The 61,695-nt window shown below is 44.1% G+C and overlaps 1 protein-coding gene across 4 annotated transcripts; it reads right to left on the bottom strand.

The window, feature by feature from the left end:
* Nucleotides 1-2,250: 2,250 nt before the first annotated feature.
* Nucleotides 2,251-50,754, bottom strand: LOC132389899 (NACHT, LRR and PYD domains-containing protein 3-like). 4 transcript variants are annotated; one of them, XM_059962459.1, is made up of 12 exons: nucleotides 50,638-50,702; nucleotides 38,386-38,544; nucleotides 34,806-34,891; nucleotides 24,687-24,974; nucleotides 23,580-23,746; nucleotides 20,901-21,072; nucleotides 19,111-19,176; nucleotides 8,474-10,241; nucleotides 7,256-7,342; nucleotides 3,301-3,471; nucleotides 2,982-3,149; nucleotides 2,251-2,828 (listed from the first exon to the last, which is right to left on the bottom strand). In XM_059962459.1, exons 3-12 carry the CDS (start codon nucleotides 34,813-34,815, stop codon nucleotides 2,741-2,743), a joined length of 2,985 nt encoding a protein of 994 aa, XP_059818442.1. In that variant the 5' UTR covers nucleotides 34,816-34,891; nucleotides 38,386-38,544; nucleotides 50,638-50,702; the 3' UTR covers nucleotides 2,251-2,740. The 4 variants fall into 4 exon arrangements, with proteins under 4 accessions (XP_059818442.1, XP_059818443.1, XP_059818441.1 ...); XM_059962460.1 differs by lacking the exons at nucleotides 2,251-2,828; nucleotides 2,982-3,149 and adding an exon at nucleotides 6,979-7,103 and having other exon boundaries at nucleotides 3,340-3,471; XM_059962458.1 differs by lacking the exons at nucleotides 2,251-2,828; nucleotides 2,982-3,149; nucleotides 3,301-3,471; nucleotides 7,256-7,342 and adding an exon at nucleotides 7,352-8,171 and having other exon boundaries at nucleotides 38,386-38,540; nucleotides 50,638-50,754.
* Nucleotides 50,755-61,695: the final 10,941 nt, after the last annotated feature.

Consider the following 61,695-nt stretch of genomic DNA (forward strand, 5'->3'; position numbering starts at 1 on the left):
AAACCTGTGTACCTGGGATTACCTCCGCAGTGCCCTGGTGGAAATAGGGGCAGCACAGCCAAAATGGTCACCCACCAACCAATTAAATTCAAAGTAAAAACCATTATCGCTTCATACAGTGAATGGAAACACACACATACAGACTTTCTCCATTTTTCGCTCACACACTCACTTCTCTCTCTCTCTCTCTCTCTCTCTCTCTCTCTCTCTCTCTCTCTCTCTCTCTCTCTCTCTCTCTCTCTCTCTCTCTCTCTCTCTCTCTCTCTCTCTCTCTCTCTCTCTCTCTCACCAGTTAATACATACTAAACTATATGCAGATGTCCCTGTTCATGCCATTTTATTCCGCCACCTAAGACATTTACGATTGAGTTTGCAAATTGATTAAGAGATACTGACGAGAGAAGCCGCAAACACGTACGGCAACATACCAGCGACTACCCGCTCTCTGCCGTTGTCATGAGCAGGACAGCTGCAGAGAGCCAGTGTTTCCTGTTAGCCCAGTAAAAAGTTCACTAACAACCTCTGCAATCTCGTGACAAAGGGGGCGGTTAAGGTCAAGGTGACCAAATGATACCGCAACACGGAGCCACCAGCTTGTTTTTGACCACCACCCTGCCTCGATAGGAAAGCACCCTCAGAAGGGCTGAGCAACGCCCCAGCCGGGCCATGACTTTCATCTGCGCGTTCGCCAGCCAGGTCTCCCCAGAAGGACTCAGGTTTGACTCACAGATAGAGGAACTGCTGGTGCTCCACTCACACGCTCTCATTTCCTCCGGCAGGAAGTCCACCTACCACTGACCAATAAGAGCCAAGAACATTTCACCCAGTTGATCCTAGCGGAGGACGATTCCGAGAAAACCTCTAGGTGGAACAGGACCCGTACTGGATGGTGCGGCCCAGGATCGTGTAAGATTGGTCAGAATGGATCACCTGTCTCAATGCCGAGACAAGAAGGTTGGCCATTGCCCGGGCGAAGATCTTATATTGCACGTACAACAGGGAGGCCGGACGCCATTTCGAGATCTCCCTTCTTGTCCATGACAGTTCTCCGAAATGAGAGGGGAATTTTCCCTGTGACTAGGCTCTCCCCTAGGACAAGGCTGTAATCAAACCCTAGGACATCCCGGAAAGCTTGATAAAACTCCACACTCAGTCCATCTAAGCCAGGAGATTTACCCCTCCGGAGTTGCCGAAGGGAAGGAGACAGCTCCTACCGAGTCAGTGGAGCGTCCTGCAGCACTATGTCCTCGGGATTGATCCTAGGCAAATATTTCCAGACATCATTGCACGCCTCTGCATTTGACGGGTGTAGTGAGAAAAAGGACCAGTAGAATGAGCGGACGTCTTTATTGATTTCACGAGTGGTCTTGACGGAGGATCCATAAGCAGGCAGAGGCTCTGCTCTGCTGAGTGCTTTTGGAAGTAGGTGTAGAGAAGATGTCAGGGATAGTAATTTTTTACGCAGAGAGTGGCAAGTGCGTGGTATAGGCTGCCGGCGACAGTAGTGGAGGCGGATATGATAGAGTCTTTTAAGACCCTCCTGGACGGGTACATGGAGATCAGGAAAATAGAGGGGAATGGGTAACCCTAGGTAATTTCTCAGGTAAGGACATGTTCGGCACAGTTTTGTGGGCCGAAGAGCCTGTACTGTGATGTAATGTTTCTATGTTCTATGTTTCTCTGACTTTTTACTTACATATCTCACACACACGAGGAGTAAATATCCTTACTTTAACTCTCCGTCTAAATACGCAATGCGCAACTTATAGTCATTTGTAGTAAATAGTATGTACAAGAGGACAGACAAAATAACACAGAAGTACAATTGTATCAGCGCGAATAAATTAGTCTGATAGCCTGGTAGAGGAAGTTGCCCGGACCCTGTTAGTCCTGGTTTTTATGCTGCAGTACCTCTTCCAGTATGGTAGCATCTGAAACAGTTTGTGGTTGGGGTGACTCGGGTACCTAGTGATCCTTCGGGGTTTAGGTCGGGATCAGGATAGTGCGCGTATCTGGGGTGCGAGGAAGTGGTGGTCAGCCTGGATGGGGATGGGAGAGTGAAGAGGACCTGGGGACAAGGTACTATTCGACTGACATCCCTCAGCCTGGAAGCTGAGACACCACTGTATCAGAGTGAGCAGCTCAGACCCATTATTGCAGTCCATCGTGTGCGGGGGGCAGCAGTAACCCCAGGTCACTGTTTCTCCTCTAATGACACTCAAGTCAGATACCAAGACAGGAAATTGCAGCGGTTTACTGATTTAATCATGACAATAGTAACTTAAACAATATGTGAGCTGCTGACGTGCAGGAATAAATACACTGTTCGCGATTCACTCACGGTTACACACAATCGGCGACAACGAGTGACAGTTTGAAGAAACAGTCCCATTTCTCACCAATGATTATAAAGTCACATTTAAGGGCCGTGTCCGAGATCTTTGCAGATCCAGGGTCACTGCCGAGGAGTCTGTTAATTTAACATCATTATATCGGCCGGACTGCCGAATGCATCGTCATCCCAAACTGAAAAAAAAAATTCTCTCCTGGAATAATCCCATCCCGGGAACAGCCCCACCCACGGTGTCTTCCTGTCTGTGTAATTCTCGGTGTCACAGCTGGCGGAGCTCTCAACCCGGACTACGCCGGAAACAGCGACTCTGGACGTGAGACGGAATTACGTCACTGCGGATCCATCGCTGACGTCACAGAGGTCTGAGATTTTCAAACATGCCGATATTCATAGATCCACTTTCAGTCCGGGTCTGGGTTCCTTCAGAGATCGCAATTCCTTCTTCCCGGTCTCACTGAATTGATTCCCAGCCAGGCTGAAACAGATGGAGGAATAAATGGATTACACAATAGTGTCGTATCAGGGGGCTGGGGTTAATGTTTCAACAACAGCTACAGGCAAATATCAACAGAAAACCCGCAGATCCGCTGATATTTTAATCACATTGAACATTAACATAAACACTCACCGGATCCACTCCAAACAGGAGAGGGTCAGTATGAGGCGCCGGAGAGCGGGGATAGATCGGTCTGTGAGCGAGTTTGATGCCAGGCTCAGCACCGTCAGTGATGGGTTTGTACTGAGATCGGAAGCGAGATCCTCGGCCCCAGAATCTGTGAGACCGACACTGTTCAGACTGGAAATGAGAGTGAGCGTAAAGGACGCAGTGAGACAGGAGACGGTTCAAATCCCCACTGTTTAAGAGTCCCACAATTACTCATCACGTTAATGTTTAGTGTCAGACACCCAGTGACTGTGAACACAATCTTCCCAAATCTGGTACTTACCACAGTTCCTGCATTTCACACTCTGGGTCCCTCAGAGCCGCAGACACCAGTTTCACTCCTGAATCTCCCAGTTCATTACCACTCAGGTTCAGCTCCGCCAGTGATGGGTTTGTACTGAGAGCGGAGGCGAGATCTTTGGCACCAGAATCTGTAAGACCGACATAGTCCAGCCTGGAGATAGACAATAGACAATAGGTGCAGAAGTAGACCATTCGGCCCTTCGAGCCTCCACCGCCATTTTGAGATCATGGCTGATCAACTACCATCAATACCCGGTCCCTGCCTTGTCCCCATATCCCTTGATTACCCTATCCATAAGATACCTATCGAGCTCCTTCTTGAAAGCATCCAGAGAATTGTCCTCCACTACCTTCCGAGGCAGTGCATTCCAGACCCCCACAACTCTCTGGGAGAAGAGGTTTTTCCATAACTCTGTCCGAAATTACCTACCCCTTATTCTCAAACCATGCCCTTTAGTACAGGACTCTCCCAGCATCTGGAACATATTTCCTGCCTCTATCATATCCAATCCCTTAATAATCTTATATGTTTCAATCAGATCCCCTCTCAATCTCCTTAATTCCAGCGTGTAAAAGCCCAGTCTCTGTAACCTCTCTGCGTAAGACAGTCCAGACATCCCAGGAATTAATCTCGTGAATCTACGCTGCACTTCCTCAACAGTCAGGATGTCCTTCCTTAAACCTGGAGAACAAAACTGTACACAATATTCCAGGTGTGGTTTGACCAGGGCTCTGTACAAATGCAAGAGGATTTCCTTGCTCTTGTACTCAATTCCCTTTGTAATAAAGGCCAACATTCCACTAGCCTTCTTCACTGCCTGCTGCACTTGCTCATTCACCTTCAGTGACTGATGAACAAGGACTCCTAGATTTCTTTGTATTTCTCCCTTACCTAACTCTACACAGTTCAGATAATAATCTGCCTTCCTATTCTTAATCCCAAAGTAGATAACCTCACACTTATTCACACTAAACATCATCTGCCAAGTATCTACCCACTCATCCAGCCTATCCAAGTCACTCTGAATTCTCCTAACATTCTCATCACATGTCGCACTGCCACCCAGCTTAGTATTATCAGCAAATTTGCTCATGTTATTTTCAATGCCTTCATCCAAATCGTTGACGTAAATTATAAACAGCTGTGGTCCCAATACTGAGCCCTGTGGCACCCCACTAGTCACCACCTGCCATTCCGAGAAACACCCATTCACCTCTACCCTTTGCTTTCTATCTGCCAGTTTTCTATCCATATCAATGTCTTCCCCCCGATGCCCTGAGCTTTGATTTTACCCACCAATCTCCTATGTGGGACCTTATCAAATGCCTTCTGAAAATCGAGGTACACTACATCCACTGGATCTCCCCCATCTAACTTCCTGGTTACATCCTCGAAAAACTCCAAAAGATTAGTCAAGCATGATTTACCCTTGGTAAATCCATGCTGGCTCGGCCCAATCCTATCACTACTATCTAGATATGCCACTATATCGTTCTTAATAATGGACTCTCGCATCTTCCCCACCACCAATGTCAGGCTGACAGGTCGATAGTTCTCTCTTTTCTCCCTCCCTCCTTTCTTAATAAGTGGGATAACATTAGCCATTCTCCAATCCTGAGGAACTGATCCTGAATCTAAAGAACATTGGGAGATGATTGCCAATGCATCCGCAATTTCCAGGGCCACCTCCTTTAGTACCCTAGGATGCAGACCATCTGGACCTGGGGATTTGTCAGCCTTCAGTCCCATCAGTCTTCTCATCACCGTTTCCTTCCCAATGTCAATCTGCTTCATTTCCTCTGTTAGCCTATGTCCTTGGCCCATCCATACATCTGGGAGATTGCTTGTGTCTTCCTTAGTGAAAACAGATCTAAAGTACTCATTAAATTCTTCTGCCATTTCTCTGTTTCCCATAACAATTTCACCCAATTCATTCTTCAAAGGCCCAACATTGTTCTTAACTATCTTTTTTCTCTTCACATACCGATAAAAGCTTTTGCTATCTTCCTTTATATTCCTGGCTGGCTTGCGTTCGTACCTCATTTTTTCTCCCCGTATTATCTTTTAGTTAATTTCTGTTATTCCTTAAAAACCACTCACCTTAGCTCTGTCATACTTCTTTTTTTTTATGCTATGCAATCTCTGACTTCCTTTGTTAACCACTGTGGCTCCTTTCCCCCCTTTGAATCCTTCCTTCTCTGGGGGATGAACTGATTTTGTACCTTGTGCATTATTCCCAAGAATACCTGCCATTGCTCTTCCACTGTCTTTTCTGCTAGGCTATCCGTCCAGTCAACTTTGGCCAGCTCCTCCCTCATGGCTCCATAGTTTCCCCTGTTCAACTGCAACACTGACACCTCCGAGCTGCCCTTAACCTTCTCAAATTGCAGATAAAAACGTATCATATTGTGATCACTACCTCCTAATGGCTCCTTTACTTCAATATCCCTTATCAAATCCTCTTCATCTGCCAAGTATCTACCCATTCACCCAACCTATCCAAGTCACCCTGAATTCTCCTAACATCCTCATCACGTCACACTTCCATCCAGCTTAGTATCAGCAGCAAACTTGCTGATGTTATTCTCAATGCCTTGATCTAAATCGTTGACATAAATTGTAAACAGCTGTGGTCCCAATACCGAGCCCTGTGGCACCCCACTAGTCACCACCTGCCATTCCGAGAAACACCCATTCACCGCTAGCCTTTGCTTTCTATCTGCCAATCAGTTTTCTATCCATGGCAATGTCTTCCCCCCAATGCCATGAGCTTTGATTTTACCCACCAATCTCCTATGTGGGACCTTATCAAATGCCTTCTGAAAATCAAGGTACACTACATCCACTGATCTCATTTGTCTATCATCCTGGTTACAATCTCTGACTTCCTTTGTCAACCACTGTGGCTCCTTTCCCCCCTTTGAATCCTTCCTTCTCTGGGGGATGAACTGATTTTGTACCTTTTCTGCTAGGCTATCCGTCCAGTCAACTTTGGCCAGCTCCTCCCTCATGGCTCCATAGTTTCCCCTGTTCATCTGCAACACTGAGACCTCCGATTGGCCCTTATCCTTCTCAAACTGCAGATAAAAGCTTATCATATTGTGATCACTACCTCCTAATGGCTCCTTTACTTCAAGATCGCTTATCAAATCCTGTTCATTAAATAACACTAAATCCAGAATAGTCCTGTCCTTAGTCGGCTCTCGTACAAACTGTTCCAAGAATGCATCCCGTAGGCACTCTACATACTCCCTATCCTGTGGTCCAGCACCAACCTGATTCTCCCAGTTCACCTGCATGTTGAAATCCCCCATAACTACTGCTACATTACCTTTGCCACGTGCCAATGTTAACTCCCTATTCAACTTGCACCCAATATCCATGCTACAGTTTGGTGGCCTGTAGACAACACCCATTTGGGTCCTTTTGCCCTTACTGTTCCTCAGTTCTATCCACAGACTCTACTTCTCCTGACCCTATGTCCCCCCTTGCAAAGGACAGAATCTCATTCTTCACCAACAGGTCTACCCCACCCCGTCTTCCCACATTTCTGTCCCTACCTTAGCACATATACCCTTGTACATTCATATCCAAGGTCTGATCTCCCTGCAGCCATATATCCTTTATCCCAACAACATCATAGTTACCCATTCGCACCTGGGCTTCAAGCTCATCCGCCTTTTTTCCGTGCATTCAGATATAGAATTTTTAGCCCATTTCTCCTCTCTCTGTTTGAATCGCTGCCTATTGTGCTTAACCCAGCTCCCCGAACTCCCATCGGGCTATATAGATATGAGAGAGTGAGGGTGAAGGATGTAGAGAGAGGAGATACAAAATCCCAGTGTTTATCAATAATACATTTACTGATCACATTAATGTTTGGTGTCAGACACCCAGTGACTGTCGGCACAATCTCCCACAGTCTGGTACTTACCACAGTTTCTGTATTTTACACTCTGGGTTCGTCAGAGCTGCTGACACCAGTTTCACTCCTGAATCTCCCAGTTTATTATCTCCAAGTCTAAACACAAACAGATAATTGGATGAACAAAGTGATTCGAACTATGGGTCTGAGGAAGTTCTGTCACGCGGATATTACAGGAAACATTAAACCCTTCATTAAATCACCAATCGGAGTTCCCATCACTGTCAATGTCCCTCACTGACCAACTCCGGGGTGTTCAACGAACGTCAATAATTCAGTCCATCAGTGTTACACTGTAATGTCCCCAAATTTTGTCCCATTTCACGATGGTTAGAAAAGTGCTAGTGACTTGAGAGGGTAGCAAGGGCCATAGCTGAAGGGTGGGAGAAAGTTTCATGGTAAGGAGGAGATGTGTTTTGGAAAATGTCCATGGGAAATTGCGGAAGAGGTCCTCAAAGATGGGAAGTGGATGGGGAAGAGAGATACCACAGGAGATAGGGGGAGGGGGAATAGAGATCCCACAGAAGGAAGTAGGATAGAAAGTGATTCCACAGGAGGTAGGAAAATAAGGTGAACAGATCCAATCAGGAGGAAGGTGGATGAGGTAGAGAGATCCATTATGTGGAAAACATGAATCCACAACACAAGGAGACAGATATAGATCGCACGGACGAGTTGGTCTAATTGAAGCCCCACAATCTGGAGAAAAGAAATGCGCCCATGAGATCTGGGTGTTTTGTTGTGAGAACAGTTACACGGGTGGACTGATGGAAATAGCAACCCACAGCGAAGGGCAGGGAGAGGGAATCTCACAGATGAAGGAGTCTCCCTCTGACTCAGACAGTCTGCTGAAGGTCTCTTGTCCCTCAACGGGAACGGGGTGTGAAGCTTTGACCCGCCTGCTGCAGCCTGTCGTTCTGGGTGTCTGTAACAGTGAGAAGGAACATTATGAATGGACTTTTCAAAGGCAGAGAGAAACACGGCCGTTCCTGTGATCTTCTACCATTAAACCACTGGACGTTGTTCCCCGATCTGATGAAGTCTCCAACATCCCTTCACAAGGAATCACCGAACCCTCTCGTCCTTGAGGAATACCGACCGCACCCCTGGGCATTTTTCACAATTCTTCACAATCTGAGTTACTAGACTTTTACAAAAATTCCTTTACATTGAAACAAAACAACGGAACAGTTCCGCTGCTCAGAGTGAGAGTTAAAAACAAATTACCTCAGGTCCTGGCATTTGTGCAGCCCGGGTCCCAGCCGCTGGATCCCTTCACACTGAATCAGGCAGTACTCCAGTTTGAGCTGTTTTATTGTTTCACAGAGTTTGATGACATGAGACAGGACCGCACAATCAATCGGGGTCAGTCTCATTCCACGGAATGAAAGTGTTTCCACAGATCCCAGTGCGGCCTGGGCCAGTCTACAATTCTGAGACTCAAACAGGTAGTGCAATGTGTTCAGGAGGCTCCTATTACCGGCTTCACTCCTCATGTTTCCAATCTGGCGTTTAACCTCCTCTTTCACCCAATCAATCACCCGGCAGGTTGTTTGATGAGGAAATGGACCCAGAAACTCCTCCAGGCCCCGAGCTGTCATTGGGCTGGAGAGTCCAGCAACAAAACGGAGAAATACCTCCAATCGCCCATCTATTGTATTGTGGGCTTCAGTGAGGAATTTCAGGATATCCCCGGGATGTGGATTCAGGAATTGTGCGACTGCAGCTACAAACTCTTGGATGGTGAGGTGTGGGAATGTGTACACCACACACTGGGCAGAATCCTCTCTCTCCAAAAGCTCCATCAGGAACCCGGACAGGAACTGGGAAGGCTGCAGATTGTAGTTGATTAAATCACCATCTGTAAACACAATCTTCTTCTGGGACACTCCTCTGAAGGCCATCTGACCAACCCTGAGTAACACATCACGCGGGTTCTCAATCTCACGGCCGTGGTTTTTCAGGATGTTGTAAATGTAGTAGGAGTACAGTTGGGTGATGGTCTTGGGAACCCGCTGTGGGTCCCTGTCTCTTTGTGTGAAGAAGGGTCCTAATGCCAGAGCGAGGATCCAGCAGTAGGAGGGGTTGTAGCTCATGGTGTACAGGATCTCGTTCTCCTTCACGTGTTTGAAAACAGCAGCTGCAACCGTCTCATCTTCAAAATGCCGAATGAAATATTCCTTCCGTTCCTTACCAACAAATCCCAGGATTTCAGCACAGATACTGATCTCTGCCTTTTCTAATAAATGTAACGCAGTGGGACGTGTGGTCACCAGGACTGAACACCCTGGGAGCAGCTTGCCCTGGATTAAACTGTACACAATGTCAGACACTTCACACCACCACTCGGGATCTGGGCACTGGTGCCTGGGCTCTGTATCTCTCCGACTGTCAGCAAAATCGATTCTTTGCTTGAATTCATCCAAACCATCGAATATAAAGAGCAATCCCTCTGGGTTCTTCCAGACCTCTCTCAGGAATTTCCCAAAGTAAGGATACTGATCAAGAATCAGTTCCCTTAGGTTTATTCTACAGTTAATGGAGTTTAAATCCCGGAATTTGAAACTGAACACAAACTGGAATTGCTGATATATTTTCCCCGTGGCCCAGTCATAAACAATCTTTTGTACCATCGTTGTTTTCCCGATCCCCGGGACTCCGGCCACTGCTGCCGAACAGCCCGAAGTTGACCGTGTGATGAATCTTTTAATTCTGTCCCATAAGCCATGTGAATAACTGCTCTGAAATAGATGATCAGTCCGGATTTTTTCCAGCTCTCTGCGGAGATGTTTCTCTCTCCACTGCTCGTGGTCTCTGCCTCTTGCCAACAGCTCATGCTCCACCAGTCTCCGATCTCGAACAGTAGAAATGACCGTGAGCTCAGCGTATCGATCAACCAACTGGAAAACCTTCACCTTCTCAGTCATCAGGATCGTGTTTACTCTCAATTTTTCAGTTTGTGCCCGTAGAGTCTCTTTGTGTTTCTGCTGAACATCTTTCACGGGAAATGAGAACATTGTCAAAATGTTAAATGGCTCATATGACAAAGAACATTATAACTGCATTTTAGTATTTATTGTTTGAAATTACATGAATTAATTAAAGGCTCTTTGGATATCAGGACAGAAAGTAAAATGTTGTTCACAGACACCTGAATTAACAGCGATGAATATCCCAGAACATTCCCAGTCCTCATGTTCTGGTACCTATTACTTGTGAAGGTGAACATTCCCCCGGTATCCTATTGCAAGCCTGACTGTTCTCCCGTTAGAACATTTCACTATATTTAAAGGACTGTTTGCATCATTAACAGAAGCTGGTAATATTCTTCTGGTGTGGAACTATGAATAGCAGAGCACTCTGCATTCTGGCAAATCTGCACTCTGGGAAGTCACAGGTCCACAGTTTTTGTATGAAAACAGGAGCGGAATATGCATGAATTCGGGCAGCATCCGTGGATAGAAAAACAGTGAAGTTTTGTATCTATAACCTATTGGAATGACAAGAACGAAAATGGGCTGTTTTCAGTTTCAAAGACTGAGGAGCGGTGGAAAGACGGTATCTCTGTCAATTGAAAGATCACAAGCGTCTCAGTGATGAACATCGTGTTTCTGGGGGAAGGCGGTAAAGTCTAGGGAGCTGTTACTCATCAGTCTGGCAGAGCGGATGTGGGGCGCTGTATTATGAGTCTTCTGTCTGTCAGAGTTGACCATGGATATTATAGACAATAGACAATTGGTGCAGAAGTAGACCATTCGGCCGCTCGAGTCTGCACCGCCGTTCTGAGATCATGGCTGCTCATTCACTATCAATACCCAGTCCCTGCCTTGTCCCCATATCCCTTGATTCCCCTATCCATCAGATGTCTATCTAGCTCCTTCTTGAAAGCATCCAGAGAATTGGCCTCCACCGTCTTCCGAGGCAGTGCATTCCACACCTCCACAACTCTCTGGGAGAAGAAGCACTTCCTCAACACTGTTTTAAATAACTGACCTCTTATTCCCAATCCAGGCCCTCTGGTACTGGACTCTCCCAGCATCTGGAACATATTTCCTGCCTCAATCCTATGAAACCCTTTAATTATCTTAAACGTTTCAATCAGATTCCCTCTCAATCTCCTGAATTCCAGTGTGTACAAGCCCAATCTCGCCAAACTCTCTGTGTAAGACAGCCCTGCCATCCCAGGAACCAACCTAGTGAATCCACGCTGCACTTCCTCAATTGCCAGAATGTCCTTCCTTAAACCTGGAGACCAAAACTGTACACAATATTCCAGGTGTGGTCTCACCAGGGCCCTGTACAAAGGCAAAAGGACATCCTTGCTCTTGTACTCAATTCCCCTTGTAACAAAGGCCAACATTCCATTTGCCCTCTTCACTGCCTGTTGCACTTGCTCATTCACCTTCATTGACTGGTGAACTAGGACTCCTAGGTCTGTTCGCATTTCTCCCTTACCTAACTCTACACCGTTCAGACAATACTCTGCCCTCTTGTTCCTGCTTCCAAAGTGGATAACTTCACATTTATTCTCATTGAATGACATCTGCCAAGTTTCTGCCCACTCACCCAGCCTATCCAAGTCTCCCTGTATTCTCCTAACGTCCTCTTCGCATATCACACTGCCACCCAGTTTAGTATTGTCAGCACACCTGCTGATATAGTTTTCAATGCCCTCATCGAAATCGTTGACATAAATCGTAAAGAGCTGTGGTCCCAATACAGAGCCCTGTGGTACCCCACTAGTCACCTCCATCCAGTCCGAGAAACACCCATTCACTGCTACCCTTTGCTTTCTATCTGCCAACCAGTTTCCTATCCATGTTGAAACCCTGCCCCAATGCCATAAGCTCTGATTTTACTCACCAATCTCCTATGTGGCACCTTATCGAATGCCTTCTGAAAATCTAGGTACACTACATTCACTGGCTTACCATCGTCTAACATCCTTGTTACACCCTCATAAAACTCCAACAGATTAGTCAAGCATGATTTGCCCTTGGTAAATCCATGCTGGCTCGGCCTAATCCTATTTCTGCCATCATGTGCCACTATTTCGTCCTTAAAAATGGACTCAAACATCTTCCCCACGACTGACGTTAGGCTAACAGGGCGATAGTTCTCCGTTTTCTCCTTCCCTCCATTCTTGAAAAGTGGGATAACATTAGCCCCTCTCCAATCTTCAGGAACTGATCCTGAATCTAAGGAACATTGGAAAATGATTACCAATGCATCCGCAATTTCCTGAGCCACCTCTTTTAGAACCCTCGGATGCAGACCATCTGGACCCGGGGACTTATTAACCTTCAGTCCTACCAGTCTACTCATGACAGTTTCTTTCCTAATGTCAATCTGTCTCAATTCCTCTGATATCTTATGTCACTGGCCCAACCATACATCTGGGAGATTGCTTGTGTCCTCCCTGGTGAAGACAGATCTAAAGTACGCATTAAATTCTGTTGCCATTTCCCTGTTTCCCATAACAATTTCTCCCAATTCATTCTTCAAGGGGCCAACATTGTTCTTAACTATCTTCTTTCTCTTCACATAGCTAAAAAAGCTTTTGCTATCCCCTTTTATATTCCTGGCTAGACTGAGCTCATACCTCTCCGTATTGCTTTTTTAGTTAAGATCTGCTGTTCCTTAAAACTTTCCCAATCATCTGTATTCCCACTCATCTTAGCCCTGTCATACTTCTTTTTCTTTAATGCTATACAATCTCTGACTTCCTTTGTCAACCACTGTGGCCCCTTCCCCCTTTTTGAATCCTTCCTTCTCATTGGAATGAACTGCTTTTGCATCTTTTGTATTATCCCCAAGAATATCTGCCACTGCTGATCCACTTGTCTTTCCTGCCAGGACATCCGTCCATTTAACTTTGGCCAGCTCTTCCCTCATGGCTCCGTAGTCTCCTTTATTTAATTGCAACACTGACACCTCTGATCTGCCCTTATCCCTGTCAAATTGTAGATAAAAACTTATCATGTTATGATCACTACTTTCTAATGGCTCCTTTACTTCAAGATCACTTATCAATTCCTGTTCATTACACATCACCAAGTCCAAAATAGTCCTGGTTGGCTCAAGCACAAGCTGTTCCAAGAATACATCCCTTAGACACTCCACAAAATCCCTATCCTGGGGTCCAGCACCTACCTGATTCTCCCATTTCACCTGCAAGTTGAAATCTCCCATAACGACTGCATTAACTTTAGCACATGCCAATGTTAACTCCTTAATCAACTTGTACCCAATATCCACGCTACTGTTTGGGGGCCTGTACACAGCACTCATTAGGGTCTTTTTACCCTTACTGTTCTTCAGCTCAATCCACACAGACTCTACTTCCCCTGTTCCCAAGTCACCTCTTGCTAAGGACTGAATCTCATTCCTCACCAACAGGGCCACCCCACCCCCTCTTCCCATATTTCTGTCTCTACGATATTGCGTCCGCTGATTACATACGCAAGCCAGGACACTATGATATGGAGAGCAAACTGTTGCCTCTGTAGCAAGTTCTCTCTCTCCATGCATCTGATGAACCCAAAGGGACAGCAGAGCCCAATACAATTCGGCACCAGAAGCACCACAGTCGTTGCCAGTCTGAGCTGAAAACAACCTAAGGCTGCCTTAGGGGCTCCAGCTCCAGATTCTTCCACTGGGTTAATTCCCAAAGTCTTCCCCGTGAGGGTAAAGTTGCAAGGCAGCGGAGATCAGAGTTTACCTTCTTCTGGATGAGCGGCCAATCATGGCTGACCGAAGCGACTAGTTTTAAGTACCAATAACTAGCCTTTGTCCATCTGCTGTCGGATAGAATGCTTCCGCCTACGTATCCCCACTCCCAACCCCAGTATGAAGTCTCAGGTTACCAAGAGGCTCTGAACTATTGACAATGATAAATCGGTAAATTGGTCGATTATTTTTACATGTACCGAGGTACAATGGAAAACTTTCCTGCATGCGATCCAAATAGATAAGTTCATATAGTGCTAGCAGACTACAAGGTACAAAGCATTATTGTCAGGTTAGGGTTTTTTTAACTAGGTCCTAAACTATAAAGTACAGCACTTAGAACTACAGTACTGTGCAAAAGTCTTAGACGCATGTACATAACTATGGAGACTAAGACTTTCGTAAGTAATGTGTAAGTGGCTGCAGACTCTGGTTGTTTCTTTTGAACACCAACGCTAAACTATTTTTTTCATTGAACTTTTCTTAACACTGCCATTATGTTGTCTTTTATTGTCGAATTTGCACTGCACTGTATAACATTGAAATGCAAATTGAACTACATCGTCAAAATGAGGTGCTTTATAAATAACTTATTATTTCTATGTTTCGCAGTCCAAACTGTTAAATCCTGAGGTGCGGGCTTCGTGGTCTATACTATTGTGGCTTAAGGAAGATATACATGTGTGGAACTAATTGTTAAATCCTAATGCGTATTGCTTTTGTGATGCGACAAGTTGTCGATATTACTATCGGGACAATGAACATCTTGTTCGTGTTCCACGGTCTTTCAATTCCCCTTTTATTCAGCATATTTCTGATGTTTTCCATTAATTGATATCTAAGAATTATGTGTACTTAGAATGGCTATATCTATTTTAAGACGTTGTTTTTGCTTGTTGATTCTGTAATATTATAGCCATAGAGTTGTTATGTATTGTCCTATCTGTAACAGTGGATTAGTCACAGTTGAATTTGGAGGAGTCCAACTCTAAAAGTGGAGCCGGCTTGTACTTAAGGTAAAGTGTGGTGTCTTTCTTCAGTTGTAGTTTAAGCAATATTTTTGTGAACGTTGCGGGGTGAGGCGGGGGGGGGGGTTGTTGGTGGGAACAGAACAGAATATACGGAGGAAAGGGAGCTTGGTTCACAAACAGAGAAAGCTTGGGAGACACTGTGAACGGGAGGATAGGCAGATGATAGAGAATGGACGCGCTCAGTCTGATGGTTTAAGATGTGTCTCTTTTAATGGGAGGAGTATCATGAATAAAGCGGACAAACTTACAGCGTGGATCAGCACTTGGAGCTATGTGGTGGCCATTACAGATACTTGAATGGCTACTTCAAGTGCCAGATTTTAGATGTTTCAATAAGGATAGGGAGGGAGGCAAAAGAGGCGGTGGCGTGGCGCTGTTGTCACGGCTGCAGAAAAGGAAGATGACATGGAGGGGTTGTCTACGGAGTCTCTGTGGGTGGAAGTTAAGAATACGAAGGGGTCAATAATTCTACTGGGTGCACTTGTAGACCACCCAATAGTACAACAGGGTTGTTGTGGTAGGAGATTTTAATTTCCCAAATACTGATTACCATCTCCCGAGAGTGAGAGATTTAGATGGGGTAGAGTTTGTTAGGTGTGTTCCGGAAGGTTTCTTGACACGATATGCAGCTAAGCCTACAGGAGAAGAGGCTGTATTTGATCTGGTATTGGGAAATGAACCTAGTCAGGTGACAGGTTTCTCAGTGATCACAATTCTATCTTCTTCACCATAGCTTTGGAGAGGGATAGGAATGGACAAGTTAGGGAAACGTTTAATCAGGATAAGAGGAAACGGGGTACGGGGCTTTCAGGCAGGAACTTGGAAACATAAATTGGAAAGGGATGTTCTCAGGGAAACGTACGGAAGAAATGGGGCAAATGTTCAGGGGATATTTGCGTGGGGTTTCTGAGTAGATACAGTACGTTCCAATGAGAAATGAAAAGGATGATAGGGTACAAGATCCGTGGTGTACAAAGGCTGTTGTAAATCTGTTCAATAAAAGAAGACCTTACGAAAGGTTCAAAAACAGGTAATAATGTGAATCTAGAAGATTATAAGGCTTGCAGGAAAGAGCTTAAGAATGAAATTAGGAGAGCCAGAAGGGACCATGAGAATGCCCTGGCGGAAAGGATTAAGAAAAATCCCAAGGCATTCAAAAAATATGTGAAGAGCAAGAGGATAAGACGTGAGAGAATAGGACCAATCAAGTGTGAATGGAAAAGTACGTCCGGAACCGGAGGAAATAGCGGAGGTATTTAATGAATACTGTGCTTCAGTATTCACTACGTAAAAGGATCTTGACGATTGTTGGGATAACTTCCAGGGCACTGAAAAGTTTGAGAATATAAATACAGTGAAACTACGATTTTACGTGCCTCGACAACGCGAATTCGGATACAACGCGATGTATCATCTGACTCTATTTCCACCCATGTCAATCCATACTCCCTCTTGTCCAGCCTTGTATCCCTTTTGCCAGTCAACTTCCAAGCTCTTGGCTTCACCCCTCCACCTCCTGTCTTCTCCTATCGTTTCGGGTCTCCCCTACCCCTCCCACTTTCAGATCTCTTGCTGTCCCTTTTCTCGGTTAGTCCTGACGAAGTGTCCCGACCAGATGCTGCCTCGCCTGCTGCTTTCCAACAGCATTTTGTGTGAGTCATTGGACCTATTTTTGCTCAAAATGGAACAAACTGCCAGAACAAGAAGATCATTTTCTGTGAAAGATAAGCTTCACGCACTTGACGCAATCAAGACTAAAAGTCAAACTCAAGTTGCACCTCGGGTAACCGGAATCAACCCTTCGTGGTTGGAAATTTCACAAAGAAAAGTTACGCGCGTCGCTTTGCAAAGTTGAAGAAGAAACAAGAATAAAAGCCAAACGCCTGAAGACTGCCGCAGATTTCAGCCTCGCTGACTCCTTGTACGAGTGATTCGTTCAGGCCCGCTCAGAAGGTCTTCTAAATTCTGGTCCTATTCTGAAATCTCAAGTCCAGATTTGACAAGCAGATCAACGGAGGAACTTCACAATTCAAAGCTAGCAATAGATGACTAGACCGGGTTAAACGCCGTCACAGGATCTCACAAGAGTTAGTGTCAGGAGAAATTCGCAGCCAGCGACAAGCTACGTGCAAGCAAGGAACACTTGATCACTTATTAAAGAAATAAACTGTAAATGATTATTACTAATATTCTTCAATGTTTTTCTTTGCTGTTTTGTGCATTAAAAACTTTTACTAAATTTATTTTGTGTTTTAATTTCTACAGTAAGAACAACGCTGATTTAGCGCGACCCCGATGACATTTTATCGACCTAAACAATCATTTATAACGGGTTTTCACTGTATTCAGAAAGGGGATGTACTGGAGCTTTTGCAAAGCATCAAGTTGGATAAGTCAATCGGGACCGGACGGGATGTAACCCAGTCTACTATGGGAAGCGAGGGAGGAGATTGCTGAGCCTCAGGTAAGGATTCTTGCATCATCAATGACGACGTGCGAGTTTCGGAAGGACGGGAGGGTTGTGGATGCTGTTCCCTTATTCAAGAAAGGGAACAGACATAGCTCCTGAACTTATAGGCCAGTGCGTCTTACTTCAGTGGTTGGTATGTTGATGGAGAAGATCCTGAGAGGAAGGATTTATGAACATTTGGAGAGGCTTAATATGATTAGGAATAGTCAGCATGGCTTTGTATAAGGCAGGTCGTGCGTTACGAGTCTGAATTAGTATTTTGAGGATGTGACTAAGCACATTAATGATGGTAGAGCCGCAGATGCAGTGTATATGGATTTTCGCAAGGTATTTCAGAAGGTACCCCATCCAAGGCTTACCAGGAAAGTAAGGAGACACGGGATCCAAGGGGACAATGCTTTGTGGATGCGGAACTGGCTAGCTCACAGAAGAAAAAGAGTGGTAGAAGGCGGAACATATTCTGCATGGAAGCCGGTGACAATTGGTGTGCCTCAGGGATCAGTTCTGGGAGCCCTACTCTTCGTGATGTTTATAAATTTCTCGGATGAGTAAGTGGAGGGATGGGTTAGTAAATTTGCTGATGACACAAAGGTTGTGGGTGTTTTGGATAGTGTGGAGTGCTGTTAGAGTTTACAACGCGACATTGATCGATGCATAAATGGGGTGCGAAGTGGCAGATGGAGTTCAATCCAGATAAGTGTAAGAGTGCTCATTTTGGTAGGTCAAATATGATGGCAGGATAAAGGGTTAATGGTAAGATTCTTCGGAGTGTGAAGGATTAGAGGATCTTGTGGTCCGAGTCCATAGGACACCCAAAGGTGTTACGCAGGTTCACACTGTGGTCCTCATCATTGGCCCCCATCAATTGTGGGTTTGGGTTTAATGTCCGGGAGGTAATGTTGTAGCTATATAGGACCCTGGTCAGACCCATCTTGGTGTACTGTACTCAGTTCTGTTCACCTCACTAAGATAAGGACGTGGAAACCATAGATATGGTGCAGAAGAGAATTACAAGGATGTTTCCTGGATTAGGGAGCATGCCTTATGAGAATAGGTTGAGTGAACTCGTCCTTTTCTCCTTGGAGCGACGGAGGATCAGAGGTAACTTCATAGAGGTGTACAAGCTAATGATTGTGTGGATAGTCATAGACATTTTTTCCCCAAGGATGAAAAGGCCAGCACGAAAGGGCATAATTATAAGGTGCTTGGAGGTAGATACAGAGGAGATGTCAGGGGAAAGATTTTTTTCACGCAGAGAGTCACTAGAAAATTACAAAATATAAAGAATATGACCGGAGAGAATTCAGTCTTCAGTGCTATTGCAAAGGAGAAGGTGCTTCGGTATCTGAAAGGTCTGAAAATAGAAATGTCGCCTGGACTGGATGATACAGTGTATCAGGAGCCTGCCAGGAGTGTTTGGGCATTCCCAGAGCATTTGAACCTAGACTGAAGCCGTCTGCAGAACCAACTGGATTAATAGAAAAATACATTTTATAATAGACAGGCCGCAACGAGAGATTCTATGAATTGTTACTTGAATTCGAGAGATCAGAGAATGATTAATGGTGAATTTTGATACAGCGGTTCTGTCGTGTCACAGTCTGCTATTTGAGTTGTGGCATTTCATCACTCACCTATCAGTTCAGTGGGTAACTCTGATAACACCGGGGCAATGTTCATGTACACCTGTCGATCAGGACCTGTTTAAATTTTTAAAAAATCCATGAAAACAGACCTAAAATAATTAAGGTCTAAAATAAAATAAGGTCTCAAAGCTCTCCGCTTCTTTTTGGATTCCAGACCTAACCAGTTACCTTCTAACACCACTGTCCTCCGTCTGGCGGAATTAATCCTTACTCTTATTAATTTCTCCTTTGCCTCCTCCCACTTTTTGCAAACTACAGGTGCAGCCATAGACAGCTACAAGGGTCCCAGCTATGCCTGCCTGTTTGTTCGCTTTGTGGAACAGTCCATGTTCCAAGCCTATACTGGTATGCGTCCCCCACTTTTCCTTCGCTACATCGAAGACTGCATTGGCTCTGCCTCCTGCACGCATGCTGAGTTCGTTGACTTCATTAATTTTGCCTCCAACTTTCACACCGCCCTCAAATTACCGGTCCATTTCCAACACCTCCCTCCCCTTTCATGGCCTTTATGTCTCCATCTCTGGACTCTCACAGGTACCTGGACGAATGCTTTTCCCACCCGATCTCTTCAAAAAAGCCATCCCCTTCTCACAATTCCTCCGTCTCCTCCGCATCTGCTCTCAGGATGAGGTTTTTTCCATTCCAGGATGAAGGAGATGTCTTCCTTTTTTTAAAGAAAAGGGCTTCCCTTCCTCCACCATCAACACTGCTCTCAAACGCATCGCTCCCATTTCCCGCACATCTGTTCTCACCCCATCCTCCCGCCACCACACTCCGGATAGGGTTTCCATTGTCCTCACGTACCAACCCACCGGCATCCGGATCCAACATATAATTTTCCGTAACTTTCGCCACATCCAACGGGATCCCACTACAAAGCACATCTTTCCCTCCCCCCCCCCACTTTCTGCTTTCTGCAGGGATTGCCCTCTACGCGACTCCCTTGTCCATTTGTCCATTCGCCCGCAATCGCCCTCCCCCCATCCCTTCCTGGATCTCACTCCTGGAACTTATTCTTGTAAGCGGAACAAGTGCTACACCTGCCCTTACACTTCCTCCCTCTCCACCATTCAGGGCCCCAGAAAATCCTTCCAGGTGAGTCGACACTTCACCTGTGAGTCGGCTGGTGTGATATACTGCTTCCCGTGTTCCCGGTGTGGCTTTCTTTATATTGGTGAGACCCTACACAGACTGGGAGACCGTTTCGCTGAACTCCTACAGTCTGTCCGCCTGAGGATGTAGGATTTCCCAGTGGCCACACATTTTAATTCCACGTCCCATTCCCATTCTGATATGTCTATCCATGTCCTCCTCTACTGTCAAGATTAAGCCACACTCAGGTTGGAGGAACAACACCTTATACTCTGTCTTTATCTCTCTCTGCCCCTCTCACAATCACTCCTTGCCTTTTCTCTATCTCCCTCTAGTGCTCCCCTCCCCCTTTATTTCAACCTTTGGACTCCCGTCCTATGATCCTTTCCCTTCTCCAGTTGTGTATCCGTTTTGCCAACCAACTTTTCAGCTCTTGGCTTCATCCTTCCCCCTCCTGTCTTTCCTAACATTTCGGATCTACCCCTCCCACTCCCACTTTCAAATCTCTTCGTATCTCTTCTCTCAGTTAGTCCTGGCGAAGGGTTTCGACCCGAAACGTCGACTGTACTTCTTCCTACAGATGTTGCCTGGCCTGCTGCGTTCCACCAGCATTTCGTGTGCGTTGCTAAAATAATTAACTGTTTATTTCAATGTGCCTTTGTGTTCAGTGAGTGTTTTTAACATACCGAACTCCTGTATTTCCCTCAGTATTCTGTCCAATTTCGGTAGCTCAGTCCTCCACGTCACAAAGGATTCCCACATCGACCTCCGGGCCTGGGAGCCTTTGTCCATCACCAAACTGAGGAAAAGTCTGGACCCCTCTGTCCGGTTTCCCTTCTCTGTCATTTCAGTGACATTCTGTAAAAGGAATACAATGAATTAACTCTGCAGCAGAGAGACAGACATGGAAAATGTGAAGGAAAATATCTGTTCATGGTCGCGGTAGCTTCTGATCTGATGCAGTCACCGGCTACTGCCTCATCTTCCTTGGGTTCAGTCATTAACCTGGGAACGTAACTGAAGGAAATTCTAAATAACTATTGTGTAAGAATAAGGATTTACCGATACCCTGCAGTAGATGCTACCTGATTAATTTACTTGTCCATCAATTCGGAGCGAGAAGCTGCGGGTGAACGGCTAAGGATTTCGGAGCGAGGCAGTTTTACGACTCGGAGTAAAAGAGAGGCAAGACTGCACAGGCACGTAACGTCGGCCAGTAGAGCGAGAAAAGTTTGTAAGTACTAAATCACAAAGCTGTGAAGTGAATTAAGTTCATTCCCAGAGCTCATCAAAGTAGACCACGAAAGGATTAAAACGAAGACCGCCATACCCAGCGGGCAGCGTTCAGAGCGGGCAGTGGAGTGGGTGTTAGTAGAGTGGTAAGGCTTCGTCTAGAACGGGCTTAGGCTGTACAGCGCCGAGATAGGTCAACTTGTGCTAATTGCGGGAAAGAAAGTAATATGTGTGTGAGGCGTGTTCTCTGTGCTCGATGTCAAATGCGGGAGGTCCTGGTGTCTCCGAGACTCCCGGACGGCCATATCTGCACCCGATGTGTCGAGCTGCAACTCGTCAGGGCCCGAGTTATGGAACTGGAGATGCAGCTCGACGAGGAGGTGAGAAAAAGGAGTTATAGATAGGTAGTCACACCGGGTCCACGGGAGAAAAATAAGTGGGAACGGGAGAGGCTCCTGGGGATTGGCGGGTTGCGGATGTAGTTCCTTTATTCAAGAAAACGAGAAGAGACAGCCCAGGAAATTATAAACCAGTGAGGTTTACGTCAGTGGTTGATAAGCTGATGAAGAAGATCCTGAGAGGCAGATTTATTTACATTTGGAGAGATATATTATGATTAGCAATAGTAAGTATGGCTTTGTCAAGGTCATGTCGTGCCTTACGAGCCTGATTGAATTTTTTGAGGATGTGACTAAATACGTTGATGAAGGAAGAGCAGCAGAAGTAGTGTATATGGATTTCAGCGAGGCATTTGATGTGGTACCCCATGCCAGGCTTATTGAGAAAGTAAGGAGGGATCCAAGGGTCATTGCTCTGTGGACACAGAGCAATGTGGAGTGCCTCTTGTCTGTCGGTCGCCAGTGCACTGCCTCAGGAATCTGTTCTGGGACCCTTACTCATCGTGAGTTTAATAAATGACCTGGATGAGGAAGTGGAGGGATGGGTTAGTACGTTTGCTGATGACACAAAGGCTGGAAGTGTTGCGGATAGTGTGGAGGGCTATCAGAGTTTACAGCGGAGCATTGGTAGGATGCAAAACTGGGCTGAGAAGTGGCAGATGGAGTTCAACCCAGATAGGTGTGAAGTGGTTCATTTTGGTAGGACAAATATGATGGCAGAATATAGTATTAATGGTAAGACTCTAGGCAGTGTGGAGGTTCTGAGGGACCTTGGGGTCCGAGTCCATAGGACGTTCAAAGCAGCTGCGCATATTTACACTGTGGTAAAGAAGGCGTAGGGCGTATTGGTCTTCATCAATCGTGGTTTTGTATTTAGGAGCTGAGGGGTAATGTTGTAGCGATATAGGACCCCGATCAGACCCCACTTGGAGTACCGTGCTCACTACTGGTTGCCTAACTACAGGAAGTATGTGGAAGCCATAGAAAGTGTGCAGAGGAGATTTACAAGGATTTTGCCTGGATTGGGGGGCATGCCCTCTGAGAATAGGTTTAGTGAAATCGGCCGTTTCTTCTTGGAGCGAAGGAGCATGAGAGATGACCTGATGGAGGTGTACAAGATGATGAGAGGCATTTATCATGTGGATTGTCAGAGGCTTTTTCCCAGTGCTTAAAAGGACAAGAGGACAAAACTTCAAGGTGCTAGGGAGTAGGTACAGAGGAGATGTCGGCGTCGATTTTTTACTCAGAGAGTGGTGACTGCGTGGAATGGGCTGCCAGCAACGATGGTGGAGGCGGATTCTATAGGGTATTTTAAGAGACTTTTAGATAGGTACTTGGAGCTTAGTAAAATAGAGGGCGAAACGTAAGCCTAGTCATTTGTAAGGTAGGGGCATGTTCGGCACAACATTGTGAGCCGAAGGGCCTGTATTGTGTTGTAGGTATTCTATGTTTTCTATGTTATATTACATTTAGACTGACTGCATGATCAGCAGTCCAGATATGGAACCACTGCACTTACATCACACTGACAAATGCAGTAGGTGTGAAGGGATATGTGACGCTGAACCTGCAGATCCCAGTATTCCCCACGTTAACAGTTAAAAACAGAACTGCTGGAGACAACTAGAGAACAAAGTCTCGACTGCCATTTCGAACTCCTGGACGTGCAGGAGATTAATACTGATCACTCCCTCCGGTACCAGCAGTAGGGGACAATACACAAAATACGCTCACCTCATTTTCTTCTCTACTGAAATGTCCCTCCTTTGTCAACATCCAACCAAGTCTTTCAACTTTTTCTTCAATTGCGTGTTGGAGTCTGTGCCAGTAGAACTTTGTCAGTTGGTAGAGTTGATATTCACCCCCCTGTGCCAGGAGGTCAGAAATTGTAAACTCGAGCTCTGTGAATATAATAAGATAATGTACACATGAACTCCGATATTCCTCATCTCCACGGCTCTCACACCTCTCAGTAAACCAATCATGTCTCGAAACTCAATATTGACCCGTGTTCAGCACCAAGCACGGATTTTGGACTAATTTCAAACACTGACTTTGTCATGGTTCTGGCTGGCATACACCACCTTTTCCCTGTCGTCCTTAATTGTTCCTTAATCTCCAGACTTGATTCCCAATCTTTCCCTATTTCTGTCAATCACCAGCACCTGCTGTCCATAAGCCACTGGAGGATAAGACACCGACAGCTCCGCTTAGCTCTTGCCAGATTGTTAGTCGACTCTCAGAGAGAGAGGAAACTTGCTCCACGTCTTCAACCCCATATCTCTCCGTAAACCAAGTCTCCCAGGTCCTGACACAGCCTGGTCCCGATTCTACACTCGTTACGGAGATTCTGCCTCTTAATCCTACCTCTGCGTCGGAGTCCTGCACTTGGGTTCGTTTTCCTTTCACGTCCGTGTCACAGACCTTAAAACCTACCCAACAATGTTTTGGGCTTTGCCTTACCGGAAGGACCAATTTAGCGAAAAACAGACACACCCCCATCCCACCCAGTTCAGTTGTTTCAATTGAGGATGGCTGTTGAGGCTGTCAATGATGCTCGCGTACAAGAGATGCTCTCTCCATTTGGCGAATACGTTTCCCTTAATTCATATCCCGGAAATACTCTCTTATCTGGACAGCTGCATTTCCTCCAATACACATCTAGGAAATCCTCAGAGCATGTAGTACATTTCCTGCAGTGGGTTAACGCGTGCCTAACTAAACCACTTGACCCTAACGCACACATTCTCCCTTTTCTTTGAACAAGCCTTCAAAAAGGCAACGCATTTTCCCTTCCCCCTGTCACATTCTGTGACACTATCATGCTTATATTTCACTCACCCACTCCCTGTTGGGCACTTGACAATTCCGTGTTTAATGAGCTTCCGTGCTGACAGGCAGTCGCCTGACTTGTGCCAGTTCCAGGGTCCTGCCCAGTGTCTCTGACGTCACTGTCTCTGGGCTGAATTTGCTCCTCTTCCGCTGAGGCCACACCATATTCTAGAGGGACATTGCTCTCAATTCGACCCAGCATTGGTCCCTTGCATCCCGTGTCACGATCATCTGCCCTCGATGGGCTGCATGGTAAGAACCTATTGAGTACCTTCCGTATCCGATTTAATTTTCCACCTGAAGTAAACGATGAATAACTGGTTTAGAGTGATTTATACTGGAGCTGAACAAGGATTCAGAATGGGTGCCTGCAATGTAGCCGAGACTCTGGGGGACCAGATTGGAAGTGAGACTATGCTGGTGAATGATTTTGAAACACACTTCCTGCTAGGTGACCATCCCGATAAGCCGGTGTCTGGACACACCCACTCTCAGAAAAAGAAATGGATCGACATAATAATACTGATCACCGACTACACATTAGCTGAACACACTGATAAGCAGCGATTATTAATAGTCCGGCATCCCTGATACCGGGAATTATCGCTGGGGTTATCTTACACAAAAATAAATCTCTCCGGATCACATACTGTCCAGTCAACTGTGTCACTCACAGACAAGCCACTGGATTACTCATGGTCCGATCTTCCAGACCACACGTTCTCCAATTGATTTGTCACACACTGTCTTGCCTCCTGGGTCTCAGACTAACCAGTGCATTGAACAAAAAATGCCCAGTCCCCTGGGTTACAGACTGACCATAACCTTGAAGTCTATGATACCTGTTCCACTGAGTCCCATCCCATCTCCTGGATCATTATCGTCATGTAACAACTATATAAGTCATTGGCATGCAGTTCTAGTATCTAAATTTAAAGTCTCACTCAGAGAGTTTTGCGTGCATTTGCAGTTGCTAATCGACAGTATGGATGCGATTCAGCTAGAAAAGGTGTCGAGGAGATTGACAAGTACGTTACTGGATGGCACTGTTTTGTTTTTGTGTTACCGTATAAGGTTCAGGTGGGTCAGTTTGCCCTGACTCATTGGAGCATAAAGCTTAACCTTACACACATACTTAAAATAATCAGGGCTGTAGATAGGGTAATTGGTCATAGTGCTTTTCCCAGTGTAGGAGAGTCTGAGACTTTTGGGCAGAAATTGAAAAGGGACCAAAGAGGTATTTTTTTCACATGGCGGAATATGGGTATAAACGACGTGCAGCCAGAGGAGGCCGAAAACACAAACAAAATTACAAAGTTGAGGTGTGGGCAGGAAAAAGTATAGAAGAAGTCTGCAAGGGAAATTTGGGAAAAGCTGCTGGGAAATCGGGCAAGTTCATAGACATTTGGAACAGCATGAATTAGTTGGGCCGAAGGAACCGTTTCCAGAATGTAATCTCTGTTTAGTTCCAACTTTATTCACAGTGTTGATCACAATCAAACTGCCTACCGGAGACAGAGACAGTTGGTCATTGGTTATACCGGATCTCCCATAAGAGATACAGGAAATTTAAATTCAGGTAGCAGATCATCTCAAGAGGGAAATATTGAGAAACTCATGCTCTTCTTTTGGTCGCAGACCAGACATGGATTGGAAAACAGAATCAGAATCAGATTTATTATCACTGGCATGTGACGTGAAATTTGTTTACTTAGCAACAGCAGTTCAATGCAATACATAATCTAGCAGGGAAAAATAATAATGAAAATAATAATAATAATAATCATCATCATCATCATCATTATCATCATCATCATCATCATCAAGTAAACCAATTACGTATGTTGAATATATTTTAAAAGACCGTGCAAAAAAAGTGGTATATTAAAAAAGTGGTATATTAAAAAAATGGTTCACCATTTGGCCACAGATCAAACATGGATTGGGGTAGTAAAACAGAATCAGAATCAAACTGATTATCACCGGCATGTGACATGAAATTTGTTAACTTAGCAGCAGCATTTCAATACATAATCTAGCAGGGAAAAATGTTGTCATATGTTGTCATATGTTCAACTGTCATATGTTGAAAGATTGGAGCGACCGGACTTGTATACACTGGAATTTAGAAGGATGACAGGGGATCTGATTGAAACATATCAGATTATTAAGAGATTGGACACACTGGAGTCAGAAAGCATGTTTCCGCTGATGGGTGAGTCCAGAACTAGAGGCCACGGTTTAAGAATAAGGGGTGGCCATTTAGAACAGAGAAGCGGAAAAACTGTTTTCACCCAGAGAGTGGAGGATATGTGGATTGCTCTGCCTCAGACGGCAGTGGAGGTCAAGTCTCTGGATGCTTTCAAGAGAGAGTTAGATAGAGCTCTTATAGATAGCGGGGTCAAGGGATATGGGGAGAGGTCAGGAACGGGGTACTGATTGTGTATGATCAGCCATGATCACAGTGAATGGAGGTGCTGGCTAGAAGGGCCGAATAGCACCTACTATCTATTGAAAAATAATAGCAATAAACAAGTAAACCAATTATGTATATTGAATAGTTGTTTTTTTAATACGTGCAAAAACAGAGGACTGTATATTGAAAAAAAAATGAGGTAGTGTCCGAAGATTCAACGTCCATTTAATAATCGGATGGCAGAGGGGAAAAAGCTGTTCCTGAATCACTGAATGTGTGCCTACAGGCTTCTGCACCTGCTTTCGGATGGTAACAGTGAGAAAAGGGCATGCCCTGGGTGCTGAAGGTCCTTAATAATGGACGCTGCCTTTCTCATACAGCACTTCCTGAAGATGTCCTGGATAATTTGTAGGCTAGTACCCAAGATGGAGCTGACTAGATTTAAAACTTTCTGCAGGGTATTTAGGTCCTGTGCAGTAGCCCCTCCATACCAGACAGTAATTCACTGAAGCAGACCTCAAGTTTATCTAAGATGAAGTGTCTCCTGATCCTCAGCCATTTCCAAGGATGGCAATCTTCTCAGCTCTGCTACAGAAACAGAGTTTTGAAAACTCCCCTCATCTACTTTGCCCATCGAGGGGGGAGTTGATAGCTGCCACGTGTTACGTACTCGTGATACATGACAGTGGAGCCCTTGTCATGTGACTGGGGTTGAAGCTGTACTGGACTTGAGGTGATGGACTTGTGATGGTGGAATGACGTCATTTTCCCGCCAGTAGAGATCATGTGACGGGTATTTTTTACAGGTTATAAAAGGTAGACCCCACCCTGTGAGGAGGGGCAGTTCGTGGCTGGATTTGCCAGGTTGACTTCATGCCACTGCGTGTTTGAAGTGATGACGCAGTTTAGCTGAAGGATGAAGTTTTTATTTAATGTCTAAAGTTTAAAAGGTCATTGCCAGCAGGTTCTTTATGATTCTGTTAGTTCGAAATTAGTGGAGAGTGAAGATTGAAAGTTCGGAAGTTAAAGATCGAGGAGAATCGCTTTCTACGGTGAAACGGGGGCGACCTTTGTTTGATCCTTATTTGGAAGGATTTCGTTGACTATCTTCGTGCTAATCCCTAGGTTTACCTAGAAAGGATTGAAGATAGTGAGGAAGGAAAGGTCAGTGCCTTTAAGCCGTTCTGTTTCGTAAATTCTTCGTGGGAAGTTCGACGTCGGGGATCGAAGCAAGCGACGTGAAAGAGAACCTAAATCGTCCTATAAAGTCTCTCCTTTTAAATGGACTGTGAGCATATCGAACTTTTGGCAATATCACTTTAAGAACTGTTTTGGAATACCACTTTAAAGAACTGTTTTAGAATATCACTTTACGAACTGTTTGAACAGCCGCTCGGCAGCTGTTTCCGGTTACGGTAGTGTTTGTTTACTTTTGGGGGGTTTGTTTTCTGTGTTTAATAAACGTGTTGTTTGTTATAAGAAACCCTTGCCGAACTCATATATTTATTGTTGCCTGAATACGTAACATTAAATATGGGGGCTGCGTCTGGATTGAAACTTTTGAGTTTGAATGCTTGCTGACTTTTAAATCGGTGTTTTGGAAACGGGGATTACTTGGTTCTTTTGTTTGGCTTGTTGTGGTATTCGGCAGCAATGAATATTGATGAGTTTCTGGCTTCGCCAGCTGCGGAGGTGTTGGCGAAGGCGACAAAAACTGAGGTGTTTGAGATAGCTAGTAGATTGCGACTTAAAGGTATTTTGCAGACTACTTCTAAGGCTGTAATACAGAGGACAATCGCGTCACACTATGTGGATTCGGGTGTTTTTGATGAATCGATTTTAGAGTCGTTTCAAATAAGTAATCTGGAGATGCAGTTGCAAATCGAACAAATGAAATTGGAACAAAGTAAAGCTGATTTGGAGAGATGTAAATTGGAGATGGAACAAAAGCAGAGAGAATTTGCATATGCAATGGAGGAATTAAAGTCTGGGAATCAGTCTTCTGGTTCTAAAAAAACATTTGTTGCTAGTCAAGAAATTAAATTGGTCCCTCCATTTAGTGAAACAGAAGTGGAAAGGATTTTTCAACATTTTGAAACTATTGCTCGGATGTCAGAGTGGCCGAAAGATAAATGGTCAGTGTTGTTACAGAGTGTAATTAAAGGCAAAGCACAACAAGTTTACACAGCTTTAACAGCTGCACAAGCTCTTGATTATGATATTGTAAAGAGACATATTTTAAACGCATATGAGTTAGTCCCAGAAGCATATAGGGAAAGATTCAGAAGTTTGAAAAAGTCTGTGGAAAAAACTTATGTGGAATTTGCCTATGATAAAGCTATGTGTTTTGAGAGATGGGTTTCTTCTAAAAATGTAAATGGGGACTATGATACATTGAGAGAGCTGATTTTAATGGAGGAATTTAAAAGAAGCATTCCTGTTGAAGTAAGGACCTACTTAAATGAGAAGGATGCTGATAAATTGCAGGACTGTGCTAGATTAGCTGATGAGTATGTTTTGATCCATAAGAACAAATTTCCTCAGGGCGGAATTTTTAAGAGGAAAAACAACACAGAGACTCCAGGTAAATTTGAAATTAAATCGGAGGTTAATGAGAAAGTTGATGAGAAAGGAAAGCCTGTGAAGGAAAGACAGTTTGGTCTTACTTGTAACTATTGTAAGAAGCCTGGCCATGTAATAGCTAACTGTTACAAATTGAAAAAGAAAGAGAAGGAAGCAGTTCCAGATGCTTGTGTGTAACATACCGAAGCACCTGTAAAGTTACAGGGTTTGATAAAAACAAATGAGGCTTTGTTAGAGTCTGACCAAGTTAGAAAGGGATATGATCATTTTATAACTGAAGGGTTTGTATCCTTGAATGAAGGATCTACTCTGGTGCCAATAAAAATCCTTAGGGATACTGGTGCTTCTCAGTCATTGATGTTAGACAGTGTGTTGAAGTTTGATGAAGAGTCTGATACTGGTGAGGTAAATTACATAAGAGGTGTTGGAAGTGATTTTATGCCTGTACATTTACATAAAGTAAATTTAAAGTCAGGGTTAGTTACAGGATTTGTTAAAGTAGGATTACAGCATAGCTTACCTGTGAAGGGTATTTCTTTATTGTTAGGTAATGACTTGGCAGGTGGACAAGTTTTTCCTGAAGTGCGTTTGACAATGGAGTCAGAGGAACCAGAGTTGAATTCTAACACAGATTCTTCCTGTGTTGTGACTAGAGCTATGGCTAAAAAGATTGATGCGCAGAATGAGGTTGTTATTCAGGACTGTTCGACTCAGGATTCGAGTTTTGAGGATGTGTCAGAGACTTTCTTATCTTCGTTGTTTGAACAAGATTCTGGGAGTAAGTCTGACTATAAAGATTTATCTTTGTCTAGGAAGGAGATGATAGCAGAGCAGAATAGAGACTCTGAGGTTATAAAATTAAGAGAGCAGGTTTTACTAGATAGTGAAATTGATAAGGTGCCAGTAGGATATTACTTGGAAAAAGGAGTGTTGATGAGGAAGTGGAGATGGCCTACAATTCCTGCAAGTGATGAATGGAATATTGTTTACCAGGTAGTTGTTCCAAAAGCTTATCGAAATGAGATTTTGACTTTAGCTCATAGTGTGCCTTTAGGTGGACATCAAGGGGTAAGGAAAACTGTGGACCAGATTTTAAAACATTTTTACTGGCCTGGTCTAAGAAAAGATGTGGCGATGTTTTGTAAAACGTGCCATACTTGTCAAATTGTGGGTAAACCAAATCAGGTTACACCAGTAGCTCCATTACAACCTATCCCAGCATTTGGTGAACCATTTTCTAAAGTTATTGTAGATTGTGTTGGTCCATTACCAAAGACAAAAACTGGTTATCAGTATTTGTTGACTATCATGTGTACTTCTTCTAGGTTTCCAGAGGCAGTACCACTTAGGAATATAAAAGCTAAGACTGTGACAAAGGCCCTGATATTTTTTTTTACTTATTTTGGATTACCTAAGGAGATACAGACTGATCAAGGCAGTAATTTTATGTCTGGATTGTTTCAACAGATAGTTTATAAATTGGGAGCTAAGCAAATCACTTCGTCTGCATACCATCCAGAATCGCAGGGTGCCTTGGAGAGGTTTCATTCTACCCTCAAGAATATGATTAGGACATTTTGTATGGAAAATGAAAGTGACTGGAATGAGGGGATAAACTTACTTTTATTTGTAGTAAGGGAATCGGTACAGGAATCTTTAGGTTTTAGTCCATTTGAACTTGTGTTTGGGCATAGAGATAGAGGACCTTTAGCTTTGTTGAAAGAACAGTGGATTAGTAAGGAAGTACACACTAATTTGTTGGACTATGTGTTGAAATTTAAGGACAGGTTACATAAAGCTTGTAGCTTAGCTAAGGAAAATTTAAATTTGGCTCAGGAGAAAATGAAGACTTGGTATGATAAAGACGCTAGGATGAGGATGTTTAAGGCTGGAGGTAAGGTGTTGGTTCTTTTCCCAGTGCAGACAAATCCTTCACAAGCTAGATTTCATGGTCCTTATGAAATTGTGTCTAAAATCAATGATGTGGATTACGTGGTAAAAACTCCAGATCGTAGAAGGTCAACACAACTTTGCCATATAAATATGTTGAAACCATATTTTGAGAAACAATCTGATACTGTGACTGTGGTGGTTAGTGAGAATGAGTTTGATTTAACTAGGAACATGATAGATGATTCATCTGACTTTCATTCTAAATCCAACATTGTTTCTGTTAGGTTACCAAATTTAACCATTCTGGAAAATATTGATGAAAAATTAGCACATTTACAGTTAGAGCAGAGACAACAGATGAAGGAGTTGATTTTTAAATATAAGGAGTTGTTTCCAGATGTTCCGAGAAGGACTTCTATAGCTTCACATGATGTAGATGTTGGGGATGCCAAAACTATTAAACAACATCCATATAGGATGAACAAGGAAAAATGTGAACTTGCTGAGAAAGAAATTGAATATATGTTAGAGAATAATATCATTAGACATTCTAACTCGAATTGGAGTTCGCCATGTGTTATGGTGCCAAAGCCAGATGGTAGTATTAGGTTTTGTACGGATTATAGGAAGGTGAATGCTGGAACGAAAACAGATGCATATCCAATTCCTAGAGTAGATGATTGTGTAGATAAAGTTGGAAAGGCAAAGTTCCTTACAAAGATTGATTTATTGAAAGGGTATTGGTGTGTTCCATTAACGGACAGAGGTAGAGAGATTTCTGCATTTGTAACTCCATCTGGATCATATGAGTATAATGTTCTTCCATTTGGGATGAAGAATGCCCCAGGTACTTTCCAGAGGATGATTAACTTTGTGATTCAGGGATTGAAAGATACTGATGCTTATATTGATGATTAGTGACAGGAAATGATACTTGGGAAGCACACAGTATTGCAATGGAAAAATTGTTTGAAAGGCTTTCAAAAGCTAACTTAACTATTAATTTAGTTAAGAGTGAATTTGGACATGCAACTGTGACTTACCTTGGTAATGTTGTGGGTCAAGGTAAGGTAGCTCCTGTTCAGGCAAAAGTTCAGGCAATTTTAGAGATTCCCACTCCAACGGGGAAAAAGACTCTCAGAAGGTTTTTGGGAATGGTAGGATATTATCGGAAATTTTGTAAGAATTTTGCTAATGTTGCCCTTCCATTAACTAACCTTCTGCGGAAGAATGAGAAGTTTGTATGGACGGTGCCTTGTCAAGAAGCATTTGAAAAATTGAAAACAATGGTATGTCAACAACCTGTGCTTAAGGCACCTGACTTTGGAAAACCTTTTTCATTGGCTGTGGATGCTAGTGATGAGGCTGCAGGAGCAGTATTAATGCAAAGAAATGAGGGTGATGAGGTTGATCATCCAGTAGCTTACTTTTCTAAGAAATTTAATAAGCATCAAAGAAATTATTCGACAATAGAGAAAGAATTGTTATCTCTTGTTTTAGCTTTGGAATATTTTGAGGTATATGTTAGTACAAATCAGAAACCACTTATTGTTTACACTGATCATAATCCGTTAGTTTTTCTGAGTAAGATGAAAAACAAAAACAGGTTATTAAATTGGAGTTTGATGTTACAAGAGTACAATATTGTGATGACTCATATTAAAGGTAAAGATAATGTGGTTGCTGATTGTCTATCTTGATGTTGAATGTACACTGTAATTTTTTTTTAAGGAGTGTTTTTTTTTCAATTGTAACACTCCTACTGTATTGTGACTTATAAGCTGTTATATGATGGTGTTGTGTATTGTATATGTTATAAAATTTATACCTTTGTTTTTCTTGTAAGCAATTGTTAAAAATTTTTGTTCTTGTCAGACCAAAAATGTTTTTTTGGAGGGAGGTGTTACGTACTCGTGATACATGACAGTGGAGCCCTTGTCATGTGAGTGGGGTTGAAGCTGTACTGGACTTGAGGTGATGGTCTTGTGATGGTGGAATGACGTCATTTTCCCGCCAGTAGAGATCATGTGACGGGTATTTTTTACAGGTTATAAAAGGTAGACCCCACCCTGTGAGGAGGGGCAGTTCGTGGCTGGATTTGCCAGGTTGACTTCATGCCACTGCGTGTTTGAAGTGATGACGCAGTTTAGCTGAAGGATGAAGTTTTTATTTAATGTCTAAAGTTTAAAAGGTCATTGCCAGCAGGTTCTTTATGATTCTGTTAGTTCGAAATTAGTGGAGAGTGAAGATTGGAAGTTCGGAAGTTAAAGATCGAGGAGAATCGCTTTCTACGGTGAAACGGGGGCGACCCTTGTTTGATCCTTATTTGGAAGGATTTCGTTGACTATCTTCGTGCTAATCCCTAGGTTTACCTAGAAAGGATTGAAGGTAGTGTGGAAGGAAAGGTCAGTGCCTTTAAGCCGTTCTGTTTCGTAAATTCTTCGTGGGAAGTTCGACGTCGGGGATCGAAGCAAGCGACGTGAAAGAGAACCTAAATCGTCCTATAAAGTCTCTCCTTTTAAATGGACTGTGAGCATATCGAACTTTTGGCAATATCACTTTAAGAACTGTTTTGGAATACCACTTTAAAGAACTGTTTTAGAATATCACTTTACGAACTGTTTGAACAGCCGCTCGGCAGCTGTTTCCGGTTACGGTAGTGTTTGTTTACTTTTGGGGGGTTTGTTTTCTGTGTTTAATAAACGTGTTGTTTGTTATAAGAAACCCTTGCCGAACTCATATATTTATTGTTGCCTGAATACGTAACACACGATATAACCAGAAATGTTGTATTATCATACAATCTCTGAAATCCCGGAAGTACTCTTAGCAACTATCTCTGAGTTTTATAAATAAAAGTTGGAGATGTCTTCCACCTCTAGACAGGCCCCAATGTGCAATAACCCCCGAATCTGGACTTTTACGTAACAAACGACACCGCTGTCACATTCCTGTTTGTGTTTCACTCTCAACCTGCTGATTCAGGGTCTCCGGCTCCTTTCACTCAGGTGAAGCTTTGCCTGGTGAGCGGAGTCATTCGACCATTACTGGTTTCAGATCCCTATGCTGGAACTGTTGGATTGATTGATTACACAATGCATCTTTACCAGTGGGTTCAATGACACTGCTTGAAGAAACATTTCTCTGCCCTGTTAGAGGCTGTATAAGTTTCTTCATCTGTACTATTGTGCAGCAAAAGGGCAGAAGTTTAGTTGTAAAGATCCCAATGAACATACCTGTAGCCATTTTGATTCTGACTGACGATTGCTGATTGTCGTCGTTTTGTTTGCACTTTGGTCACGGTGCAGATCAGTCCCACCTGCTGGTAGACAGACGGACATACTTTATTGATCCCGAGGGAAACTGGGTTTCGTTGCAGCCTCGCCGACCAAGAATAGTGAAGAAATATAGCAATAGAAAACCATGAATAATTAAATAATAATAAGTTAATCATGCCAAATGGAAATTAGTCCAGCACCAGCTATTTGGCTCAGGGTGTCTAACACTCCGAGGGAGGTGTTGTAAAGTTTGATGGCCACAGGCAGGAATGACTTCCTATGACGCTCAGTGTTGCATTTCGGTAATGCGCTGAATTACACGATACAAGCAGACAGTGCGTCAGAGAGAGGCGGATTACTTTGAAAATGTGACAGTATCGCAATCCTCTGCATCAGAGCAGCAGTTCGCTTAGGAACAAAACATTCACTGTTAACATCAACACCCACACCATGTCTGTATGTCTGTCCAGTGATACCTGGAGTATCCTACTGATAGAGTCACAGAGCAACAGAGCACAGATACAGACCCTTCAGCCCAAAGAGACAATGCCGACCACAGTGCCCACAGAGATGGTCCTAAATTCCTAAGTTGGGCCCATTTCCCTCCTGGCCTCTTCATTCTATCTTTACATCACAACTGCTTCTAGAATTATGCCTCATGTGCAGGTTCCTTCGCATCATCACCAGTCTCTGCATGAAACCGTTGCTGCTCGTGTTGGTTTTGCAATCTATTTACCACTCCTCTGCCCATTTAGATCCCCTATAAGCTACGATAATCACCTAGAACACCATCAAATAATTTTGTGTCATCCACGAACTTACTGGTCAAGTAGTGTGCATTTGCATTCAAATCATTTCTCTGAAATGAAGAATATCAAATGTCCCAACTTGTAGCTTTGCGGTACACCACTAGTTACCCACCACCATTCCGAGGAGAAATCTTCAACCACGACTCTTTGCTTGCTACCTCCAGGGCAATTTTTGAATCTATCTAACTTTCTCTCACTGTACCACATGGGACCTTATCTTCCATCCAAGCTGTCATGATGCACCATGCCAAAGGCTTTACTGTAGGTCAACATACACTCCGCTATCTCCATTGACAATCACCTTCAAAAATGTTTAAAAAGTATTGTTGAACACAACTTTCCATGCACAATTCCATGGTGTCTCCTGAACACACTCTGCCGATCCAAATGTTGGTAGATATTCTGTGTGTGACTGGTCCATACTGTGGAAAATTATCCCCAGCACCTCCCCTTCCATTTACTCCACTCACCATCATAAAGCCCAAATGGCAACCCTTAATAAGATTATGCTTCTCCAAATGCTGTCCCCAAGTATCCGTTCCATGGGTTGGCCCACCCCCGTTGTAAAACTCACTGGTCTATAATCCCCAGGAATAAATCCATTGGGTTGAATTACGGATAAACATTTGACAGCCTCCAATCATGCATTACTATCCCTGTGGCCAGAGAGGATATAATGATCATTGTCAATGCCCCGTAATCTCCTCCCTCATTTCTTGTAGTAATGTGTTGTTTACAGGTAGATTGAACAACATTTATTTCGTAAAATTATCATGCTGCTATGCTATCGTCACAACAACTGCCTATCTCATTGGCAACTCTGAAGCAAAGCATTCATTAAGCACTTCACCTGTCACCGCATCCTCCAGCCACGTTTCCACCTTTGCTCCTGAGTAGTCTTATACTCTTCTTCACCCTCCTCTTCTTCACCCACATGTATAACACCTTGGACTTTCCTTCATCCTACTTCCCAAGGACTGCTCAAGTTCCCTTCGACCTCTAAGTCGCTTCTTAAGCTCCTTCTAGGCAACCTTATAATTCTGTACAGCCTTGCTTGAATGTTGCTTGCTAAACCTAAATAATGCTTCCTTTTCCCTCTTGCTTACCACGGTTCGTTTATATAAACATTCGTTCACTGTGTGTGGAACAAATCTACCCTGAACCGCATTCACGTGTTCCTGAAACAAACTTCACAGTTCCGTTGTGCATTTCCCTTTGAAAATGTTTTCCCAATTTGTGCTCCGAATATCCATCCACTAATTAAATACTGCCTTTTATCGTCTGCTACGATCATTGTCCATGAGCATGATGAACGTTCCAGTGTTGTGGTCACTATCTCAAGAAGGTCACCCATAGTGCCATCTGTCATTTTACCAGCATCATTGCCTCATTCAGGATGCAGTTTGGCACCTTCTCCAGTTAGCCCATCCACGTAATATGTCAAGAGTCCTTCCTGGGAACACAACGCATTCCGCCCCCGACACATTTTGGAACATAGAGGTGATCAACATCAGGAAAGTTGAGGCCAACAATCATAACAACCTTGTTGCTTTTGCACCTTTCCCAAAACTGACAAGTTATCTGCCCTCATTATCCCAGTGGCTTTGGGGAAGGCCTATAGAATACTCCCAGAATGATAGCCCCCTTTCCGTTTCTGGCTTTCACCTACATTGATGTCCTCTGTTTATGTAGCTGTGATACCATCCCTAATTAGACAATTCTCGCCCTTTCAACACCCCGACATATTTATTATGAAACAACTAAAACCTGGAGCATCTAACACCAATCCTGCCCTTGTAACTGTCAGGTCTGTGCAATGGTGATAACATGTACCATCTATGTTCTAAGTTACTGTTATTCTTAATACTTATTGTACTGAATTAATCATATTTCCAACTGGCTATATGATGCCTTGTCTACAACCGATCCTTCCACAGTGTCTCTGAACGTCGCTTCTACCTATATATCAACTCTTCTATCATTTGCCAAAGCACTCTGGTTCCCCTCCCGCAACGACTGAGTTTAAACCGACCCCGGCAGCTCCACCAGTCCTGGCAGCAAGAACATTTGTTCATTTCAAGTACAGGTTTGGTACAGGATCAAACGGGAACATAACTTCATTGAAAAACCTAATTCTGCTTAATCATTGATGGGTAGGTTCTGACAATTTATTAGTAGAAAAGTACTTTACGACAAAAGGGTATGTAAATGTAAATTATTGATTGGCATTTGCTAGTTTGGACTGAATGAAATGTGATGCTGGGAGACTTGGTTTCCTTAAGTTTTTCTCTTAGCAGAGGCTAGCACGGCTATACACTGGAGGGCAAGTATATCCATACAGCTTGCAATAGACAGAGTAATCAATGACATGTCGCTGTACTTCATGGTAATTTCTCATTTCTGCAATCACTACAGCAGGAAACAACTGTGGCGTCTTCTAAAGCAAGGAAATTCTCAACGCATTTCGAGATAATTGTGACCTAGCACAGCCAAGCAAGGAAACATCAGAAGTGATGTTTGCAATGAGATCACAATATGAGGGAATGTGCGTAGCTTCACGGAACTCATGCTGACAGCACAGTAGCAGAACTCGAATGATTTCATCTGGGTCTGATAGAGGCATAAATGGTATTTCTAGGCTTATTCAGTCTCACTCCAGGTATTTCCTACCCTCCTTGGTACAGAAATGTAATGTCTAAAGGTCTAGCCTTTCAGTAAATGAGACTCACCAAACTTTCTCCTGAGTGAATCAATGGAAACTCAGGGATCTCGCCAGTTAGTGCTCTCACTCCTCGATTTGGTTCACTTGTTGCTGTTCCTTCGTCGTCAGTTATGCTTTTCTTCCAGTCGTGGCCTTTCTTCCAACAAATCTCTCAGCCCAGATCTAACTAACCAGATAATGAAGAACGTTACTAACACAAAGGTGAACAAAGCATTACCTCATTGAACATTAATTCTTGAACGCATATACATTTATCCGAGTGAAAAAACAATCTGTAACTGTTACTCATCAGGTCAGGCAGCATTAGTACGTCGACTCTACTCCCTTCTATAGACGCTGCCTGGCCTGATGAGTTCCTTCTGCGTTTTGTGTGTGTTGCCTATATTTCCAGAAAGTGCATGTTTTCTCTTTTTTTTGTGATAGGATACAAATAGGTCATCGTTCAGTCATGGTATAAGTTACAATTCATAATGTATAGGAGTAGAATTAGGTGATTCGGTCATTCTGGTTTACCCCATAATCAATCACGGAGGATTCATTTTCTCACGCTGTATTTTTGCTCCCCTGCTTTACCACTCGATCTATTCAGCAATACAGAACATGAATATACCCAACGAAAGCTTCCACTACCCTCTGTGGTATCAAGTTCCACAGATCAACCAACATTTGGCTAAAGTAATTGCTCTCATCTCAGCTTCTTTATTCTGAGGCTGCTCTCTCAGATCACAGACTCTCCATCTAATCAATACATTCTCTCCATTCCCACTGCGTCCAGACTTGTTGTTATTCAGTTGATGTAAATAATCACTACTGCCCCAACTTCCCCCCCCCCCAACCCTGTCACCATCCCTCTGAACTCCACTGATCACAGGCCCAGGGACATCAAATGCTCCACATGCATAATGCTTATCATTCCTCAGATTATTCTTTGAACCTTGTTGGAAATAACTATACTGAATACATTTCTGGGAAGAACAGGACAATTGTTACCAGTTTAATGTACTGGGAAAAGGTGTGGATTATTTACTTTCCCATCAACTCTCAGAAAACGAGCACTGGTGCACTGGTCCATTCGCAGGAGATTTGAAATGTTCCAGGGTGAATGCAATAAAGAGAAACTGGAATCACTAGAAACGCTCAGCAGTTAAGGAACAGCTGCCAGGTAAGGGAAAATGTTAGCGATTCGGTTTCCTGACATTTCGTTAGAATTGATTCAAACATCATCCAGTTTTTAGTGGAAAATCTTGGGTTGTTCAGAGTAACAGAAAGGTGGGGATTTATGGAAGATCTGATAGAGGTATAAAAGATTATGAAAGACATAGATAGAGTAGACAGGGAGTATCTTTTCGCTGTTTAGAAATGTCTACTACCAGAGGACATGCAATGAAGGAGTGAGGGAGTAGATGCAAAGCACATGTGAGGGCAAGTTGTTTTTCTCAGACAGGTGTGGATGCCTGGATTGTGCTGTCTGTTACGGTTGGAAGCGAATACATTGGAGGCTTTTAAGAGACGTTTAGATAGGCACAGGTGTGTGAGGAAGATTGAAAAGATATGGGCATAGTGTAGGTAGGAGCCGTTAGTTTTTGGGGGATGGTGTTTGATTTACTTTTCAGCTGGTTTTGGCACACCATTGTGGCCGAATGAATGGCCTGTTCCTGTGATGCACAGTTCTATGTTCTATTCTATCTTCAGCATCTTGAATTTCTGTTTAACTCCCACTGGCAGCTATACAGGTGAGAGTGATGGGGAATTCCCAAATGCGAATTTAATTCTGAAACCCCGGTCTATTTCTACTGGTGCAAACATAAAATAGCGTATTTACTCACAGCCTCTCCCTGTGAGGGATGGAATGGGAATTCATTCTCTGCTTTACTTCCAAAGGAACTTAAGAACTAAACACCTGAGCACAGAAATACTCGCTCAACATCTCGGAAACCCGGAAAACCTGATCCTCTGATTCATTCTATCTGGGTCAAAAAATGTGTGGGTATCCCAGGATGCAACCTCAGAGGGTCAGAGCCCACACCGGGAGCCTCGCACATCTTTTCCACATCTCACACTGGGTTTTCTCACATCTCACACTGAGAGATTCACTCTACCAATATCACGTCGCCCCCGGAGACGTCTGCTTCATTGCGGAAGGAGGAACATCCAGCCACATCTGTAAAAGCACCAACGTGGACCGAAGCCCAAACACTGACATTTCCATATTCCTGGAGCCCCCTTCCCTAGATTGCATCTCAAGCATCAACTCTCCCAGGGCTCATTGTTGCCGGTAATATGCGTCAGTTCCTCAGCTAATCCCAGTTCAAAATCGTACACTCCTCGACAGAACTGGAGCCTGATGATCCTTTGTCTGGACGGGGATCAGCCGGGAAACTTGGGCATTGGGTCACAAAGAAGGTGCTGATACATTTCAACTTGCCTCCACAGTTACATTGAGCACAGTTGTTCATTAATTTATTGTTGAGTGCGGTGTAGCCCAGGTCAATTAGCAGCCACTTTCCCCGTCGTGTAACAGGAACAAAATGTTATAAACATAAAATTGAAACTATAGCCCTGGAAACTCAGTACGGGAGAATTTCTTTTTGTTCTTTTGATGCAGAAACGATTGACTGACTGCAAGATGTTTGATACCCTGAACAATATTGCATAAATACAATCCCTACAGTCTTCTTCATTCCATCCCGGACAGTAAATGCTCAAAGTGTCGGAGGCCACACTCTCTCCGCTGAGAGTCAGCAACCAGAGAGCGATAAACATGTTCAACACTCTCTGCAGCTCTAGTGAGCTGTTGCCCTGGTGACGGAGGAAGTGGTTTGCAGTGATAAACGAGCAAGGAAATAACAAACTCAATGTCACAGGTTTCCTGTTTCATTGTGACAAAGATGAACTGAACATTCAGCCATTTTGTAATGGTGATACTAAATTTCCAGTGGTTGTTTTTTCCCTGTTGTGGTGCACTCACAAAATCTCATGGTAGTTCCAGTTCTACACAGCTCTTAGCAGTGCAGACGCTATTCCAAAATAAAAAAAACACATTGTTGGATACGACCCGTCTGCAATAAATGTCGATTATGTGTGGAAGTTTCAATGTAGATTCACAAAGCCCTTTGAGCACAGACACAGTGCTGATAGCCCATTCAGTTCCAGCCATGTTCGGTGTGGTTCCATCCCCCTGCACCCAGACCATTTTCCTCTGTACCTCCCTCATCCATATACCCAAGCAAACATCTCTCAAATACCACAATTGAACCTTCATCTCATACTTCTTCTCGGAGCTTGTTCCACATTCGCTCCATCCGCTGACTGAAGTATTCCTCACTCAGATTCCGCTTAACTGTCTGACTTTTTGCCATAATCCATGATATTCCCCAACCCGAGGGGAAAATGCCTACCTGCAGGGTATACGTGCTATCGTAGAGACAGAAATATGGGAAGAGGTGGTGGGGTGGCCCTGTTGGTGAGGAATGAGATTCAGTCCTTAGCAAGGGGTGACTTAGGAACAGGGGAAGCAGAGTCTGTGTGGATTGAGCTGAGGAACAGTAAGGGTAAAGAGACCCTAATGGGTGTTGTTTACAGGCCCCCAAACAGCAGCGTGGATATTGGGTACAAGTTGATTAGGGATTTAACATTGGCATGTGCTAAAGGTAAACCAGTCGTTATGGGACATTTCAACATGCAGGTGAACTGGGAGAATCAGGTAGGTACTGGAACCCAGGATAGGGTTTGTGGAGTGTCTGAGGGATGTATTTTTGGAACAGCTTGTGCTTGAGCCAACCAGGAACGAGGCTATTTTGGACTTGTTGATGTGTAATGAACAGGAATTGATAAGTGATCTTGAAGTAAAGGAGCCATTAAGAAGTAGTGATCATAACATGATAAGTTTTTATCTACAATTTGAGAGGGATAAGGGCAGATCAGATGTGTCAGTGTTGCAATTAAATAAAGGAGGCTACGGAGCCATGAGGGAAGAGCTGGCCAAAGTTAAATGGGCGGATGCCCTGGCAGGAAAGACAGTGGATCAGCAGTGGCAGATATTCTTGGGCATAATACAAAAGATGCAAAAGCAGTTCATTCCAATGAGAAGGAAGGATTCAAAGAGGGGGAAGGGTCCACAGTGGTTGACAAAGGAAGTCAGAGATTGTATAGCGTTAAAGAAAAAGAAGTATGACAGGGCTAAGGTAAGTAGGAATACAGATGATTGGGAAAGTTTTAAGGAACAGCAGATCTTAACTAAAAACAGCAATACGGAGAGAAAAAATCAGGTATGAGCTCAGTCTAGCCAGGAATATAAACGGAGATAGCAAAAGCTTTTTTAGCTATGTGAAGAGAAAGAAGATAGTTAAAAACAATGTTGGCCCCTTGAAGAATGAATTGGGAGAAATTGTTATGGGAAACAGGGAAATGGCAACAGAATTTAATGCATACTTTAGATCTGTCTTCACCAGGGAGGACACAAGCAATCTCCCAGATGTATGGATGGGCCAGGGTCATAAGATATCAGAGGAATTGAAACAGATTGACATTAGGAAAGAAACTGTGATGAGTCGACTGATAGGACTGAAGGCTACTAAATCCCCGGGTCCAGATGGTCTGCATCCGAAGGTTCTAAAAGAGGTGGCTCAGGAAATTGCGGATGTATTGGTAATCATTTTCCAATGTTCCTTAGATTCAGGATCCGTTCCTGAAGATTGGAGAGTGGCTAAAGTTATCCCACTTTTCAAGAAGGGAGGGAAGGAGAAAACGGAGAACTATCGCCCTGTTAGCCTAACGTCAGTCGTGGGGAAGATGCTTGAGTCCATAATTAAGGACGAAATAGTGGCATATCCTGATGGCTGTAATAGGACTAGGCCGAGCCAGCATGGATTTACCAAGGGCAAATCATGCTTGACTAATCTGTTGGAGTTTTTGAGGGTGTAACAAGGATGTTAGACGAGGGTAAGCCAGTGGATGTAGTGTACCTAGATTTTCAGAAGGCATTCAATAAGGTGCCACATAGAAGATTGGTGAGTAAAATCAGAGCTCATGGCATTGGGGGCAGGGTTTCAACATGGATAGAAAACTGGTTGGCAGATAGAAAGCAAAGGGTAGCGGTGAATGGGTGTTTCTCGGACTGGCTGGAGGTGACTAGTGGGGTACCAAAGGGCTCCTCTGTATTGGGACCACAGCTCTTTACGATTTATGTCAACGATTTCGATGAGGGCATTGAAAACTATATCAGCAAGTTTGCTGACGATACTAAACTGGGTGGCAGTGTGACATGCGAAGAGGACGTTAGGAGAATACAGGGAGACTTGGATAGGCTGGGTGAGTGGGCTGATACTTGACAGATGTCATTCAATGTGCATAAATGTGAAGTTATCCACTTTGGAAGCAGGAACAAGAGGGCAGAATATTGTCTGAACGGTGTAGAGTTAGGTAAGGGAGAAATGCAAAGAGACCTAGGAGTCCTAGTTCACCAGTCAATGAAGGTGAATGAGCAAGTGCAACAGGCAGTGAAGAGGGCAAATGGAATGTTGGCCTTTGTTACAAGGGGAATTGAGTACAAGAGCAAGGATGTCCTTTTGCATTTGTACAGGGCCCTGGTGAGATCACACATGGAATATTGTGTACAGTTTTGGTCTCCAGGTTTAAGGAAGGACATTCTGGCAATTGAGGAAGAGCAGCGTGGATTCACTAGGTTGATTCCTGGGATGGCTGGGCTGTCTTACGCAGAGAGATTGGAGAGATTGGGCTTGTACACACTGGAATTCAGGAGATTGAGGGGGGATCTGATTGAAACGTTTAAGATAATTAAAGGATTTGATAGGATTGAGGCAGGAAATATGTTCCAGATGTTGGGAGACTCCAGTACCAGAGGGCATGGACTGGGAATAAGAGGTCAGTTATTTAAAACAGAGTTGAGGAAAAACTTCTTCTCCCAGAGAGTTGTGGAGGTGTGGAATGCACTGCCTCGGAAGACGGTGGAGGCCAATTCTCTGAATGCTTTCAAGAAGGAGCTAGATAGATGTCTGATGGATAGGGGAATCAAGGGATATGGGCACAAGGCAGGGACTGGTTATTGATAGTGAATGATCAGCCATGATCTCAGAATGGCGGTGCAGACTCGAGGGGCCGAATGGTCTACTTCTGCACCTATTGTCTATTGTCGATTGTCTATTCACCCTATTTATACCATCATAGATTTCTAGATCTCTAGTAGGGGTTCCCAGCCTGGGGTCCATGGACATTTTTAATTGTAGGAGAAAATGCATAGAAAAGCTGGAAACCAGCTAGGAAAGCCCCTCATTGCCCTTTATTCCAGGTAATCAAGTTCTAACCTGTTCAATCTATCACCATAATTATTTCCTGAAATACCAGCAACGTCCGTTTATTTTTCCCGCACTCTTTCAAGCTTATGGATATCATTCCTCCAAGTGGTTGACTAGAACGGCCCACATTTCTGCATATTTTGGAATCACAGTGTCTTTTACAACTTTAGCATTAATATCCCTACCCCTCTGCCTAATAGCCTGCGTTATAAAGGTCGATATGCCAAAAACTCTCTTTACGACTCTGGTGTTACCTTAAAGGAATTGTGGATCTGTAATATCCACGCCAGGACTATCAGGCTCAGAACGGTTATTTTCCTCGGGCAGTAAGCCTGATTAACACCTCTACTCACTAGCCCACCCTCCACACCACACCGACTACTAGTTTAACATTTTCTGACAGTTTTTGACACTCCTGTGCCTTAAGTAACTTTATGGACAGACAATCAATTTTAGAGTCTATATTTCCACACAATTCCGTGCCTAACGTCACTTTATGGACATACAATCAATGTCAGTCTCATATGTACAGACACTCCTGTAGCTAACGTCACTTTATGGACATAGAATCAATGTCAGTCTCCAGATGTCCAGACACTCCTGGACATAAAGTGTCCAAACGTCACTTTACGGACAATCAATATCAGTCTCCATATGTCTGGACTCTCCTGTGCCTAACGTCACTGTATGGACAGACGATCAATTTTTTTATACCATCATACTTTATGTATTGTGTTTTGTTTATTATTGTGGACTCTATCGTTGTTTTCTGTCTGACTTTGAATCCAGAGTAAAAATTATTTTGTTCTCATTTACACTTGTTTACTGGAACGACATTAAACAATTTTGAATCTTGACCCCTGGGGAAAATAACACGACCAACCACGTTATCTATACTCCCTTTTGATTTCATAAACACCTACAATGTCATCCTTATGGTCCTCTGGAATGAAGATCCAGAATGGCCAACTTCTTCCTATGACTCAGCCCTATGATTCAGTCAGTATGGGTGGAAGTCAGGAACGGGAAGGGAGCAGTTACTCAAGTGGGGGTATTCTATAGGCCCCCTGGTAGCAGCAGAGGTACCGAGGAGCAGTTTGGGAGGCAGATTTTGGAAAGGTGCCAAAATAACAGGGTTCTTATCATGGGTGACTTTAACTTCCCTAATATTGATTGGCACTTGATCAGTTCCAAGGATTTAGATGGGGCAGAGTTTGTTAAGTGTGTCCAAGATGGATTCCAGTCACAATTTGTTGACAGGGCGACTAGGGGGAATGCCATATTAGATCTAGTATTAGGTAACGAACCGGGTCAGGTCACAGATCTGTCAGTGGGTAAGCATCTGGAGGTCAGTGACCTGGCCTTTAGCATTATCATGGAAAAGGATAGAATCAGAGAGGACAGGAACATTTTTAATTGGGGAAGAGCAAATTATGAGGCTATAAGTCTATAAATTGCAGGTGTGAATTCGGAAGATGCTTTTGCAGGGAAATGTACTATGGACATGTGGTCGATGTTTAAGGATCTCTTGCAGGATGTTAGGTATAAATTTGTCCCGGTGAGGAAGATAAAGAATGGTAGGGTGAAGGAACCATGGGTGACAAGTGAATTGGAAAATATAGTCAGGTGGCAGAAGGCAGCATACATGAGGTTTAGGAAGCAAGGATCAGATGAGTCTATTGAGGAATATAGGGTAGCAAGAAAGGAGCTCAGAAGAGCAAGAAGGGGGCATGAGAAGGCTTTGGTGAGTAGGGTAAAGGAAAACCCCTAGGCATTCTTCAATTATGTAATGAAAAAAAGGATGACAGGAGTGCAGGTAGGGCCGATTAAAGATAAAATTGGGATGATGTGTCTGGAAGCTGTGGAAGTGAGCGAGTTCCTCAATGAATACTTCTTTTCGATATTCACCACTGAGAGGGAACTTGATGACGGTGAGGACAAAATGAGTGTGGTTGATGTTCTGAGCATGTTGATATTGATGGAGAGGAGGTGTTGGATTTGTTAAAATACATTAATACATTAATACAATAAAATACATTAGGACGGATTAGGACGAAATATTCCCCAGGCTGATCCACGAGGCAAGGGAAGAGATTGCTGAACCTCTGGATAGGATCCTTATGTCCTCGTTGTTCACGGGAATGCTACCGGAGGATTGGAGGGAGGCGAATGTTGTCCACTTGTTCAAAAAAGATAGTAGGGATAGTCCAGGTAGTTATAGACCAGAGATCCTTACGTCTGTGTTGGGAAAGCTGTTGAAAAAGGTTCTTAGAGATAAGATCTATGGGCACTTAGAGAATCATGGTCTGATCAGGGACAGTCAGCATGCCTTTGTGAAGGGCAGATCGTGCCTAACAAGCCTGACAGAGCTCTTTGAGGAGATGACCAGGTATATACATGAGGGTAGTGCAGTGGGTGTGATCTACATGGATTTTAGTAAGGCATTTGACAAGATTCCACATGCTAGGCTTATTCAGAAAGTCAGAAGGCATGGAATCCAGGGAAGCTTGGCCAGGTGGATTCAGAATTGACTTGCCTGCAGAAGGCAGAGTGTCGTGGTGGAGGGAGTACATTCAGATTGGAAGGTTGTGACTTGACGTGTCCCACAAGGATCTGTTCTGGGACCTCTACTTATTCTGATTTTTATTAACGACCTGGATGTGGGGGAAGAAGAGTTGGTTGTCAAGTTTGCAGACGGTACAAAGGTTGGTGGTGTTGTAGGTAGTGAAGAGGATTGTCGAAGATTGCAGCAAGACATTGATAGGATGCAGATGTGTTCTGGGAAGTGGCAGATGGAGTTCAAACCAGCGAAGTGTGATGTGGTACACTTTGGAAGGACAAACTCCAAGGCAGAGTACAAAGAAAGCGGCAGGGTACTTGGTAGTGTGGGGTAGGAAAGGAATCGGAGGGTACATGTCCACAGATCCCTGAAAGTTGCCTCACAGGTAGATTGGGTAGTTAAGAAAACTTATGGGGTGTTAGCTTTCATAAGTCGAGGGATAGAGTCTTAGAGACGCGATGGAATGATGCAGCTCTATAAAACTCTAGTTAGGCCACACTTGGAGTACTGTATCCAGATCTGGTCTCCTCAGAATAGGAAGTAAGTGGAAGCATTGGAAAGGGTACATGTAGGTTTACCAGGATGCTGCCTGTTTTAGAGAGTATGGATTATGATCAGAGATTAAGGGAGCTAGGGCTTTACTCTTTGGAGAGAAGGAGGATGAGAGGAGACATGATAGAGGTGTGCAACATATTAATAGGAATATTCAGAGTGGACAGCCAGCTCCTCTTCCCTAGGGTACCACTGCTCAGTGCAAGAGGGCATGGCTCTAAGGTAAGGGGAGGGAAGTTCAAAGGGGATATTAGAGGAAGGTTTTTCGCTCAGAGAGTGGTTGGTGCGTGGAACGCACTGCCTGATTCGGTGGTGGAGGCAGATACACTAGTGAAGTTTAAGAGACTACTAGAAAGCTATATGGAGGAATTTAAACTGGGGGGTTTATATGGGAGGCAGGGTTTGAGGGTCGGCACAACTTTGTGGGCCGAAGGGCCTGTAAATTGCCGTAGTATTCTATTACTATGTTCTAGTCCAGGCAAAATCTTCATCAATATTTTCTGCACCCTCTCCAGATTGACAATATCTTTCCTGCAGTAGGGTCAACACAACTGTACATGATACACTGTGTATCCGCAGCAGCAACTTATATAACTAAAATATAATATCCATAATCCGGAACTAAATGCCCTAACTGCTGATTAAAGCTTTCTTTTTCACCCTCTATACCTGAATGTCCACTTTCAGTGAACTGTACTCCTGTACTCCCAGTTCGCTCTGTTACACAACACTCGGTGCCCTCCCATTCACTATACCAGTCCCACCTAGTTTGACTGTCAAAACTGCACCATCTCTCACTTGTCCAAGTTGAAAACAATTTGCCATTCTTCATTCCATCTCCATAATTGGCCAAGATGTCTTTGAAATTCATTCTCACCTGTTGCCTTATCAACCAGTCACCCGAATTTAGTCTCCCTGTATACCCATGACTGTGTCGCCACGCACAGCTCTAATCTCCTAGTTAAGTTTGTCGTCGAGATTACATTGATTTGCCTCATCTCAAGCAATATCGACGTGGCCTACAGGGAAGAAGTCATCTCTCTACACAGTAGTGGCAAAACAACAACCTTTCCCTCAATGACACAAACACAAAGGAGCTGGTTATGGATTACAGGAGGAGCATAGACGGGCTAACTCCTACTTACATTAATGGATGTGGGGCTGAGCTTTAAGTTCTTCGGCATCCACATCACCGAGGACCTCATGTGGTCTGTTCACACCAGCTGCGTGGTGAAAAAGGCACAAAAGCCCTTCTTTCACCTCGGGTTTGAGTAAGTCCGGTATCGGCCCCCAAATCCTAAGAACTTTCTATAGGGCTACAACTGTGAGCATCCTGACTGGCTACATCACTGCCTGGTATGGGAAATGTACCTCCCTTTATCGCAGGACTTTGTAGACAGTAGTGCGAATAGCCCGGCGCATCTGTAGTTGTAAACTTCCCATTATTCAGGACATTTACAAGGGCAGGTTTGTAAAAAGGGCCCGAAGGATCATTGGGGACCAGAGTCACCCCAACCACAATCAATACCAGCTGCTACCATCTGACAACCGGTACCGCAGCATAAAAGGCAGGTCCAACAGTCAGCGGAACAGCTTCTTCCACCAGGTCGTCAGACTAATTAACTCACGTTGATTTGAGGTAATCTATTTTATATGGACTCTTCAATTTATTTTAAATTATTATAAATTACTTTGATTGCACATTGCACATTTAGACCGAGACGTAACCTAAAGACTTTTACTCATATATCTGAAGGATGTAAGAAATCAGTTCAATTCAAACTTGCTAAACTGATGACATGAATAGTGAAGTACAGAGGGCTCAACACTGCCACACACATCCCAATCGTCACATGGCTACATTCGCTCAAACCATCTTTAATCATCTCCCTCTGCTTCTCTGCTTCTTGTTCTCGAGCTCGGTGTGAATCCATCTCGCCAGCTCCCCGTGAATCCCACGTGACCGAACCTTCCAGATCAGCTGCCATGCGGGATCTTGTTACATACTTTACCAAAGTTCAGATGAACAACATCACTGCCCAACTTCACCCAACTCCCTAGTTTACTCCTAAATAATATCCAAAATACCTGACAGATATGATGTCCTATTTGGCTGTTTAGACGCTAACTTCCCCATTACCAATGCCCAACCGCCCAGGATTTCAGCTTCAGTACAGACTGAGAAAATTCCGATCCCAGCTGTCGAATTACGAACCTGGACGGAAGCCCGTATACTGCCAGTTCCATGTCCTCAGATTCACCGGCCCTATATTCTCACCCATACAAAGACGCTTTGGTGCCGGCGATTTGCCGGCAGGTGTTCCTGCCATTTCCGATTCAAAATTAAGGTGGAATTGGAACCTAATGACCCTCTGCCGGGGCCGGTGCTCAGGCTGGTCCCCGGTCTGTATAAAGGATGCGTATACACTTCAGCCCGTCTCCAGCAGTTAAACCGAGCACATCTGATCAAAATCTTCTTGCTCTGTGGGATCTTGCCCAGCACAGCTGCCTGTTATGTATTCCGCAGTGTAGCAGGAACAAAACGAAAAATTATAAAGTAGAAAACGCTGGGAACTCAGTACATCAGACGACATCTCTGAAAGGACAGATTGTGGAAGACTCTGTTTCAGAACTGAGACTGTCCGAGATGCTGCCGATCTGCTGAGCGGTTCCAGCATGTTCACCTCCTGACTTTAAACTTCCTGCCACAGTAATGCACAGCTAGTTACTGATTGCCACCCTAGACTGTAAAAGGCACCCCACCCCAACCAATTTGTTAGTTCTGAGTTCATTCCGATCCTAGTGTAATATATTCGATACAGTCAATACTCACAGCATCCTTTCCTCCCACTATCATTCTGTTACTTTTGTTCCCGAGGCCACTGTCTCTCCGCTGAAAGGCGGTGACCACAGAGCGGTAACGAAGTGCAACACTTGCTGCAACTCCGACTGGCTGTTACCGTGGAGACAGAGGAAGTGGCTCACCGAAAATAACCGAGAAAGGAAATAACAAACTCAGCTTCATATGCTATAAGTTCCATTGTGACAAAGATTACCCTGCAGCCATTTTGTGACGGTGAAACTAAAATTGAAATGACTGCCTTTACCCTGCCACGGGCTGTGTTCAATTAAACCTCTGGCAGTCCCAGCTATCAAAAAAAAATTCTGGAAAAGATGCAAAATGACACTTCACAATGAATACAAAGATTGAAAGAGATATTGATGAAATATATCATTGCATCAATGGGATACCGGCTGGGCAGAGGTTGAACAAGATGGTTGATATATATCATTTATGGTGGTGGGATGCAGACTGGGTAGAGGATGAACAAAATGGGCAGGGGATTATCAGATGGCATAAAGGGCAAACTCTGATGGTCCTCCAGTAATACAGAAATACTGAAATAATAATACGCACTAGTAGATAACAGATTACAATACCACAAAGACAGTCTAAGCAATAAGAACTCTAGAAAATGCCCCTTTCTACTCCACACGCTTTATCAATGCACCGCAGAAAGTATCCCATCCCGATGCTTCATATCTTCATACGGTTACTGCTCTTCCTTTAACTGAATGAAATAGCAGAGAACTGTGAACACAGCTGAGTACATCATAGAAACTAACTTCCTCTCCATGGATTCTGTCTACACTTCACGCTGACTCGTAAAGCAGCCAACATAAGGAAAGATCCCCACAGTCTTGGACATTCTCTCTTCTCACCCTCCTCTTGGGTCGAAGATCAAATAAAACAGAAACATGCCACCAGGCTCAAGGACAGTTTCTATTTTGCTGTTAGAAGCAAATTGAATGTGCCCCAGTGTGATGAGATGGACCCTTGGCCTCACAATCTAACAAGATGTGAACTTGCATCACATATCTACCTGCACTGTAGTTTCTCTGTAACCATAATGAGTTGATACCTTCTGGGTTTCTTTTACCTTATATCACCTCAATGTATTGTTGTAATGTATTGATCTGTGTGGATGACACCAAAGGCATCATTTCACTGCACATCCTTACATGAAAAAATAGGGATTCTCCATTTTAACCGTGAGGAAATATTAGACGGTCTGAGTTGCTCCTTTGGAAATTCTGGAGGGAGTGTACACATCGCCGAGAATCCCAGATACATGAAAGATACTGAATTCTCCCATTAATAGGGCCACATATTGGGAAACATTGACTGCATGTCATGCTGGAAATAAACTTCCCAGTCCTCTGAGATCTGGATCTCACTCTCCTGTCTGAACGGGGGAAAGATGAAACTACTCATACACGTGGAGCAGTCTTCCGAGGGTGCGATTACTCTGTTTAACCCTTGCTGTCTGCAAGAACACAACGAGACCAACGGCCGCTTCCAGTGTGCTGGAAATATGTAAAACAATTATCGACCCCAGGCGTCGAACTAGCTGTCGCTTGGATCCGATACCGGGCCAGGTGATGGAGGTAAAGTTCACCAGGTACATCTTAATGGATGGGTTCAGTTTCGGCATCACCACCTCATCCCGCTCCTGGGACCAGAACACCAGGGGCTGAGCGGCGGCTCATCTCAGGCGTTTCAGTGTGAAGGTCCCATAACCCGGACCGACCACGACAGGTTGTGTCCAGGAAGCGGGACGAGGCCGCCAGTTCGAGGAAGTTGACGGGACTCTCTGCCCAACATCAGGTTCCCAACAACCACCCCCGGGATCGGCTTCAGTACTCACCAATAGGAAATTGTTGGTCGCCTTCACCCCTAGTGACCGGCCTCAATACTGACCAATGAGAACTTGATCAATCAGTCCCGCAGACAGCGATCGGTCCACCGGCTCCCAGCCGACGGTCTCCTTCAACAGAGAACGGAGAGAAAACCACCGCCCATCCGGGAACCGTGAGAACGGGAGCGGGGCCTCGAAAGCGGAAACCGCGTGTGCTGTTTATCTGCGTTTGAAATGGGAGCGAGAAACTCGATCACATGACGTGTGGAGGGTCTCGCACCTGAACTGGTGATTCTGCTCCTCACCTCTCACACACTGCCGGACCAACACACAGCATTTTACACCAGCTGCATTTTTAATTCTTCCCTCGGAATCTTCGCAGTCCCCTTCGCTCCATGCCCTCGGTTCTCAGAGTGCGGGTTCGATTCCCACAGAAACATTGAAACATACAGGCCTTTTGGGCCCACTGAGCTGTGCCGAACATGTCCCTAACTTAGAACTACCTCGTCTTTTCACATAGCACTCTATTTTTCTAAGCTTCATATGGACACCCAAGAGTCTTGAAAAGACCTATTTTTCCAATACCACCACCGCCGGAAGACCATACCACGCACTCACCACTGCGTAAAAAAAACGTACCCCGATATCTCCTCTGTACCTACTCCAAAGCACCTCAAAACTATGACCTCTCGTGATAGCCATTTCAATCCTGGAGAAATGCCTCTGTCTATCTACACGACCAATGCCTCTCATCATCTTGTACGCCTCTATGAGGTCACCTCTCATCCTCCGTAACTCCAGGAAGAAAAGACCGAGTTCACTATTCTCATAGTGAACCTATTCCCATAAGGAATGCTCCCCAATCCAGGCAACATCTTTGTAAATCTCCTCTGCTCCCTTTCTATGAATTACACATCCTTCCTGTAGTGAGGCGACCAGAACTGAGCACAGTACTCCAAGTGGGGTCTATCCAGGGTCCCACACAACTGCAACGTTACCTCCCAGCTCCTAAATTCAATTCCAAGATCGGTGAAGTCCCATGCACCGTATGCCTTCTTAAACAGAGAGTTAAGATTTGAGAGTCCTATGGACTCGGACCGCAAGATCCCTGTAATCCTCCACACTACCAAGAGTCTTAAGATTAATACTATATTCTGCCATCATTTCACCTACCAAAATGAATCACCTCACACTTACCTGGATCGAAATCCATCTGCCACTTCTTAGCCCAATTTTGCATCCTATCAATGTCCCGTTGTGACCTCTAACAGCCTTCCAAATTCTCCACAGCATCCCTAACCCTTGTGTCATCAGCAACTTTACCTACCCATCCCTCCACTTCCACATTCAGGACATCTATAAAAATCAATAAGAGTAGGGGTCCCAGAAGAGATCCCTGAGGCACACCACTGGTGACCGACATTCATGCAGAATATAACCCGTCTACAACCACTCTTTGCCTTCAGTGGGCGAGCCAGTTCTGGATCCGCAAAACAATGTCCCCTTGGATCCCATGCCTTCTTACTTTCTCAATAAGTCTTGCATGGGGTACCTTGTTAAAGATCATCTGAAAATTCAAACAAACAACATCCATTGCCTCTGCTTTATATATCCCACCTATTATTTCCTCAAAGTATTCCAAAAGATTGTCAGACACGATTTCTTCCAAAGGAATCCTGCTGACGTCGACCTTCTTCATCATTCGTCCCCAATTACTGTACCCCAATAAATCACCCTCAATACATTCTAACCTCTTCCTGACCACCGAGGTCAGGCTAACTGTCCTATAATTTCCTTTCTTCTGGCTCTCTCTGTTCTTATAGAGAGAGGTGAAATTTGCAACTTTCTAGTCAACCAGAACCGCTCCGAAATCTGGTGATTCGTGATAGATCATTACTCATTACTTTAAGAGAAAATTATGGGGGAACGTCGTCATTCAGAGCCGGGGAAATTGTGCAACGAGCTGCCAGAGCAAGTGGCAGGGACGATTTCAACCTTTAAGAAGTTTGCTTCGGTCACACAATCAACATCTCTCATCATCCTATACACCTCTATCAAGTCACCTCTCATTCTCCATTGCTCCAAGGAGAGAAGGCCGGGTCACTTAACAATTTTCCATGAGGTATGCACCCCAATCCAGGCAACATCCTTGTTGATCTCCTCTGTGCCCTTTCCATGGTTTCCTCGTCCTTCCTGCAGTGATGCGATCAGAACTGAGCACAGTACTCCAAGCGGGTTCTGACCAGGGTCCTATATAGCTGCAACGTTACTTGTCTGCTCCGAAACTCAATTCCACGGCTGTTGAAGGCCAATGCACTGTAAGCCTGCTTAACCACAGAGAAAAGCTTTGAGCAGCTGTGTAGCAGGTTTAAATAGCCTATGGACTCGGACATCGCGATCCCTCTGATCCTCCACACTGCCAAGAGTCTTATCATTAATACTGTCTTCTGCCATTATATTTGCCCTACGAAAATGAACCATCTCACATTTATCTGGGTTGAAGTCCATGTGTCTCCTCTCAGCACGGATTTACATCCTATCGATGTCCGGCGGTAACGTCTGACATCCCTCCACACTATCCACAACACCCCCAACATTTGAGTCATCAGCAGATTTACTAACACAAGCTTCCACTTCCTCACCCAGGTCATGTATAATAATCACGAAGAGAAAGGGTCCCAGAACAGATCACTGAGACATAGCACTGGCCAGCGAACTTCAAACAGAACATGACCATTCTAGAACCACTCTCTGTCTTCTTTTTAAGCAAGCGAGTTTTTGGATCTACAAAGCAGTAGGCCCTTGGATCACATGCCTTCATAGTTTCTCAATAACCCTTGCATGGGGTACCTTATAAATGCCTTGCTGAAATCCGTATGCACGACATCTACTGCTCTACTTTCAACAGTGTGTTTAGTACATCGTCAAACAATTTAATCGGGCTCGTAAGGCACGACCTGCCTTTGACAAAGCCATGTTGAATATTCCTAAACGTATTATGCTTCTACAAATCTTCCGAAATCCTGCCTCTCAGGATGTTTTCCATCAACTTACCAACCACTGAAGAAAGGCTCACTAGTCTATATTTTTCCTGGGCTAACTCTCCGACCGTTCTTGAATAAAAACGACGTCCGCAAACCTTGCATCCTCCGGAACCTCTCCCGCCCCACTGATGATGCAATGAACATCGTCAGAGGGTCAGCAATCTCCTTCCTCGCCTCCCACAGGATCCTTGGTACATCTCCCCGGCTTCGGTGTCTTATCCAAATGATGCTTTCCAAAAGCTCCAGCACATCCTCTTTCCTAATAGCTATATGCACAAGATTTTCAGTCAGCTGTAAATCATCCTTACAATCGCCAAGATACTTTCCTGTCGTGAATACTGAAGGAAAGGATTCATTAAGTATCTCTGCTATCTCCTACGGTTCCAGATTCATTTGTTTTGCACTTTCACACTTCATTGTTCCTATTCTCTCACGTTTTATGCTTTTGCTCTTCATATACTTAATCCTGCCCGTCAACACCTTCAAATGGCTCCTTCTGGCTGTCCTAATTTCATTCTTCAGCTCTTTACTGCTATCCTTATAATCTTCTGGTTCCCTATCATTACTAAGTTTTTGAACCTTTCCTAAGCTTTTCTTTTCTTCTTGACTAGATTTTCAGCAACATTTCTACAGCACGGTTCCTGTACCTTACCATTGTTTCGTGTCTCGTTGGAACGTAACTATGCAGAACCCCATGCAGATACCCCCTCAGCAATTGCCACATTGCCTCTGTACATTTCCATGAGAACATCTGTTCCAAATTTATGCTTCCAAGTTTCCGCCTGATACAGTCATATTTCGCCTAACTGCATTTAAATGCTTTTCTAACTTATATTTTCCTATTCCTGCCCAATACTATAGTAAAGCAGATAGAATTGTGATCACTTTCTCTAAAATGCTCTGCCACTGAGCAATCTGAACCCTGGCCAGGTTTATTTCTCAAAAACAGATCAGGTACACTCTCTCCTCTTGTAGGCTTATCTACATATAGTTTCAAGAAACCTGCCGGAACACACCTAACAATAATTTAAACTTCTTACTCTATGGAGTTGCCAATCAATACCTGGCAAATTAAAATCTAACACGACGACGACCCTGTTATGACTAAGTCACACCAATGCGACTTACATTAATGGTTGGTAAATTTATGGAGAGGATCCTGAGAGGCAGGATTTATGAACACTTGTAGAGGCATAATATGATTACCAATAGTCCACATGGGTTTGTGAAAGGCAGGTCGTGCCTTACGAGCTTGATTGAATTTTTTAAAGGATATGACTAAGCACATTGATGAAAGTAGAGCAGTAGATGGAGTGTATATGGATTTCAGCAAGGCATTTGATAAGGTATCCCATACAAGGCTTATTGAGAAAGCAAGGAGCCATAGATTCCAAGACATCCATTCTTTTTGGATTCCGAATCGGCTTGTCCACAGAAGGCAAAGTAGGTTGTAGACAGATCGTATTCTCCATGGAGGTCTCTGACCAGTGCTGTCCCTCATGAATCTGTTCTGTTATCCCGTCCCTTCGCAATGTTTATAAAAGACCTGGATGAGGAAGTGGAGGGATGGATGAGTAAATTTGCTTATGACACCTAGGTTGAGGGTATTGTGGATAGTGCGGAAAACTGTCAGAGGTTACACCTGGATATCGATTGGATGTAAACCTGGGCTCAAATATGATGGCAGAATATAGTATTAATGATCAGACTCCTGGAAGAGTAGAGGATCAGAGTGATATTGGGGTCCGAGTCCACAGGAGACTTAAACCTGCTATGTGGTTCAGAAGGCATACAGTGCATTGACCTTCATTAACCGTGGGACTGAGTCCCACTTGGAGAACTGTATTCAGTTGTGGTCACCTCACCACCCGAAGGATGTAGAAACTATAGAAAGTGTGCAGAAGAAATTTAGAAAAGTGTTTTCTGGATTGGGGAGCATGCCTTGTGGGATTAGTTTGAGCGAACCTGGCCTTTTCTCCTTGGAGCGATGGAGAATGAGAGGGAGAGGTGACCTGACGGAAGTGTAGAAGACGATGATAAACTTTGATCGCATGGATAGTCAGAAGCTTTTTCTCAGGGCTGAAATGGATAACATGAGCGGGCAGAATCTTTATGCCCTTTGAAGTAGGTACAGAGGCAGTGTCAAGGGCATTTTTTTTTTCTTTTACGCAGACAGAGGTGTGTACCCGGAATGGGCTGCCGGCGTCGGTGCTAGAGGCGGACAGAGTAGGCTCTTTTACGAGGCTAATGGATAAGTACATGGATACGGCTAATGGAGCTGAGAAATATAGAGGTCTACCGGTAACACTAGGAAATTCCTACAGTAAGTACATGTTTCAGACAGCGCTGTTGGCCGAAGGACCTGTGTATGATGCTGGAGGTTTTCTATGTTTCTACAGTCAATCTGACGGCATCCACTGTCATTCTGCTGCATTTTCTCCCGAGGCTACTGTCTCTACCCTGACAGGAAGTGAACACCGAATGATAAAATTATGCAACACTTTTTGCAGTTGTCGTGGTTTGTTACCATGGAAACGGAGGAAATGTCTCAACAAAGATAACTGAAAAAGGAAATAACAAACTCAACGTCATACCCTATGAGTTACATTGTGACAAATGTTAACACTGCAGCTATTTTGAAATGATGAATCTAAAATTGTAAAGGCTGCTTTTAGCCATACATTCAATTAATCGTCCAGTAGTTCTGGCGAACAAAAAATGATTCTTACGCTAGCAATCAATAATATATTAAACTGTGCTATAAAGATACCAAATGACAGCCTCAACCACCATCTGTTGCAACACTCCACAGGTCGAAAAGTCTTTAACTGACGAAGTTGTCTCATCTCAGGTTTGAAGGGAAACTTCTTCATTCTGAAGCTATCCTCTCAGATAACAGGCTCTCCATCAGATGGAAACATCCTCTCAGAATGGAAGCATTCTGTGGGTTTAAATAACATTCCATCCGCCTCTTTAGTTCTGAACCGCACAAAGTACAGGCCCAGAGTCATCAAATGATTGTCATACATAAACTCTCTCATTCCTGGTATTACGCTTGTGAACAATCTTAGCAACAGTTGTACTGAACACATCCAGGAATAACAGGGAATATGGCAACAGCATAATTCACAGGGGAAAACTGTGTTTTCTTTACTGTTCCACTAAGTATCACAAAACAAGCGTCTGTGCTCAGGTCCATTTCCAGTGGAACAAAGTTAGCGATTTGGGTTCACAACCGTTCGACAAAATGGTTTCAACTATTTCCCGTTTTTAGTGCATATTTCCAGCATCTTTAGATTCTGCCTGATTTCCACCGACAGAGAGACAGGTGACTGTGAGGGGGGATTTGTAAACAGAGTTTGAAGACCAAACTCACTGTTCTATTTCTGTTGCAAACACGGAACAGCCCATTTACGCACAGCTTCTCACTGTGAGGGATGGGATGATAACTCATCGTCTCCTGAGTATCGCAGTCATTGCTTCCAAAGGAACTGCAGAAACAAACATCTGATCCCAGACCAGAAATACTGGCTCAACACCTCATAAACTTGGGCAGCGTGAACCCCGGTTCCATTGTACATGGATCTGAAACTCTGATAATCCAGGACCAAACCTCATATTGTCACGCTGCTGAATCTGCCACCCACCGACCCCCGAATCCTTACACACCGTTCCCACATGTCACAGCGAATGGTGCGATCAGAAATTTCCACACAACCAGTGCCCAGCACCCCAAGCCTTTGGATTCATTGTGAACGGAGGAACATCCAACCCCCATCAGTGGAAGTACTGACCTGGGCCAAATTCCAGATACCGACAGCTCGATATGCCCAGAATTACAGCTCAAGCAGAAACGCCCAGGACTCCTTGTTGCCAGAAGTATGCTGCAGTGTCTCGGACGTTCAGAGTTCAAAATCTAACACTCCATCACCCTGTGTCAGAATGGGAACCTGATGATCCTCTGACTGGGCTAGAGATCAGGCTGGAAAACCAGGGCGCGGGACACCCGCAGGCGCGTAAAGGTTTCACATTGTCTCCGCCAGCGAAATTAATTCTTGCCCAACACAACTGGCCATCGCATTTCCTATAGGCTAACAGGAATAAAACGCTTTTAACATAAAATTAAAAGTAATGTGCTGGAAACTCATTACATCTGATTGGATGTGCGTAAAAAGAAACTGTGGAAGACCCAGTATCAGAAATGGGACTGTCCAAGATGCTGCCCGAGCTGCTGAACGTTTCCAGCATTTTCTCTTTTTACTTTAAATGATGCACAACTATTGACTGATTACAAGATGTTTGTGACGGCCTGAACAAAGTTGCGCAAATGTAAGTCCCACATTCACTAGCTTTCTGTTCAATCTAATACAGGGATAATGCAGTCAATGCAAACAACTTCCTCCCCATCCTGCTAGCAATCTGTAATCTCTGCTTCCAACATTTGGTAACGTTGAAGCTAAAATTGTAGTGGCTCCTGATGTGTACAACAAACCCTCCGGTAGTTCCAGGTAACAAACACCGATTTCAGAAGTAACTCAATGAGACCAAATCCGTCACAAAGAAGACAACAGTAGTAGAGAAATCGTTGATGTATAAACATAGACGGGATACAGGTAATACAGAGGGTGTACAAGATGGTTGATACATTTCATTGAGGGGATATAGACAGGACAGAGGATGAACAAGATGATTGATATATATCATTGAGGTGGTGGGATACAGGCTGGACAGAGGTTGAGCAAGATGGTTGATATATATCACTGAGGTGGTGGGATACAGACTGGGTAGAGGTTGAACAAGATGGTTGATATATATATAATTGAGCTGGTGGGATACAGACTGGACTGAGGGTGTACAAGATTGTGTCATTGAGGTTTTGGGATATAGACAGGGCAGAGGTTGAACAAGATGATTGATATATATCATTGAGGTGGTGGGATAGTGATTGTCCCAGATGGGTAGGGAATTGAATTGACTTTATTACTTACATCCTTCATATACATGAGGAGTAATACATCTTACTTTACGTTTCCTTCTAAATATTCAACGTGCAATTTATAGTAATTTATAATAAATAGTATGTACAAAATATAACATAGAAATGCTATTTTGTCACCATAAATATAACATAGAAATGCTATTTTGTCACCATGAATTAATCAGTCTGATGGCCTGGTGGAAGAGGCTGTCCCGGAGCCTGTTGGTCCTGGCTTTTATGCTGCGGTACCGTTGGAACAGTTTATGCTTGGGGTGACTCGGATCCCCAATGGTCTGAGGTGAAAGAGGCTCTGCAGTGCCTCTGATCCGCGGTGTTGTGCATGATGGGAACTTAAAGCTGTTCACCCTGTCAACCCCGGATCCGTCGTCTTTATTTCTCCTTTTGTCCACAGCCAGTTCCTTTGTTTATGTCACATCAACGGAGAGGTTGTTTTCTTGACACCACTGTGTCAGGGTGATGACTTCTTCTCTATAGGCTGCTTCGTTATTATTTGAGATTAGGCCAGTCTGTGTGGAGTCCTCAGCAAATTCAATTAGCTGTTTGGAGTTGTGGGTGATCATTCGGCAGGCAGAGGCAGTAATAGATCTTAGTTTCAGGGAGACAGTCACCCCTAAAAGTCTGGAGACAGGTAGCTGGGTGACTGTCAGGATGGGAAGGGAAATAGACGGAAAGAGCAGAGCACCTATGTGGCTGTTCCCATCAACAATAAGTATACCATTTTGGATACTGTTGGTGGGGCAGACCTACCGTGGACAAGTTGTATTGGTCGCGTCTCTGGTAGCGAGACTGGACCGTCAGCTCAGAAAGGAAGGAAGGAAAAGTGAAGAGCAGCAGTGATTGGGGATTGGATAGTTAGGGGGACACATAAGAGGTTCTGTGGGTAAGATCAAGAATCCAGGATGGTCTGTTGCCTCCCTGGAGCCAGGGTCTGTGATATCTCGGATCGAGTTCTCAGTGTTCCCAAGAGGGAGGATGAGAAGCCAGATGTCGTGGTCCAAGTGGGGACCAATGACATAGAGAAGAGTAGGGATGACGTCCTGAAGAAGGAATATAGGCAGTTAAGAAAATATTTAAAAAGCAGGAACTCAAGGGTGGTAATCTCGGGATTGCTGCCTATGTCACGAGACAGAGAGGGCAGGAACAGAAAG

This window comes from Hypanus sabinus, unplaced genomic scaffold (genome assembly GCF_030144855.1).
Source record: "Hypanus sabinus isolate sHypSab1 unplaced genomic scaffold, sHypSab1.hap1 scaffold_698, whole genome shotgun sequence".
NCBI lineage: Eukaryota > Metazoa > Chordata > Chondrichthyes > Myliobatiformes > Dasyatidae > Hypanus > Hypanus sabinus.

Excerpts from the sequence above, each read along its gene's own strand:
- LOC132389899 (XM_059962458.1), bottom strand. Across the intron at positions 23,747-24,686 it reads AAGTGCCCAACAGGGAGTGG|AGCTCGAGTTTACAATTTCT; the intron begins GTGAGTGAAATA and ends TTATATTCACAG. Across the intron at positions 10,242-19,110 it reads GTTACCCACTGAACTGATAG|ATGTTCAGCAGAAACACAAA; the intron begins GTGAGTGATGAA and ends TTCCCGTGAAAG.